The sequence below is a fragment of the Ostrinia furnacalis genome, unplaced genomic scaffold (assembly GCF_004193835.3).
Source record: "Ostrinia furnacalis isolate ACB-3 unplaced genomic scaffold, ASM419383v2 OfSCF2709, whole genome shotgun sequence".
Taxonomy (NCBI): Eukaryota; Metazoa; Arthropoda; class Insecta; order Lepidoptera; family Crambidae; genus Ostrinia; species Ostrinia furnacalis.
The window spans coordinates 4,821-76,909 of record NW_021132948.1 but is presented as its reverse complement, the minus strand read 5'-3'; the positions used below and the strand labels follow the sequence as shown (position 1 = coordinate 76,909).

The 72,089-nt window shown below is 36.3% G+C and overlaps 1 protein-coding gene across 2 annotated transcripts; it reads right to left on the bottom strand.

Annotated features, from left to right (window-relative positions):
* Positions 1 to 37,181: 37,181 nt before the first annotated feature.
* LOC114356286 (protein-glucosylgalactosylhydroxylysine glucosidase) lies at positions 37,182 to 57,325 on the bottom strand. Of its 2 annotated transcripts, none has more exons than XM_028309373.1 (14): positions 57,014 to 57,325; positions 54,672 to 55,003; positions 54,289 to 54,591; positions 54,088 to 54,188; positions 53,886 to 54,021; positions 53,659 to 53,806; positions 53,114 to 53,261; positions 52,834 to 52,924; positions 52,652 to 52,739; positions 51,760 to 51,957; positions 50,044 to 50,212; positions 49,030 to 49,201; positions 48,248 to 48,388; positions 37,182 to 37,697 (listed from the first exon to the last, which is right to left on the bottom strand). In XM_028309373.1, the coding sequence occupies exons 1-14, from the start codon at positions 57,187 to 57,189 to the stop codon at positions 37,588 to 37,590; spliced, it is 2,313 nt and encodes a 770-aa protein (XP_028165174.1). In that variant the 5' UTR covers positions 57,190 to 57,325; the 3' UTR covers positions 37,182 to 37,587. The 2 variants fall into 2 exon arrangements, with proteins under 2 accessions (XP_028165174.1, XP_028165175.1); XM_028309374.1 differs by lacking the exons at positions 48,248 to 48,388; positions 49,030 to 49,201 and adding exons at positions 43,257 to 43,397; positions 43,998 to 44,169.
* Positions 57,326 to 72,089: the final 14,764 nt, after the last annotated feature.

The window sequence follows — 72,089 nt, the reverse complement described above, 5'->3', positions numbered from 1 at the left end:
TTTTAGAAAGAGGAAAAAGAGATTCTCTCGGAGGTCCTGGGTCAGGATGGCCACATACCGTAGTGTAAAATCACTGGCTATTATTTTCCCGTAATGGTTAGGATATTATAAGTTCGAGTGCTTCTAAAGACACAATAAGCTGTTGGTTCGTTGAAGATGTCAGATGCCTACGTCGGCCCATTGAGTCTGACATTAGGTTTGTGTCCTTGTTTCATTAATACACCATCATTTTCATTAGTACTGATTACTTTCGAAAAAAAGGAAGACTAATTAAAATCGGCTTACAAAGCTTTCCAATAATGGCCTTTATCGGAAATAAGGCCCACGCAGCGTTAAAACACTAAGAACTGTGAACTTGAGATTCGTTCTGAAACTCGTTTCATAAATCTAAATCTTAACATTTTTGTGACAAAACAACACCTATAACACTTTATAAAATGCCTGTTATTTATAACTAATTTATAAAACATTTAACCGTGAAGTTAGCTGTGTCCTGCTTTGTAGAGATCTTGAACAAAGTTTAAACTGTATTGTTTTTCTAAAAGAACACCTTTGTTGAACGAAAGTAACAGTAACAGTAAAGTGTATAGAAAACGGCAGAGCGATTAACACCCTCTCGTGGAGTCTACCTCCTATAATAAAGAGGGATGCGGTTGAGGGAAACTTGTGGGAATATTGGAGGAAAAACTTTGTGGGCACTTGATAAATATACTACTCAAAGACACTTTATATTCTCAAACATGAACGTGTTTCGACAACACATTGATACATTTTTGTCGGATAATATTACTTACTAATCTAAATATACAAAAGGAGAAACTGACTGACTGACTGACAGATCAACGCACAGCCTAAACGGCTAAACGTAGGCACTTGAAATTTGGAAGGGACGTAGCTTAGGTACCGTAGAGGTGCACTAAGAAAGGAATTCCCGAAATTCCCACGGGAACGGGAATTAGCGGGAAAAACGGGATTAACGCGTACGAAGTCGCGGGCGGCCGCTAGTATTATTTATTTATTTATTTCAAACTTTTAGTGCCAAATAAATTTGTACTTAAGGCGAACTTAATGCACTAAAGCATTCTTGACCAGTTTACCTTTGGGTTGATGAGAAAAGAGTTTATAAAGCTGACGTATTTGTTTGTTTGCTTGAATCTCAGGAACTACTGGTCTGAATCGAAAAAATCATTTTTCGGATAGCCCATATATTGAGGAAGGTTTTAGGTTTTTTCGTTTGCCTCCTATCACATAAAAAAAAAAAGGATAAGATTACCCTACAGCCAATAGGGGCGGAGCAGTAAAGGAAAATGTTGCAAAAAGGGGAAATATTATTCAAACTATTTTCACTCTTACGAAGTCGGGGGCACAACTAGTTACCTATAATTACAGAATAATGCCACAGTATCTAACTTGATATGCTCGTCACACTTATAATGATTCATGCCTAAAAGGACACACTGTTTGGCTAATCAATGGCCAAGTCAAAGTTTGTCTGACTTTCGCCCGTATTCACAAACGATGCTTGCTTAAGTGAAGCAACAAATCGAACGCACACCGTTGAATAGAGCTCTGTGATTGGTTCGTGTGTCACCCTGTGCGTCCACGCGCACTGTGAGACTTCATAGTAATGTTTGTGAATACGGGCGCTTATGTCAGACCTCGACTAGCAAACTTGATTTACAATCATAAGTTATGGACAATTAACAAAAAAAAGCCTTCAATTGTTTGGAAAACTCCTCCTAATTCACATTACCGTATTTCCCCCTACTTTCTTCAACCAATAAAACTACACTTTACATAAACACGAGTGCGTTCTCTACAAACACTTCAATCTCTATAAAGGTGCATGCAATCACCCTTTTACCGCCTCACTTGCGTAAATATACTGCTGAGTGCAGCACTTACGATAGTATTTACTGGCGTGGCCGTTGTAGATTATAGCGTTTAAAGTCTAGCCTTGATTGCGAGGTTTAGTGCTCAGGGAAGACGTTGTTGAATTGGTTTTAAAGCCTAGGATATACGAGTATTATGGGACTAATATGTAGTGGAAAATGGATTGTATGTGAAAGATTTTGCACGTGCATAGCAACTAGAAACATGGTCCAAAATTCATGTCTTGCATGATGCTGGCAACGTTGCAGCATCATGTAAGCGTTGTGCGTCATTTTAGGGAACCTTTTGTGCCCTTGTTGAATCTTTGTTCTATTCAACATTTACATGATTAACCCTTCCTTCTAGTGTGACAATGGGGCACACTGAAATCCAGCGCCGTGGCCTTCGTCACCGTGGGCCACGGCATATGCTGAGTGGGGTCCCGTTGCAGTGGGCATCTTGTTGGTGAATAGGTGGCACTGCTCAGTTTACTCTTGTTTTTATTTTTTTCTTCTTCCATTATTATGTGCTACTGTCATGTCTATGTAATTGCCTGTATTTGTGTGATGTCCATCGTAATAAATGTATCTTTCTTTCTTTCTTTCTAGTGCAGTCGGGTAAAAAGGACCGTATAACGCCATGCCGAATAACGCCTAATCGATAAAACTGTTCTGAATCGAAGCCACAATTCATCGATTAACGTAAGCACGAAATAACTCTAGTTTAGGCCGTTATACCAGTTATACGTTCCCTCCAGGTGGCATTACCAAATTCTGCCCTGTAGAATAGAATCTAAGATTTAAGCAAAAAGTATTAATAGTGCGAAAAATTGTAAAGTAAAAAATCGCTTGCTCTCCCTTAGAATGATTTAAAATTCATCAAAAATTACCATTCCTTCAAGTTACTAATATCACTATTTTCTCTTCCTGGAGCCTCATTACCAACACCAACCCTTGACTGATCAAACTGGAGCTTTCAAAATTGATAACCGCCATTTATACGATGCACCCTCCTGTTTACATGGAGTGAAGTGCTCTCAATCCAGAAACAATATAGCTAAAGTATTCATGACAAATCGCGGTGTAACGAAGAGAAATAACCGCATAAACACCCAGTATCTTTAGCTTGGGGTGCGTGGTGTGGGCTGAGTTGCAGCGATTGTACACTAGGTATACAGGTTGAGCCCATTTTTTTTGCTAATAGCAAAATTAAATAGTAAAAATATACACAAAAAACACGATGTTGTTTCATGAAATTATGCAGTTTCCCATCGTACCCACGCACGCGTCCCTACCTCGAACCGTTTTAGAGAAATCATAGATTGATGTGCAAAGCAATAATTATAGTGCTTTGTGAATGTAAATGTGATTTTTTTTTCTGAAGATAACTAAAGAAGCATCTAGCAAGCCTTATGTTACGCTTCAAGATATTACTTTGTATATTGACATTGAATTAATTATTATTATATTGACATGCATGATAACCTATGTACAATTAATCTTATAAGCGCTTTGGAATATATTCTGTTAGCTTGTAAGATGTTTGAATAATAAATAAATAAATAAATATAAAGTTCAGAAAAGATTATTTTTCAATTGAGCTGATTTGGTCTTCGGAAAAGTTATTGTATGTCTTAAGTTATGATTTTTGTCCTATGACATTTAATGCGAATTCTCTACATTAAGTGACCTCGTTTAAGAATATTTGTTTAACAAATTACTTCATTAATTTTATCTTTACGATACTTGCGCCAAGCCCCAAAATGGCGACCCCAAGTGGGGTGCGTAACTACATAACGCCGTTTAGATTGATGGCTGATGCAATTTGCGACCGGCTTGGATTTATCGACGCTGATAAAGCTGCGGCGTGTTTTGATAATGCGCCGCCCGGTGGCCGTCGTTAGGGCAGCCGCAGGTGTGTTTTGTTTGGTCTGTTATTGTTTTTGTTTGGAAAAGAAACGAGATAAATGTAAGGGTGCGGGCGCCCTAATGAAGGGACGAATGTTTCTTGATCTGTGGATGCCTGGCACAGGCTAATTAGTTGCGGTTTTAACGTAAAGAATAAAAAAATTAAAAAGATGAGAATATAAGTTAAATGGCAACACAATAAAGGCTAAGTGGGCTCAAACTGGCAGGTATCAAAGTTTCATAAAAGTAAGTCTGAGAACGTTCTTCGCTTCCCTAAATCTTCTACTTACTAGTAATATTTCTATTTTTTAGAACTGTAATTAAATATTTAATATGAAACTCGGAATATCTATATTTTAGTTGTCTCTCTTGACTTACTCTTTGGGTATTACATTTTCATTCAAATAAGCAACTCATAAAAACTGCACATACCATAACCACCTCATAAAACAAAAAAGTGCAATAAAAAAGCAATCACATCAATTCGCCTGCATACATTTAATCGTCCCCTTCAATCCAGTAAGTAACATTTCAATTCAGTAGTAACGTAACCGTCGCCCCCATTACCTGCGGCTGCTACTATTTCCTAATCGTTACTAAGGGAAAAGAGACAAATCACCAACGTACCGTGCAGTCGGAGTTCCTTAGGGATATGGCGAAGTGTCCACTTGAGTTGAAAGGGATAGGAGATAGCGGGCGAGAGTTTACCAAGATTTTTAATTGTTTACTTTAGCTGGGTTGCTCAATCTTACCTACTTTAACTTTGACAAACGTCAAACGTCAAACTCCATACAAAAAGCACCAGCACGGTAACCGTTAAAGTCGTCGTCGTCGTCGTAGTTTCAGCCGAAAGACGTCCACTGCTGGACAAAGGCCTCCCCCAAGGATTTCCACAAAGACCGGTCCTGCGCCGCTTGCATCCAGGTACTTCCCGCGACCTTCACCAGATCGTCGGTCCACCTAGTGGGAGGCCTGCCCACGCTACGTCTTCCAGCTCGTGGTCGCCACTCAAGAACTTTCCTGCCCCAGCGGCCATCAGCTCTTCGAGCTATGTGCCCCGCCCACTGCCACTTGATTTTAGCGATTCTGCGGGCTATGTCAGTCACTCTGGTTCTCCTATGGATCTCCTCATATTCCGTTCAACCGTTAAAGTAAGGTGGTGCAACTCAGCCTTAATGGATTCAAAGCGTCTTCTTGACGGTATTGTATTTTAGAATTTTTCAGTGTCCTGCCTGAGACTGTATTGTGTCATATTTTTTACTGCTTTATTTTTGATCAGTTTTCAAACTATTACACAGTTTAGTTTTAAATCTGAAACTGGGAATAGGCTGAAAGAAGTTTTATTTTTTTGCTTGCAATGCATACTTGGTGATCGTCATCAAGCATCTATCATTGTAATGTAATAAGCCACAAAAAGAGCCGTTCCTTTAATAAGAGCTGTAACTTGTGTTCCGTAACATCAGCTTATGGTAGTCCACTGCTGGACCCCCAAAAGGTACCGTTTTGTCCTTATCTTCGGCTTGTTGCTTTCAGCTCCATTTAGCTTCCACTAAGCTTGCCCATTCGGGGTCTCCACTCAAGAACTATTTACTCATCAAATTCTAATGGCACATAAGTTATAGTTGAGATGTTGACTTAAAAGAGATCGGGAAAGATGATTTTTCTACAGTTAAAGAAAGAAAAAAAGAAAGGACAAGACAGATACATTTATTACAATAGACGTCACACAAATAAAAAATACAAGCAATTAAATACAGACAGAACAGTAGCACATGTTGGAAGAAAAACAAAAATAAGAGTAAACTGAGCAGTGCCACCACAAAAAGGATGCTCACTGCAACTTGACCCCACTCAGCATATGCCATGGCTCACGGTGACGAAGGCCACGGCGCTGGTTTTTTAGTCTGCCCCATGAGTGAGGGTCAAGGAACATTAATAAAATTAAAATAATAAGCTGCATAAAATGCGATGCTTCTGACTTGTACCACCCACCTCTGGGACCTCAGCAAATTGCGGCAAAATGGGTCGGCAAGCCCCGCTGTAGACTGACGGATGCACCCTGCAAGTCTGCGCCCTGATGCACCGCCCTTATTGATGACTACCAGATTTGGCAGTTAGTGCCCCATTACGAAGATTGGGGTCTTGGTGGTTAAAAATTTAGCGCGGGGGGTTTGGAAACATTGTGGTGGTATTTGAGCTGCATAAAAGTATCTACTTTCAATATTATCGGAATAAATCTTTCGTCATTAGGATGGCGTTTGGTGACTCCTGTTAGATGCCCTTTGGTCATATAAGACACTTGAATTTCTTTTTAACCATGACGTTCTATAGTCTTTTACCTTTACAGAAACATCACTGCTTCGCTAACTTAATACACTAAATAATTATTTTAAAGCAACTAAAAGTTAAAGTGGCCATATTAACATTTTGCCCTATTTCACATACATAGTTAACTAAACTAAACTGTATGTCGTATTGTGGCAGCCTCATTTAGTTTTAGAGTTCAGAAAAGCTGTGTCTAAGAAATACTGGTCTAAGCTGTGAACCATTCAATTGTCATTAAACGCTATAGAGCCGGTGGAATATCACGTCACATCGCCCCTGCACGCCCAAGACATTGATTGATGCACCTCAGTGCACCCCCAATAAGGTAATGCACCGCCTTTATTGATGTACAACAGATTTGCCATTCGGTGCCCCATGACATGCGGTCGGATCAGCCGGAATTAGGACCAGGGATGTTAAGGATATGAAGTTTCGGTTATGGATTCGGTTACGGATATTAGAATAATATTATACCGGTTTTGGTTACGGTTAGTACAGTTACGGATATGAAATGACTTCGGAGTATCCGAAAGTTTCGAATAATTTCGGTTACGGATATTAGAATTTTAAAAATGTAAAATTCATATAGCAAGATGCTGCGCAACCCACATAGCCATTTTATGTACTATGATGACACCTATGATAAAGGTAAAACAGGCGAAGATACTATATGGTGCCAGGGAATGCCAGCCAGACAAGTAAAAAAATATTAAGATTTAGACTGCGCCTTTATCCGAAACTATCCGAAACTTTTGAATCGGTTTAGGTTACGGTTACGGATATCCATAAGATCCCTGGTTAGGACGTATTTGTTTAACGCCAGGATTATTGGGGATTTAATCTTGTGGGGTGTAAAATTGGACGTTTTATTTGATAGTTTAGTTTAATAAATATTTAGGGATGAAATTGGTTCTGCCTAATAGTCTATTAGGGATATACCAGTCAGATGACAGACGGTGTAGTCCGTGCCATTAAAAACTGTATATTTATATAATAAAAAACACATGTCAATGTAGATTTAACTGGATCAGTATCCGTAACATTACTTCAGTTTGTCATCAAAGATTTTTCACTAAACCATTAGATGAATCTCGTTGTTATTAATAATATGCATCATAATTTAAATATGTACTGTTCCCTTTTCTATTATCGCGAACTAAACTAATAAAATTTGGTTTTTAAGGTGTACTAAAGATCTGGCAGATATTTTTAGGAAAGTTTCTGACTTATAAAACTTAACCATAGTTCGACAGAAAAACGCCCGTCTCATTTCTTGACCAAAATAGTCGATAACGAAGACAAATGACAGAGAACATTGAAAAATCATCGGGACAATCACCATAGACAAGCGCATCGCTGATGCATCGTTAGGGTGGCAGGTAACAGGGTGTCTTACCCTGAGGAGAGATGGGGTAAAAGCGGCAGATTACGTGTTCAAAGTACAGTCGACAGCACGTCAACGTAAACACTGTGGTATCTTACGTAGTTGCGATAAGGGCGGGCGACTTTGCAACGAAAATGTAGTCTGATGTGCTGTCGTCTGTACATTTTGACGAACACCGTCTGGTGTACTGCGTTATACTTTACAAAGCTCACAGTGGTAGATTAGAATTCTTTAGGCTGGGTTGCACCATCTTACTTTAACTTTGACGAACGTCATAAATCTGTCAAACTCCATACAAAATGCACCGGTTATTGTCATTGTTACGGTTAAAATGAGGTGGTGCAACTCAGCCTAAAAGTTTTGTGGATGAGATGACCGACAGTTATAAATGGACTAGGTTCGATCAATTATAACCTATGCTTAATTATGAAAAATTGTAAAGATTGATCAAATTGCATCTTGTTTTTGCGTTAAGATAAAACATCAATATTGTTGCTCATGACTTCATACTTTTTAAAATATTATAATGGTGTTTATATCAATTTGTAGAAAAATACAAAAACCAAACCAAAAGGATTTGTTTATTTCTGAAATCTTAAGGTTATTTTAAGAGCAATTTAAGTAATTTATGAAAGTACCTGTACACAATTTGTTTATAAATTAAACCGAAAATAAGTCTGCCCGACCCTCATCCACAAAGCCTAACCGTCTTGTTATTTCCCTTTTAAAAATACCTTTCATCTCTCACCGAGCAATTTCCCTTTAGGGTTCCGTACCCAAAGGGTAAAAACGGGACCCTGTTACTAAGACTCCACTGTCTGTCTGTCACCAGGTTGTATCTAATGAACCATGATAGCTACACAGTTGAAATTTTAACAAATTATGTATTTCTGTAGCCTCTAAGTAGGTACTCTAGGTAGGTACATAATAACAACAAAATAATACTAAAAACAGAATAACATTAATATTTAAATCCCATCCCATACAAAAAACATGATTTTATTGCCATCTTTTCCTAAAACCCTAATTCCAGAAACAAACTATTTGTATTTACTTACCTATGGAACCCTGGGCGCGCGAGTCCGACTCTCACTTGGCCGGTTTTTTCCACCCTTTTGCCGGGCCGTTGAAAAATCATCGAGACAATCCACACGGACAAGTGCAATGGGCTCAGGTGCACTTGTAAATCAAGCCCAGCGTTGGGCGTGGGCTCAGCTTGACGCATCGCTGTGAGGAAAACGATTGCGAGGCTTGAGCGATGATGCAGGGTAGAAAGGGTTTGGTGGTGGGAAGTGAACATGAGTAAAACAACAAAGTAGAATATAGTATCGCTAAATTACTAAAGGTCCCTTAGAAGCCTCCAAGTTTTAAAAATGGTAAGGTGCATACTGAAGTAGAGTCCATGTGACTTTTAATGGTGTTTTGATACCGGTTTTCTTCCTTGAAATTTTAGAAATGTCCGCCGCTTAATTGATGGTGGAGAAAAGGAAAACAGTATTACTGTCATTTTTTGTACAAGTGGCTGAAGGAATGTATTTTATGTATAGGTTATAGCTTTCGGTCCGCTTAAAAGCAAATTATTACCTTGTTACAGTAAAGAAACTTGTCATGAAACTGTAAGGTTTTTCTGTACTGAAAACACATTCAATAAAGAATTACCAACATACCTACTAGGAAAATCTTTGTACATATCCGAGATGCCATAAAATGTGTTTTACTTCATTATTTTTTACAGCTGGTTGCAATTTATTTGGCCTTGCCTAGAACGTTTTTAATTAACTTTGCAGAAAAATCTAGACCTACATTTTCTAGCTTAAACCGTACTAAACGTTCTATCCAAGTTATGGCTCTATAAAATTAAACAGCAATATTGTAAATTAACTCGCCTGGACTGTAACAAATGATTTTTCTGTCGCTTACGCCATGTTGCTTTAGGGTACGAGCACACTGTAGTAGGAAATGAAGGTAACAGGACACAGGTGACGTTCAGATGTGATAATGTCAAATGTCACAGGAACGTGACATGTCAGAGTATGCCAAGTAAGGGGATTAGCGAAGCGCAATGTGTCTGATATTTATTTTATCCGAGGAAGTGTGTTACACTTACCTGAAGTACTTAGTAGTGGCTAAAACCTACACGAGTTACTTATATGCTTGGTCATCTGTTAAGTTAGTTGTATGACCTGAAATGCTAAGTTGTCTCCCAAAGGATGCCATAAGAACAATGCATCCATCTCTACGGATGGCCTTGGGATGAGTCTTTTGGCAACTAGGTTCATCTCCCTCATACCTTACCAGAAATATCTAGGTCTCTAGTCAGGCTCTGGGCTATGCAGCTGATGAGTATTCTGGCAACTAGGTCCATCTCCCTCATACCGCTAGAATCCTAAAATGAGTGACTGAGACAGAGTTTAGACCTGATAATCACCAGCTCAGAGAGCACCTGAGAGTATTGGTGACTTAGAGTGAATCATCGACATAAAATCAGATGTTAGGTAAACTCTAGAAGGTTTTTCCAATAGTGGAAGTGCATAGATCCTTATCTTGGATATTGTGGTCTAAATATCCAGCGATTGAGTCTGATTCCTTAAGCGCCCACCTGTGTGCCCTCAGCTTTACTTCCAGCGGCTGTGGGTCCCGTCGCCATGATGTATAATGCTGGCAGTTTGTTTTATCGTCCATTAGTTAACTGCTGCACGCCAGAGATATATTTGCGGATTTACTGTGCACTACGTGTTTTAGTGACGTCTGGGCTGCTTGTCAAGTGATCCGGGTTGACCTTTTTTGTCTGTAATCCTTTTACATTGAACTATTTTCTTAGGGTGGGTTGCACCATCTTACTTTAACTGTGACAAACGTCAAAAATCTGTCAAACTCCATACAAAAATCACCGGTTATCGCCATAGTTACCGTCAAAATTAGGCGGTGCAACCTTACTTTGACCGTAACTATTACCTACCTGTGTTTTTTGTATGGAGTTTGACAGATTTTTGACGTTTGTCAAAGTTAAAGTAAGATAGTGCAACCCAGCTTAAGTGTTACATGTTTTTGCAATTGCCATCGCATAAGGTTGACAATTGCTGCAGGGCTAACATGCGCGCCACGGTAATTTCTTATCAAGACAATTTATCGATTTTAGATTTTATCGTGGTGGGCATCCTGGAAACATTAAATTTTCGAATAGATCCAGTTTATACTGTAACCGTTTGATAGAGCTCGTGAAGCACTTTCAGGATTAGTAACCAGTTTTTCGATATCTTCGTATAGTTGAGGAATAATCGAGTGAGATCTTATCGTTTTCCACTGAGCTTCTTGCGCTGTTTCTTCCAAGCACTGACTTTTTATATCCATGTTATTGACCTGAAGCATTGATAGGGTTAAAATTATTTTACTCGTAGCTAGTTTGAAATTGCCACTGATATATTTTTATCTTAAAAATCAAAGTAAACCTTAGATTTTTATTAAAACTCAGTGTATTGAGACGTTGCGTTATTACTCCGTGGATATTATCAAGTGCAGGCGGTACGTGGTTCTAGCCAGGGCTGCTGCTTTCTTCTGTCTACAGGAAAATAAAATTAAAAAATATTGTTCTTAATTTTTTGTACCATGTGTCTCAATCGAATCAAATCGTCGAAGTGGGATCTAACAAAAATTGTATAAATTTTTATTTAAACGGAAATTAGAATAAATCGTCGTCGTCGTCGAACAAAAACGGATCGACGATAAGGTTGATAAAAAGAACACGTTACGTCTCTGTACTGCGTTAGAATAATCACATTCCGTCGATGTTTGATTCTGTAGATCTTTATGAATTTTTAAAATTAATGTTTTAGAAAGGCGCTACTTAAGAGTAATGCCCAAAAACACATTTTGACGGATGTAGACATGCGACGTTGTTCGACGACGACGACGAAATACTCATCAAAATTACAACTTTAGGTTTCAGCGCGCGTGCAACTTTCATAAGTTAGCTTTTTATTATTATTTTATTTTGCGTAATGTTTACCTAATCAGAGGCAGCCCTGTAACGCGGCGTATGTTTCCCATACGAACCCGACAAATTGCATTTACGTCACTTGCCATCGCACTGATTTAGCCGCGAGAACGCTATTAAATATCTTACAGGATCTAAACTTGACTTTGCCTTGGAAAATTGGCCATAATAAACTGTTTATTCGGATTTTTTCCGATGAAAAACATGAAATATAAAGAAAAAGATCGACAAGGTTAACAATAAGTTTTTTTTTGTTAATTTCTCTGACTCTAAAGTTTTATTGAACATTTGAGCTTTGTAAAAGAAAACTATTAAAAGAGTGATTGTTGAGCGGCCATATTTACTGGTTTTGACGAGGACCAAGACAACAACCCTTCTTTAGTATCCTTAGGCTGAGTTGCACCACGTAACTTTGACCGTAACTATAACGATAACCGGTGCTTTTTGTATGGAGTTTGACAAGATTTTTGACGTTTGTCCAAGTTAAAGTAAAATGGTGCAACCCAGCATTCTTGCAAAAAATAAATATTTCAGTAAACTCAAAGTGGAATGTTCCTAGTGCTGCACTGATTCAATATTCACCTCTATGGCTTTAGATGGAGGTCCTTTGAACTTGCAATAAAGGTGCAATCACACGTTCGAAGCATTGAGTGTTATAAAGCCGGCGACGTTTTGAAAGAGGTGACGTGAGAGACATGAAGAGAGGTAGATGAGGTATTGCAGATGGGAGAGGTGATTAATATTACCTTATTTATATGAACTGCTTAGAGGAGTTGTGTACTTATCAATCATAGCGTTTATAAGTCGTTCGCTCTACAAAAGTAGATGTTGTTTAATCACAATTTCAAAATAATATGAACAATATTATGGTGTATCTGTTTTCAACGTTTCCAAGCGTTTAGCTAGAAGATAAAGAAGCTAAACGCTTGGAAACGTTCGTATTTTTACTAACCTGTCTTTGTATGTATTTCAGAAATATCTCATGAAGGTCACGTTTCTAAAATACCATACTTACCATTATCCAAAATTCGTCCATCGATTTTCCCATCCGGCTGCTTTTGGCATGGTAATGCGAAGATGCACCAAAGAATTGCATACCAGATTGCATGTAAAATGCTAATCCAGCTTTTGTCACCGTAGACTTTCTCCCACTTCCCACTTTAATATACATTAATGACAACGCCCGTATTCACAAACATTACTATGAGGTCTCACAGTGCGCGTGGACGCACAGGGTGATACCCTAAGGGCTATATTTCACAGGGACACCATGGCGGCGCAACCAGTCGCCGCTACCAACAAAATGTATTCAGCTTTGCGCAACCAAACGGACACCAGGTGAGTAACTCTATAGAGCTGAATACGTATTGTTGGTAGCGGGCGACTGGTTGCGCCGCCATGGTGTCCCGGTGAAATATAACCCTAACTGGCAAAAGAGAGCTATAAGGTACGCACCCTACCTTCTACAAAGCAAACTCAAAACTCGTTTTAAAATAAGTCATAGATTCAGCTCTATGATTGTTTTACATTTTTAAATTGATAACCAAAAGCCTCAATCCACCTTGAAATTGAATATAGTTTTGACAATTTAAGACACAGCATGAAAATGAGATTTAAAACGAAATTCAAATCAAAACAAACCATTATGAATAGACTCGTTATTAAAATTTAACCCTTTAATAACGGGATTAGTAAAGACAAGGCAACTTAACGAGCAAATTCTATTTTATTCTGATAAAAATCTACCTGTTCATTACGTTTTCAGACTATCACAGACATTAATCTATTCTTAAGTAGTAAGCGCCCTCTCAGAGGATTTGAAGTCGTTTTTGATAAAAAAACACTAAAGAAGATAAACCGTATTGAAATATTTCAAGAATACTAAGAATATAATTTATTGACCACAGTAAGCACAAATTATAAACAATAACAACACAAAACGAATATAGAAAATAGTGGGCCACTGCGTCAATAGGCTCCCGCTCAGTATTTATCATGACATGCTCGTAAGGGCATGTCAAGAAACTGGTCTTCCGCGAGAGCTTAGCAGAAAAAGTTTTTATTTCGCTACCATGTGGAGCCGTGTCGCAAGTTTCTTATTAAAGTAATAAGATTTATTGACTTAAAATTGTTTAAATTCATTGCTTACGTCAAGGTCTAAATTTCTAATTCCTCCGGGTCCTATAACAGCCCTTCGGCAACTTGAATTAAACTTGTGCGAATACCAGTGGCGCCAGTGTCGCGTGTCATTCAAGATTGAACTGTATGTCTTTGGAGTAGGGGTCATTAATTTGGTCTGGTAGCATAGCTTTTGAAACTGGGTGTAGAAGTCCATAACTCGAAAAGTTTGGAATGCTGCAATGGAAGAGAATGTGGTGGGGAAACTTCGTAGTAAATGCGAGCTAAGTAGATACATTAGTATCTTTGCTTTCGGTCTAAAATTACTTAAATTAATTCTAAACTCTCAAAAAATATTTCTTCCACAACCTACTATTTTACAAAACTCATGTTTATTTATAAAGTTAATATCTATCCATCTGGTGCAGGTAGTCAACGGAGCCACACGCACCCTTTTTGTGAAGTGTTCAAGGTAGAGGCTAATTCCTTACGCCTTTTTGTCATGTTGTCAACAGTGGTATCTTCTCTGGTATCGTTCGTTTCAGCCAAATGACGTCCACTGCTGGATAAAGGCCTCCCCCAAGGTTTTCCATAATGAGCGGTCCTGCGCTGTCTGCATCCAGGCTTTTCCCGCGACCTTTATCTTCTCTGGTATATTCGGGTCTTATTTGGCTACACCTAAGCACCTCGACCCATTGGGAGAGCGGGACTTGTAGTTTTCTGGAGACGGATATGCCGACCCCAAAAGACCCATAATATCCTTGTCATAGCTGACGCACAGTAAGTATAATTCATGGACTCCGCACGTTCTCCACATGCTCGACAGCAGTCTTCTGTTATCAGGCCCATTTTACGGATATTGTGGTGCATGGCATAGTGCCCTAGTTACCGGGTCTACTTCAACCACTTCCCCTGTGCCAGTGCGTTGTTTCGCTTGACGAATCGCTCCGGAGGGTTAACTCAATTTACTGTTAAGATTTCGCGTAAGTGTGTATTACGGGTTGATCGCTCAATTCGCTCCCCATTCAGTTTAAAGTCGCTTAATTACTTCCTTTGAAACAGTTCCATTTCTTTCCAGGAGATTTAAGGCTGTGACCATTTTATTGCCGTAGAGTAATTAAAATTGTTTATCGGTGCTCGCTGCCAATTAATTATTTCCTAATCTCACAGCTGAAGAACTAGCTACTTCCGCAATTTAAAATTTCGACTGCATTTCTTTAATTAACTAGCTAGGGTTGCCTTGTATTTGCAATCGTTTCCAATTTTAATGGGACTGATTCTGTATTTGGGTCTTGGAAAATAAGGCTTCTATCGGATCGAGTAAAATGGTAAGTTTCGCGTTGCTTTGAAAATCAACCACTAAACTGTATTATAGGTAAAAATCACACGGCAAAACGAAGACACGCAAAAACAAGAGTGTATTTTCAGAAATATCTATTTTGGACAAAATGCAAACCAGTTTGTAAAAACAAAGCGCGCCCAATAATGGGAGATGTGCTCCTAAAACAAAGATTATATGGGAAAAAAATATCGAAACGTGCGGATATTCCCATGGAGCCCCACAAACAGCGGGTTATTGAAAGCAAACACCATTAGACGGCGGCCTCCAGCGTTATTCTTTCAAGCTACATCTTCAGTGTGGCTACGAAAATAGCGAATCTTTTCTCGTGTGCTGAAACTTGAAAAACAGAATAGAATAATATTTTTGAGTCCAAATAACACTACAAAATTGTGTCAAGATCCATTCAGATTAATAAAACCAGGGCGCACCCAAGTCAAATAAATACTGTGCAATGAAAACGGGACTCGAGCCTGGGAAATCGTGTATGGTCCACTTGACACTCTTCTAGTACCCTGAACATGGCTGTCTACTCACGGACATTGCCCGCGGGCGGCGTGACCGGAGGGAGCGGCGAGCGTTCGGCGAACGAACGAGCAATGTTCGGTTCGCGAGCGAACATCGAAGAAGACGATCCTGACGCACTCTCTTCAACGACTTTGCACTAAACGGTCTCAATATCATTGTTAATTTATACCGAATAGACAATTAATTGTATACAGTCCACTCTTTCATTTAATTAACTTCCACTACACTCACTATCGAAGTAACAATGGCCTAGTAAATACTTAGTAAATTTTTCCGCACTTTTAATTCAAATTCTTTAGATTTAGAGCGAACTAAGTAGCTATTGTAATACCTTCACTTTTACAATATATACTATTACCAGAAAAAGCAGTTACTTTTACTTTTTGACTCAATCTAACCTTTTTCAGAAAATCCTGAGATAGCGTCTATTCAATAGATGGACAAACTAGTCTTTTAAGGGTTGGGGCTACAAGACTGGCGTTTTAATTTAATGCCGAAACTAAGTCTATAGACTGCAGCATCATGCATGCTTCTGACGCTACAATTTTCAATTAGTAGTAAGTAATATTTCATTCAGTAACAAACCATTTCCTTCAGCAAAAAATATTTGTAAAAGTTGGATTTTTTGGTGTCACAGCAATAATAATTTTACGCAAACCAATTTCATTCCCAGCTTGCCCTTTACCCTACTTTTTAAATACAGGGTCACGTGAATCTATGATGTCAACATTATGCAAATGGAGACATAATTAATGTTCCTTAGGAGGGTAATTTGTAAGTGAGTGAGGGCAACTAAATTTAAGTGATATTCGCGTTTTTGTAATGGCCGGCGTGGGCCGCAAACAGCGTGGACGCACGACATTGTTAAATAAGCTGTCGGAAAAGCTGAAATTGTGACGGTAGATGTAAAAAGTCAATTAGAGACGCGAGCGAAACGGTAAAGGAATGTGTAGCATTTCAAATTTCAATGTCTTGTATACGGGTACAATTGACAGCATTGCGAACTATCCCCCTTATTAATAAAAATTTACACCTAGGACGACCTCTGGATTAAAACTACATTTCTATACTAAATGACAATTTAAGCTAGAGTTCAGGGTCAAGCTAGGTGTAACTTTTATTAATGAGGGTTTATTAATATAGGTACATTTTTCAAATGTGCAAAATGCGTAATACTTGTTGAATAAGATGCCATAGTGTTGAGCTAAATGCGCTGATGTTCTTCATCCGTAAAAAAAATTTAAGCAAATAAATTATTTGTATTTCTATTATGAGAAGTGAGTTTGTACTTTTAAAAATTGTGGAACATTTAAGCTGAGTTGCACCATCTAACTTAACCCGTTGGATGGAGTTTAACAGATTTTTGTTATAGTTAATTAAAGTAAGATAGTGCCACTCAATCGATTTGATTTTCTCGAATGAAAATCAAGCTACGCTATACGAATGGTGCGGGTGACGACTCTATTCGAATCGAAAGTTAACTTACCCTCCAAAAATATCGACTCAAACTCTTGAAATAGCCTCATTAAATGAGTTACCTATTGCATTTGTATCATAACGTATAATAGGCTAGTTTCCTAAAAAAAATTTTAGTTCGTCAATTACATACCTACTTAAAAATATTTGATAAGTAAACACTTATTTTTATTTGTCAATCATTTACGTTTCCGCGTGACGTCACAAAGTGCTACACTTTTAAGTACGTATTGTCGTCACAGGCCTCTTCTTTTGAACTTTGACGCGCTTTATATCTTTCATTAGTTTGAAAATGTGAAAAATGCCCATGTGTCAAGTATTTTTTATAAGTCCACCGACGGACTAATTCAAACTCTTCAATATTCTGAAAATAAATTATGATACTAAAGAATAATAATAACATCATTATTTTAGCCACAGGACGTCCACTGCCACTGGCCTGTCAACGTTCTTTTAGTTATATTTAATTGGATTGGCTAATATTTTATGTATGAATGTCATGCACGAAAACTGCCTAGCAAATAAAATAGGATAATATAATTGAATGACAGGCAATTTATGACTTGTTTTTGTCAAGTGCTACTGGGACTTGTTTAGTAAAATGACAAGGCCCATGGGACTCATTATGGTGTACATGACTCGCACTGTACTACTGTCTGTTGGCTTATTAGAAATTTACCTATTGAATAGGCACGTTATACTCGCTATGTATTTTTTTATAATTTTAGGTCTCTTAAATTTTGTTATAATATAATAATTTTGTCTGCACTTCTGTTAGAGTCTGTGTGATAATGAGTTCTGATAGGACGTCCGCTTGCTCAGTAAAAATACTCAAATTACTTATCCCCTAAGGTAGGACAAACCTGGCCTTCACTGCTTAGGTTTTTAATTTTTATTGGTGGACCAGTTGTAGAAGGTCACACAGAAAATGCAGCGGTGGGTGAAAGAGGTGGAAATAGTCCCGTAACTATTTTTTTTTTCAATTTGTGCAAGTTGGGAATCAAACACACATCCTCAAGGATTTACGTGACGTTTGGGATCCGCAACATCTGTCAAAACATTGGTTACCGAAAGTAAAGTTTGCTTTCCAAAAACACAATATTACATTTTATCCTGTGTTTGTTTCGCATAGATCTTGTTTGTTCAAATAATAAGTAGATAAAATCTTTTGTCACAGAGACTTCCTTGTTCCTTGTTGACAGTTGGAGCTTTAAACATTTTTTTTTGCTTCAAAAACTGAGCCTTTGCTGTAAAATTAGATTTTAAGGCTGGGTTGCACCATCTTACTTTAACTTTGACAAAAAACAAAAATCTGTTAAACTCCATACAAAATGCACCGGTTATCGTCATAGTTACCGTTAAAGATAGGTGGTGCAACTCAGCCTATCTGAAATCAACAAAACTTTCATTTTTGTAAGTAAATGTCAACTCATATAATCGGTCAAAAGCAATTTTTTACTGATTTTTTGAGTTTTGACTATACATATACAGAAGTCTTGCAGTGTCGTCATCGCCGTAAATAAACACCTACTTAGATGAAAGTATTTCCCGTAAAATTTTCACGCGGTCACACCTTTAGGCGCAAATGCGTTTAAGGCGAATTTCGTCTGAAGAGTTTAACTCCCTTAACCACAGATATTAATCAACGGTTAGCTGCAAGAGCTTTATTGCACACAGCATACGGAATTATGAGCCGAAACAATTTCGAGTTGAGCTGTGTGCATGCGCCGAATGCCGATAGGGATGTGCGGTTTGAGAAGTTGGTCCGATTTTCGAAAAATTGATGACGCAAATGCGCTATGTTACCCAAATCTGCTGCCTGTGCGGTGCTATAACCAAATTACGTCGCTACTCTTGTGTATGAAACTTTCAGATAATGTATCAACACAAAAAGTTATATTAATTGGAAATCTATTGATAGGTACATTTTAGGCTCAAGTCCTCTACAGTGACGCATTCAACTTGTGATTACTTCGCTATTCTCCCCGTTAGTTCCAAAACAGTAGACTTATGTCGACCACTGTACAAAATGTAATGTTACATTTCAGATACATAATTAAGATGTTGACTGGTTCATTTCTCATAGATAGAGTCATTTAGAAATAATCATATTTTAGTCTATCTTCGTCGATTAAATTACAATGTTGACTCCGATATATTTCTTTGATATGCCAGACAAATAATCGTAGTTTAATCGATCCGAAAAATCGTAATATCGGATCAGGTAGGCGCATCCCTACCGCGCACCCCGTTGCCTCGTAAAAGCAAATTGTCAATTTAAATTTAATCTACTTTATGGGGCGATGTGACGCCCTACATACACTATGAACACTTGGTAACGCACTTTAGATGGTATGCTTCCCTAAATCGTTGAAGTTTTTATTTCAGTCGCAGAATTAGTTTATTCCACTATAAAATAAGATGAAAACTGCATTTTTCATTGTGTCCTATGTGTCCATTTTTGTAAATGCTTATAATTATGTTTTTGTTTGTTACAGGTAAGAAAATTATTTAAACCAGTCAGTTATTGAAGTAAGAAAGCACTTTTTAGTAACTTTACTTATTAGTACTATAGTTTAACCAAATGCTGAAGCTGAGTTACATCACCTTAACATTAACCGCAACTAAAAGCTTAGCCGGTGTTTTTGTACAGAGTTTGACAAACTTTTGACGCTTGTAAGTTAAAGTAAGATGGTGCAACTCATGCTTAGTTAAATATTTAAAGTAAATAGTAAATAAAAAAATTATTAGCAGTTATTTTTATGACGCTGATATTTTAGCAGTTATTTTCATGACGTTTCCCTCCTTCAACAAATCATGTTTCACTAAGGTTGGGTTGCACCATCTTACTTTAACATTGACAAACGTCAAAAATCTGTCAAACTCCATACAAAAACCACCGGTTATCGTTAAAGTTACGGTCAAAGTTAGGTGGTGCAACTCACCCTAAATCTTGTTAAAGTAACAAAGAGAGAAAGAAAATGCTGTTTGTCAGTCTAAATATGACTTGGCTGCGATCTCACAAGTCAGTACTTACGTAATATATTTGACAAATGTGGCGCCGTCGGCTGAGAGACACTTCGATCGTGGTTTTGTTTGCTGGCAATATCTAATATTGTTCAGGATAAACACGATAAATGTGAAATTTACTTATTACACAAACAGACAGATCTATACTTACTTTCGTAATAAAAAAACAGACATAATTGAGGTTATTAAGTTTTAAAAATTGTTGTTTTTGAGATGAGATATTTAGCATCTGTATTCAATTGTTTTCCAATGTACAGTCGCGGAATGAAAAGGTTCGTCAGTTTTCAAATTGATTCCTTCAACGAATCGCGAGCACATATTACCTTTTGAAACTATGTTACAGAATAATCTCGAGTTAGAGAAAATAATCTTTAACTGTTCATCAGTAAGGTTCAAAATTATTCAGATCAAAGTTGTTCGACGATTTAATTTGTCAAGAACATTATTATGATTGATAAACTAAAACCTTCTTGTTGGTTCAACCTGGCATTATCTATTAAATAAAAAAACTATATTTCGTAACATTGCACTGATGGGATAGAAAAATAAACAAGCAAAACCTTATTCGTTAGCAAACGTCATATTTATTTAAATGTTAGCAGCACTGTTTCTTGCACTGTTATGTTGGCAGGTTTGATTCTTACAGTACCTAGTGCAAGCGAAAACCGACACTAAGGTGACGAACCTTTTCATTCCGCGACTGTACTTGGGCACTTGTCGATAATTCAGCTGAACTTTTATAGTCCAGTCAATGAATGCCTTAACGATGGTGTAGAGAGAAATCCGTGGAACACAATTTCTGACCTCGGGACTTTATTTAGCCTAGTTAGGTGGTGACCATAGCAAAAGTCCCCGCCCTTAGCCCTTGAGGCAGCGGGGAGAGGGGGGTTTAAAGGTACCACTTTTCGGTTTTTCGCTTAATCCTCGGAAACTATGCGTCCTAGTGACATGACTACTATGAACCAAAAAAAGCTTATTCAATTTGCTACAGGCGAAACCGTCAAGTTTTTCTATATCTTGTATAGTTTTCGCGGAATCTGCTCTAGAAGGTCTATAATATTGGAAATTTTATTTTTGTCTTAGGGGGCGTCCATAAATTACGTGAGACAATTTTGGCCATTTTTCAACCCCCCCGCCCCCCTTGGTGAGATTTGGTGAGATTTTGCTTGACCCCCTCCCCCACCCCCCTAATCTCACGTGATATTTAATAAAATGCCTATTTTTCGAGTCTAATAGATTTATATGAAAAAATCAGTAACCCAGTGTCGCACCACGCGCAGTGCAGGGTTCCGTAGCTTCCCGTCGTTTAGTAAGCCAGTTTGAAACGATCATTGCAAATGTTGTGATAGGGATAGAGACATGCGATTTTTGGTTTTACAAAGATAATACGATAGAGAATAACACAAAGTAATAAAAACCATCTGTTATAGGGGCATTTTTTGGAGAAATTTATCAAATAACCAAAAAAACACGAATTTATGAGCAGACTTTTTTCAAAAAGTATCATTTTTTATTATTTGTTGACCTTTTTTGTGTATTTTATGTATTTTTTTAGTATTCGCCTGTTATTTAGCATTATTACTGTTTTTATTTTATCAGGATATACCGCTTAGTTTAAAAGTTATTACGTTTTCTTTACAATAAGTAATTGGAAGAAAAAAATTCTATAATTTTTTTTTTAAATCTCAAAAAAATTTTGACCTCTTTTTTGTCGATAAAAATAGGCTATTTTCATATGTACACTAACGTGACTCACACTGTATTGTGGTAACGACAGACAACTACGGAATTTTTAGTTTAATTTGATTAGACTGTTTAGAATAAATTGTCATTATCATCATAAAAAAAATTTCTATTTAAAAGCTCATTTAACAGGTTTTTTAAGAAAATAGCTTCCTTACTTGCTTCACATATAGCCATATATTCAGCTTCTGTGCTCGATAGGGCGACAGTCTGCTGCTTCCTACTTTCATGAGATACTAAACAACCTGAATAAATAAAACAGTATCCTGTGTATGACCTACGATCTGTACTATCTGATGCCCAATCAGCATCTGCATAACCAGTTATGTCTGTGTTATTTTTAATATACATTAAACCATAAGATTTTGTACAATTCAAATATTTCAAAACTCTCTTAGCATGTTTCCAATGTGTTTCAGTATTGCAATTATTAAACTGACTTAAGTAACTAATACAATATGAAATATCAGGTCTGGTTAGAACAGAAAGATACATTAAGCTGCCTATTAGCTGCTGATAAGGATATTTAGAATGTACATTTTCTCCTTTCTCAAGCTTTAAATTACTTTCCATGGGTGTTTCTACATTTTTACAATTTTCCATCCCAAATCTATGCAATAATTTATCAACAAATTTTTCCTGACTGATACAAATACTATTTTTCTTTACTTTTACATCCATACCTAGACACTGTTTCAATGGACCTAGGTCTTTTAATTTGAATTTCTTACTTAGCTCACATTTTAAATATTTAACTTCATCATCACAATTTGAAAAAATAAAAAAATCATCGACAAACAAAGCTATAAATGTTTTATATTTATCAGTTGATTTTACAAACAAACAATGCTCATAAATAGACTTTTTATAGCCTAATTTCTGTAAAAAATCATCAACTTCTTTGTACCACGCTCGAGCTGACTGTTTAAGTCCATAAATAGCTCTTTTTAGTTTCAAAACTTTATTTACATTGAGTTCACATTTAAAATTTTGAGGCAATTGCATGAAAACAGTTTCGTCTAAACGACCATTTAAAAAGGCAGTAGTAACGTCCAAATGAGTTATATGAAGATCTAAGTTAACACTAATAGCAAATAAAATTCATTTTTTTTTCTGCTGAACATAGGCTGTATAAAATATTCTCAAAATAGTAAAAAACCTTTGATAATTTACTATTTGATAAAGAATTTACGTATTTATTATTGATTAGGACTAATGTATACCATTATTTATAATTATAGAGTCGGTGTTGGAAGATTTGAAGATTTTATAGTTTCTTTGGGCTGTCACTTGACAGCCTGGCACACTTTTACGATGGTGGATCAAAGTATTTTGGTTTGACTATAGAGCGTGAGAACACGCACACAGTCATAATTATTTTAGTGTGAATAAAAATAGCATCGAAATTACCTAAACTTGACATGCCACGCTAGACGTAAACGCTCTTAATATATACTTGCGTGCATTCGCACATCAGACTATTCATTTCTATTATAAACTAGCTTTCCGCTCGCGGCTTCACCCGCTTGGAATTTTGTCTGTCACAGAAAAACAATATCGCGCGCGTATTTGCTCACCGTTTAGACCTACCCTGGACTATTAAAACCAAAAACAGCTCAATCGGCCCAGCCGTTCTCGAGTTGTAATCAGACTAACGAACATCAATTTTTATTTATATAGATAGATAGATAGATTGCTGTGATTGTGTAATACGATAATGTCTACCATGCTTTTTTTAGTCACCTTAGTTTCAAGTTTAAGGTGTCTACATTCGCATCAGACTATTTATTAATTTCTTTTGCAAAATAACTATTACCACAATATAAGATGCCACGGTTTTTAGCCTGATTAGCTGTCTCTACTTATTTTAAATCGATTGCTTATGACCATTGTTGAGCTATTCTTATCTGGCTCTTAATTCACTTTCTTTGGACCAGTTAGATTGCTTGATAAACATTGGAATGAAAAAGGCATGAGGAATTTAGACTACGCCAGTGCTGACTAAATCCCAAACAGTAAGACTTCAGTGGCAGTAAAACTCGCCGTAAACCTAATCTAATCACAATTGTTCTCTATAAAGAACTTAATAACCTTTCTCAAGATGGTTGCCGAATAGTAACGAAAATGTAGGTTTTAGCTGCTATAGATCATTCATAATATTTATGTGTGTGTATGTAAATAAATAAATAAATAAATGTCAAAGCTAAAATATCTGCTAAATGGTAAAGATGAAAAATAACATGAAGTCCCAATTTGGGGTTACATCTGTGCATGGTTATCTGAACTGAAGCCATGTTCTTTACTGGACTAATCAATGTGTAATTATTTAATTGAAGAGGCTACTGTCGTTGACTAATCTTCTCTAACAATTTGGCCTTATTCGGCAAATAAAATCGCCACATAACTGTACCTTATTTTTATTGTGTAAAAGTCGTGTCAGATTCATTGAATTTCTATGACCTGATCCAATCGCATTAATGTTGCTAGGTAATTTTAAAGTCAATTGATAAGAACAAACATTTTATCGGTCAGGTCAAACAGTTGCGGATTTTGCGAAACGAGAATACCGAATTCATATAATTCGGTATTCTAAAGAAAATGCGTCATTGTAAATACATAGTCTAATCTTTATAAATGAAAAGTTTGAAGGACATTTTTATTGTTTCTTAGCTCTTATTTTATTCTACTACAGCTTTTGCCCGCGGCTTCACCCGCGTGAAATTTAGTTTGTCACAGATCGTCATAAATTATAGCCTATATGTTATTCTGGGTTATAAACAATAACCCCCTTACTAATAAAACTTACACGCTTGGTGATCAGTGTTTTAAAGTGACGTTTAGTATGGAAATGTCATTTTAAAACAGTGATCAACAACTGTGTAACTTTTTATTAGTAAGGGGGTAATAGTGTAAAGTTTCATCTAAATCCGTTCAGTAGCTTTTGCGTGAAAGAGTAACAAACATCCAGACATCCATACAAATTTTCGCATTTATAATATTAGTAGGATAACGACTACGTTCACTCATAAACATGTGTATGAATGACCGTTATCAAAATTTTAAGAATGATATAAAAAATCTGAAACGGAGTCAATTGCGGGCCTTATTATCTATACTTATAATAAATCTGTAGAGAGGTCAATTCTGTACATGAAATATATTTTCAAAATAACTATCAGTGATCGATACTGATGCCAAAAATGCAATCAGTAAAATTTTTGTCTGTCTGTCTGTCTGTCTGTATGTTTCTTATAGAAACAAAAACTACTTGACGGATTTTAACGAAACTTGGTACAATTATTCATCATACTCCTGGGCAGGTTATAGTATACTTAGGAATTCCCACGGGAACGGGAATTAGCGGGAAAATCGTTTTGTATGAAAAATCTAAACCGCTTAAGTTAGACGCTTGAAATTTGGCATGCAGGTACCTTAGTAAACTTAAAGCTTAGTTACAACAGGATATTGCTAAATTCCCACGGGAACGGGAGTTAGCGGGAAAAAACATTTGTATGAAAAAATCTAAACCGCGTAAGATAGATGAAGGGGGTAAAACTTGATCCACGCGTACGAAGTCGCGGGCGGCCGCTAGTTTTTTTTTATCTAAAAAGACTTATAGCACATCAAGTTATTTACAAACATTTAGAGTAGGCGCACACCGTTGATTTTTAGTTGGCCGATAGTTGTGCCTGATTTTAATTTGTATGAAGAATCGGCCAAATCGAATCGGCGTAGTGTGCGCACTCCCATACATGCCCATACTGATCAACTGCCCGACTAAACTATCGGCCGACGAAAAATCAACGGTGTGCGCCTACTCTTAAAGTTGTGCTAGCGATTGTAATTTTTTAATTTTAAGCACTGAATTTCGTATACAAAATCCAGGCTTCCTGCCTGCACTGCATAACTGCTGTATAAACATAGAACCCCCAAATTGGGTTTCATTTTTCTGTCAAAACTCTATGGCGACTACCCAACATTTACGAGTCAAACGTAAACGTAAGTCCTTACGTACGACGGCAAACCAGCATTAACATTTTAGCATCTTAAGTCGTTGTATTATGAGTTTTTTTACAATAAAAATGTACAGCCTGATGTGCTGTCTATTAAACTTTATCAGAGAACCGACAAAGCATTCATAGAAGCAGTATAATGTTTTGCTCCAAACAGTTTTTGCCGGCGAATTGCTTGCGTCATTTCCACTGACGACGTTGTATGGAAGCTGATGGAAATATTAATTGTTCAGTGATGTATGTTTGTCAGCTGTTAGCGAATGTATGTGAAGCAGGCAGTGACTGGCAAATAAATAAAAACATGTTATTTTTGTAATTAAGTCCCGTGATGTCAAATCAATTGAATTTATTGCATGATACAAAATAATTCACAATTTTAATACATAAATTATAATTTTGTGTAGTTAAATTAAATCCTCGTATTTTATGGCGCGATTTAAAATTCTTAAATAAAATTGTTACTTTAGCTATGCTTATGCCTTTGTTAATTACCAAAAATTAAGTTATTAGTATTAATTCGACTTTGCAGTCCAAAGCTCGAGCTTTAAATAAAAAATATGTACTGTAATAATTTAAGTTAAAGAGAACCTACTCAGTCGTAACTATAGCTAGCCAGTACAATTAGTTTCTTCCAAGAAAAAACACATATAGCGTGGCCATTAAAAAAATATTATACTATTTACTTAAATATGTCACGTCACGAATGTATTTTAATTTTTGCTGTTAATCCATCCTTGATTAGAATCTTATCTTAGCTCACGTAAATATTTATAAAGATAATGCAATAAGCCCATACTTCACCATAGACTTAATTAGGTTAACATTGACTATTAGACCCATGAAAATAAAAGAGTAATAAATTCATACTTGAAAATCGTTTAATTATACAGGCCTTGAGACATCATTTTCCTGGGTAGTATGTATTTTTGATGGTGAATGACACAGCACAAGTTTCTTCTTTATTGATAAGATAATTATGAATATTGGCTACTATCTCATAGGTACTGTGACTAACGTACTACTAGCGGCCGCCTGCGACTTCGTACGCGCGATCCCGGATAGAGTTTCGTAAAATCAGTTCTTAGCGGATGTCTACAGCCTAGGTTACTTATTAACCAACCTGCCAAGTTTGTAGGTAGGTGTTAGTTTCTGAGATTTCGTGATTAATCAGTGAGTGGTATTTCGCTTCTATTGATGTCCATTTTTTATCCAAAACTTGTTATTTTTTTTATTTATTTGTCTCAAAACAGGTATTTTTTGTATCTCATTCTCATGCAATCTTACATAATTAGATTTTTAATATTACACAAGGCGAACTTAATTTATGATGTTGACATCATTTATTGGATATATCCAGCTGTAACCGGTTATGAAAACGACCATGAACATGGTTGACGTATTGATAAATCTGTCGCGTATACCTACAGTATACCTTGGGTGTCACGTCTTCATTTATCATATTATCTGAAATAATAATTTGTATAATCGATTCTAAGCAATAAAGACACTAATGTTCGATAGAGCTTCCTGTTTATCGAATGATATGAAACCGAGTTCATGTTTTATGTTAGAAGTGGTTGGTTAAGTTTTTATGTGAAAATGTTATAAGATTCCTGAAACTACTAAGGGCGACTTGATAATCTTAGTTTCTTTTTGTCGTGTGGTTCTAGTAACGAGTTACTTTATTTCCGAGTGTTATAATATACCATTTATTTTATCGGGCTTTTTTCCAAAGACTTTGATTCCCAACATCCACGACATTAAAAATATTAAAGCATTTTCTTAGTATATTTTTAAATTTAATGAAACCAGTGCTGCAGTGGGAAAAGGAGAACCATAGAGTTGTGGACCTTTGGGAATAAGACTTTTATCGGCAGACAAGTGGAGCTGCGAACAAAAATCTATTATTAATTGAAACCTCAATAATCGTGAACATTTTTAACTGTATAAAGTCCGCCATGTTAGGCATTTAAAGTACTTTAATTCAAAATACGGTATGCTAGCAAATTCCTAAAACGGACTTGATATATCTCTAGCTAGACGGATAGAAGCAAAACTAACGGGATTTCTCTAGTGTATGTGACATCGACAAACAGAATAACTTATATCAGTTTATATCTATTAAACGTATCTATTATAATGAAGGCATAGAACAATGGACTTTCTACGAGATTAGAATGTGATATATCACTAGACTACAAAGCAGATTCGATTTCTATTCAGTCAATACACCTATGGCCAAATTAAACAATAACAAATATAATATTATGTTTGTATTGTATAACGTTTTGTTTTTAACAAATTCAATGTTTTCGTACTTGCTAAAGGAAGTAGTAACCTTACTTGATTATTAACTTACGTACTTTACTTCCACATAATTATGCGAATATCTGTTATTTCCATCTACCAACTTCCACTAAAGAGAGGATGCTTGGAACTGTAGGAATAGCAAATTTAACAAGGTACTTATTTAAACATGGAAGTTCTTACAATTATTAGCCTTATTTAACATCAAAATATTTTATGCGATATAAGTTCCTACATAAGTACAGTACAGTCTCATATTAGTGACACCCAAAGTGGCCAAAAAGTTGTTAACACATACCTATTATATTGTTTTAAACCTTGGCGCTTGCAACAGTGCCGAAATATCGGAAACTCAAAAACATGGTGGCAATCTCGTCAGTAGTAATAATTGATAATAACACATGCTTATTCCAATTGTGAGAAAGACGTTTTTACGAACTTATTGGCTACTTTGGGTGTCACGAACTATTTGACGCTGACTGTTTGTTGTAGCGCTTCTTCTCAGCACTTGCCAAATGTTGGTCTCGAAGCGCTGGTAGGGTAAAAAGATTATGAGACATGTAGAGGCTCCTTAAGAGCAAAATGACGATTTGTAAGAACTATTTATTAGTCTAAACAAATAAAGAAATTTTAACTTTGACTTTGTACCAATCGAAGACACTCATTTGCCGACACCTATAAAAACTGGCAATTTTCTAAAATATTAATATTTATATGACGCCAAGCTGTCTAGTGATGTGAGAAAACCTGTCTTTTATTTCAAAGTGGGGTAATGTAGCAGATACTAACGCCGGTATTCACAAACTACGCTTGCTTAAGTGAAGCATCTGTGATTGGTTCATGTGTCACCCTGTGCGTCCACGCGCACTGTGAGACCTCATAGTAATGGTTGTGAATACGGACGTGTGACCGTTTAGTCTCAGATTGTGCCTACTTTAAACCGCGTTTGTCATTTTGGTGTGTAGGTAGAGCGCTAACTAGACTTTTGCACAAGTAACTGTTGTGAGGTCATCCCAGTAATAACAAAAGCTGTTTACACCAACTGATGCTATTCCACGAAGATTTGAACACACGTGTTGTATGTTTTTGAATGATGAAATAAACACTATAGGGTCATTCCATCGTTTCGGGTGTTACGTTCGTACACACATATTCAACAATTTCATGTATTTTGAAATACACTTGCGAGCAAAAGTATGGAATCACTTACATGAAGTTGTTTCCACGCGATCTTGTGAACTAACGAATTTGTTAGTAATAAAAAAAGTGGCACCATTTTAAAGATTAAACTTTTAACTTTAAATTGATACCAAATTCATTTAAATCACACCAGTATTTAAAAAGATATCCCGGCTGATGTAAAGAAGTAAGGAAAAACACATGTATCAACTGTTTGATACGTCGCGAGTTGCGGCCTATTTACCCCCTATNAGTACAGTCCACTATGAAAATTAGCTGTGGTTAGTTTCAACTACCTATTCTAAAATTTTTTGTCACTTTCTGAGTGTTGAATTTTATGGAATTGGGAAAGAAGTACCGAGTTTGAAGCGTTCATGAGCAGACATTGCAGTTGAATATTCAAGTTCTGAATTTGATTATTGATGAATAATAAAATAAATCCTACTTGCTCGATTGGTGGTTTCATTTAATTTATTTAAACCAGGTTACCTATAATTATGTTTTCGTTAATTTATGAAAATATCAAATTAACCCGTAATCCTGAATCCTGCTGATACATAAAGTTAGCCTATTAATTTAACACAGGTACGACTGTACTCCGTGTTGCACTATCAAATGCAATTGACGCGCCTCTATGCCAGGGTTTTTATGTTCCTGGTCAGGCTATACTGTAATAATTTAAGTTAAAGAGAACCTACTCAGTCGTAATTATAGCTAGCCAGTACAATTAGTTTCTTCTAAGAAAAAACACATAGCGTGGCCATTAAAGAAATAATATACCATTTACTTAAATATGTCACGTCACGAATGTCTTTAATTTATTGCTGTTAATCCATCCTTGATTAGAATCTTATCTTAACATTCTTAACTCAAGTAAATATTTATAAAGAAAATGCAAACTTATGCCCAAACTTCACCATAGACTTAGATTAACATTGACTATTAGACCCCTCAAAATAAAAGAGTTTAGATTCATACTTGAAAATCGTTTAATTATACAGGCCTTGAGACATCATTTTCCTGGGTAGTATGTATTTTTGATGGTGAATGACACAGCACAAGTTTCTTCTTTATTGATAAGATAATTATGAATATTGGCTACTATCTCATAGGTACTGTGACTAACTTACTACTAGCGGCCGCCCGCGACTTCGTACGCGTGATCCCCCTTTTACCCCCTTAGGGATGGAGTTTCGTAAATTCCTTTCTTAGCGGATGTCTACAGCCTTTAAATAACCCACCTGTACCACCTTTTACTACCTTTTTTTTTATTTCGTGATTAATCAGTGAGTGGTATTTCGCTTCTATTGATGTGCATTTTGAAAAAACTCAAATTTTATCCAAAACTTATTTTTTTTATTTTATTTTTTATTTATTTGTCTCAAAACAGGTATTTTTGTATCTCATGCAATCTTACATCATTAGATTTTTAATATTACACAAGGCGAACTTAATTTATGATGTTGACATCATTTATTGGATATATCCAGCTGTAACCGGTTATGAAAACGACCATGAACATGGTTGACGTATTGATAAATCTGTCGCGTATAGTATACCTTGGGTGTCACGTCTTCATTTATCATATTATCTGAAATAATAATTTGTATAATCGATTCTAAGCAATAAAGTCACTAATATTCGATAGAGCTTCCTGTTTATCGAATGATATGAAACTGTGTTCATGTTTTATGTTAGAAGTGGTTAAATGTATGTTTTTATGTGAAAACGTTTTAATATACCTGAAACTACGGTTATGTTGCACCACTTTTTTTGTATGGCGTTTGACAGACTTGACGTTTGTTCTGTTAAAGTAAGATGGTGCAATCCAGTGTTAGGCTACTTAAGTTTTTGTAACAACATAAGTTGGTTTATTCCCGATCGAGTGTCACGGACCATATTTTTTTAACTATTTGGTGCTTTAAACAAACCCCCATTTTTCATCGAAACCTTAATGTATTTAGGTTATTTTGATACCAAATAGGCCATGTTAGCAAATTCCTGAAGCAGTCTTAATATTCTCTAGCGGATAGAAGCAAAACTAACGGGATTTCTCTGATGTCTGTGACATAGACAAACAGAATAACTTATATCTTTATATCTATTAAACGTATCTATTATAATGAAGGCATAGAACAATGGACTTTCTACGAGATTAGAATGTGATATATCACTAGACTACAAAGCAGATTCGATTTCTATTCAGTCAATACACCTATGGCCAAATTAAACAATAACAAATATAATATTATGTTTGTATTGTATAACGTTTTGTTTTTAACAAATTCAATGTTTTCGTACTTGCTAAAGGAAGTAGTAACCTTACTTGATTATTAACTTACGTACTTTACTTCCACGTAATTATGCGAATATCTGTTATTTCCATCTACCAACTTCTACTAAAGAGGATGCTCGGAACTGTAGGTAGAATTTTTTTTAAACACGTTACTGATTAGAACATATAAGTTCCTTTCGATTTATTAGCCTTATTTACCATTAAAGTATTTTATGCAATATAAGTGCAGTACAGCGTCATAATACGTATAGTTCGTGACACCCAAAGTGGTTCAAAAGTTGATAACACATCCTTATTCCAATTTGAGAAAGACTTTTTTACGAGTTATCTACTTTGGGTGTCACTATTTGACGCTGACTGTACCAATCGAAGACACTGATTTGCCGATAACATTTCTCTACAGGGTTTCTATAGTCTGCGCCGATAAAAACTGGCAATTTTCTAAAATATTAATATTTATATGACGCCAAGCTGTCTAGTGATGTGAACAAACCTGTCTTTTTTTTTTCAAAGTGGGGTAATGTCGCGGATACTGAGACGGTTTAGTCTCAGTTTGTGCCTATTTTTACCCGCGTTTGTCGTTTTGGTGTGTAGAGCGCTTTAACTAGACTTTAGCACAAGTAACTGTTGTGAGGTCATCCCAGTAATAACAAAAGCTGTTTACACCAACTGATGCTATTCTACGAAGATTTGAACACACGTGTTGTATATTTTTGAATGATGAAATAAACANTGGAATGACCCTATATTGAATATAGTCAAGGCAACAGATATCGATAGACGGGGAATAACCCGTTGTCTTTCTTTCCTCGAGCGACTACATTTTATTACAAGCTTTTATTTAACTTGCAATGTAGGTCAAATCTTGCAAGCTGAATTAGTCCTGCTTACTAACAACCGATAGGCCTGAAATTTTGTCAAAGCCGGATAGTGGCCTCTTTAACGAAACTCTTAGTGATATCCAGGGTCAGATCTGATGATGAATCCGCAGAAAAGCTTGATTTTAAAAAGGTTTTAAGTTTATTTTTTCTAACATCCCCTATTCGTACATTTCAGGTAAATACGAGACTTTGGTAGAGGACTCCCAGCTCGCACTGCACACCATCAACGCGTCTCACATACAGTTCCCGCGACTCATACGCACATCAGGAACTTCAGAAAAACTACACAGGTACTTCTCTCAACTAGAACTGCCGCTCATTAGGAAGCTGTACAAGCAATATTGGCACGACTACGCGATATTTAACTACGATCTAGACAATATAGTCGGCTTTGATTTAGGATAATAGTCGTTGGATGAATTGAGAAAAACAATATTCTAAATGGATTAGAGGTTGTGTTGAGCATTTTATAAACCCCAGTGCCTTAGATTATTTGGGTAACCAAGACTTGGAATATGCGGGAATTGTTAAATGTAAGAATACCATCATAGAAAGTACATAGTACCAAAAGTATACAAAGTCAAGTTACAATAAAATCAGTCGCAATTTCGCAAATAAGAAGCTCGATTTAAATATATTTTTAATTGAACGCCAGTACTAGTATGTATTTAGGCCAAATATAGTCTGTTGTCTTGAGTGTCCAATTTATTGCGTAGAAATTGGCCGTTGTGATTCACGTATGAAGACATACGCAATATTGTGTATAAAGTGTTGTTAAGTTATTGTACAACTTCAACTTCTTTTTTTATAATAATCATATTATTTTTATTAGTCAAATATAAATAAGATATTTTCTGATCTTTATACAATCGAAAAATCGTATACACGGTTGAAAAATCAAACAGGTAAAGCTAGCATAGTTATGATCGTGCGCAGTGGACACGCATGTGGTGTGATGGTCTGATGACGTCATAAGCGTCAAGTTTATTGCCACCACACAGCTTATTTTTTGCGGCATCGGCGAAGAACACGGTAATTTGAGTCGCTATAAATGTACAGTCAGAAATAAGTGCTGGTTGAAATATCGCGAAAAGTCGTAAAAACGGGACGTGGACAATCTGGCAAAAAATAAAACGTTCTCATTTTAATATCACTTTTTAAAGTGTAATGTGTTCAAAAATATAATTTATGTATCTTTAATTTAACGTAAAAAGTCCTTATTACTTCTAGAGAATTATTATCATGACGTAGGTAATAAAGATTTTAAAGCTTTTTAATCCGACCGTACCCCACACCGTTTGATAATTACTATGCTAATTGGTTGATTAATTTTAAATTTATATCCTGTCGGTGAAAATTTTCATACTTTGGAATTTGTTTCACATTTTGTATCTTTTTATCGGTATATTTATATTGTTTATTATTTATTTAAGTATTTGAATTTCCTAGAAACTTTTTACATGGTTTGAAAAGTTTCTGGGGAATAATATTCCATGTGTTTTAATTATTTTAAACGATATTAGAGGAGTTTAATCTCAACTCTAGTCGCATTGTCAGGCGAAAAGTACCTATGGTACAAACGACAGCACATAAGGTTACAATTTACAATGTACCTTATGTATTTTGAATACGAGTTATTTTACAACAAAAATGTGCTAGTCTCGTGTTCTGTCGGCTGTACCTATACAATTGTGAAATACTAAAAATACTTCGCACGTTCCTCAAAGTATGTTTTGAAAATATTTTGATAATGTAAGCAAATTAGTACAAAACCGTTTACATTGTTATTGTACCAGGATGTTTAGGGACAATGCATAAATATAATGAAGTACATAATATTATTCTGTTGGTATTTTATGACTTATTACTGGAGGTAACATTATAGCCGTTTTCCCTTATTGTAACTTTATATTACAGAACATTGTAAAGCTCGTCTCTTTGAAATAAAATGTACAAATATTAAGTTTACACTGCGTAAACCTACGCATAAATAGTTACTTAAAATAAATTATGTACTTATTTTCACTTATCTGTTGGTGCTAGTATCACTTAATTAACATTTAAATTAGTTATTAACGCTCTGATAAAGCCCAAATCTCATTATGATAGGCACTGTTAACAAGCTATAAACAACAAGAAATAATGATATAGGTACATGAAATTTTAAATTGCCTATGTTTTTAACAACGACCGCACGTAAAGTTACCCACTGGCATCTATGTATTTGTAATAAAAGATATATTGCAACAAAAATACAATTTTAATGAGCTGTAGACTTCGTATCATGATACACTTTCTGAATACAGATCTTTTTAAAATATAATACTATGAAATCACAAAAAACAGCTGCATTATATTAAAGTTCATACAGATTGACCAAAATGTATGAAACAGCAGATTTTTTTTGGGATTTAGGAGTTTGTCCCATAGTGAAAGTTGTTTATATTCATCCTGTAAAAATATCAAGACGGTAAAAAAAAGAATCCAGTATTTTCAATGACTCAAACTGTATACCTATACAGTTAATGTATAAATTGTTATTAAACAGTGACTTTGCCTTTAAGTACGTATTGTTTTCACCTCTACTATTTTTGTATAACAGTTATCAAACTGCAGGTTATCGTCCGGCGTAAGTTAAAATAATAAAGTGGCATGATTGATAAAAAATATGATTACAATGTAAAATTCAAACGTAGGTACTTTATTGACACCAAGTTTAACCTACATTTCATAGAATTACACGTGCAGTCAATACTTGAATTATCAGGTGTTGATCATCAAAATTGTATGATAAGGGTATGAATCATTACAGTTTTGCTATTCAAGCATCAAAGGTCGTCGGCTTACAATAATTTTGGCTGTGTCATTACCCGACTGCACCAGAAAGAGGGTTATGTATTTTATGTCTGTGGACTGATACGAGAAACACGGGCCTTACATTTTTTTAAAATCATAATATAATATTGATGGCAAGTTGTTTCTTTCTTTTAAAACATTAGAGTACAAAGATTGTCTTTGGAGAATTAATAGTTTTAGCCTTTAGGACGTTTTCGTCATTATAAGAAGTAAGCAACGAGGAAAAATTTCTGGTGATTTAATATTTTTTGGGTTGATTTTAGTCGAGAAACTGTAATCTATGTGTTTACATGAGCTACAAGATTCCAGAGACGAAGGAATTCCTCAAAAATGTCGTTTTCTAACTTGATCCGAATAGTAATCGAACTCGTGAGCTAAAAGACCCACTCTACTCAAGGCAATCTACTACTCCATTGGGTCGCATGCATGACGCAAAACAACTCACAATAGTGATGTTTCCTGGGTCAAAAAGCAAGAGTTTTAATTAGTCCGTCAGTTAACTTATCAAAAAATACTCTACACGTATTTTTCACTTTTTCAAACTAATGAAAATTTAAAGAGATAAAGCGCGCCAAAGTTCATAAGAAGAGGCCCGTGACGTCAATGCTTGCATAAAAGTGCCGCACGTTGTGACGTCGTGCGGAACTTCAACGCACCATAACTATGTAATTATTTGTTAGATTGACAAATAAAAAAATATGTGTTCAATATTTTTTGATATTAAACATGACGAACTAAAAAATTTTTTTTAGGAAACTAGCCCTACAGAATACGCACGTGTATTAACGTCAAAGCTAATACAGCGTAGTTATGCACAATTTCGCAATGGTCCATTTGTTTTTTGTTCGATCAGATTTGTCGCGGTTACGTAATGTCAATAATTTGCGAGCTAAGTGCCATTTGCACCGGTTGTGTCAAGTGCAACTAACTTTTTTGAGGTTAATTAATGTACAGTCGAAAACATAAGAGATTTTTTGGACTCTAATTTTGTTGCAATATAACTTATTAAAATTGCATAAGATGCCAGTGTTTAGGTAAAGTAACGAGAAACAATGAAAATGAAACTCTTGTATATTTTTTATTTTATACATCAAATTAGCATATTTATTTATGGTTTTTAATAATATCCGTAATTTTACTTAATTCTGAATCTACAATCACCAGAAATGTTTTATATAATACGAATGTCTTTGATATTATTATTGTTGTTTGTATAGAAAAAACATCCTTAAGTCTCTAAAATGTAATATAAGTCTGTTTCAACTATCCTGTATAAAAGTGTATAATGATACCTAAATTATTACACTAGCTATCACAATATTTATTATTATTTATGAAAAGTCTTCGTGATACTGATTCTGGATAATAAGTACAATTTTGGGTACCTTCTTACTTAATTCCTTATCCCATTTACTCATTTTTTGTGGAGGAGTAAATCATAAATCTTTTATATGTTAAGTACAATAGATTGTTGTGGCATTTCCTAAATGATATTAAAAATGACGTGATGTTCATATTTTTGTAAGTACTTTGTAAATAAATAAACTAAGTATATTTAATGTCAAAATATGTTTTATTTTTATTAAAAGCCCTGCCAAGAAAAAACATTAATGAAATAATAGGTATGTAGTAAAATGACAACGCGTTTATAATATTAGACTAGACTTTATTATTTCTTTTTCATGGACACATTTATATGACACAATTTATTTAGGAATACATACTTACAAGAAGTTTTTTGATAGTTGACAAGACAAAAATATTATACCTGTCTACATTCAACACACTTCTTTTTTTAAAATTTTAAATAAATTAACAGTTAATTTTTTTTAATAAATTACAGCAATGATCTCCCAAGGGCTTTCGTAGTACACCATTAATATAATTTTGTGTAGAAAATCAAAATTCTTAGTTTGATTTTTTTACTTTAACATCGACGAATCGTAAAAGCTAAAGAACAGTACAGTCAGCGTCAAATAGTTCATGACAACCAAAGTAACCAAAAGGTTCGCAACACGTTTTGTGACATCTGAAATAAGATGTGTTATCAACTCTTTGGTAATCGACCCTCGCGTATAAAAATTGGTCTAATGATCCCAGAGGTGAGCCCAAAGTGAGGTCTATTTTCGAGTCACATTTTTTATTGTACATGTTAATCGTTTATTAAGAAATTAAATGTGTTTTTCTTTAAGGATATTTATTTGGCTTTCAAATAACACCAATATTGTTGGGGCACCATGATTGTGTCAGTAGAAACGAGTTTTCCTGTAAAACGTAGGTGGGCCGATTTTTGTGATGACCAGTGTATTTGACGCTGACTGTACCTTATAACTGCTATACTAAGAATCAAAAGGTCGCAAGTAGTTCTGTCCTATAGTATCGTCGGGCAGCTTGCAGTCCTTCCATTGAGAAGCGCGGATCGTGAACGGACCCTTGCCGGATAGAGTCACTGGAAAAACAAATAAATATTACATACCAATGTGAAATCAATTGTTTGCATAGTGTAAAAGTTTTAATTGATATAGATAATTGATTAAGGGGGTGCNGGTCAAGCTGTAGATCCTGGCTACACAGGAGTTGCAGTGGTGGGAACGAGAGGTGGGAATAGTCCCGTATCCACTGCGGTAAGAGTACTCAATATTATTCATGATAATTCATGCTAAATCATGTATTTCCTCCGCCATTTTCCGCAGTTTGGCACCTCACGTCACATCATTTTACCGAAGTCAGCCCTATAGCTTCGGCGCAGTGCCGATCACTGACGTTTGTCAACAAAATGGTGCTTGACTATTGAGGCAGGCTAAATTACACCATATTGTTAATGACATTGAGCATACATTTTTTTAAATACCTTCGCGAAGTAAAACTTCTGTACGTAGTACTTATTATTCTGTGGTACTACGCAAGCAATGTAAACTGTTTACATTATGACGTCTGCAGCAATGTGTTCTGTTTTTGGGCATATTACTGCGACACCGGCCCCGCCCCCTTTTCACATCTCCCTTTAGTTTCTGTGATCTGTGGGTTGTGTTGACAACTTTTTGGCCACTTTGGGTGGCACGAACTATTTGACGCTGACTGGACATAAAGAAGCCAACGGCAACTGGCGCCAATCTGCACTGAAATTATTTATTTTGCACGTATATCATCATAAATAAGATTCTTCAACTCTCTTCTTGAAATAAATCTTTTTTTAAATCTAAGTTAAGTTGCCAGCTTTGAAAATTGCACACATTTTGATGTCAACTGAAATATTAAGTTGTTTTTATGAAAATCAATGTTTTAATGCAATTTTTAGGAGACATTTTTAGTAAGTTTTTCGCACAATTTTTTTTATTAGTTTAAGGTGACTTGTATATTTTTAGCGTAAATTATATAAAAATAAATTTACTTATTTAGTGTGTAGATAGTGAAACTTTTTTTTTATTTATGTTGTTATTTAAATGATACTTTTAACAAAACTTAGTGAGCATTTAAAGTAAATAATATGTATCTTTGTAAATAACGCGCGTCAGATATATTATTATGTATTATTAATATTGCTACGTTTTGTTTCGGTTTGTAATGTTTATATTGTGAGGAGTAAATTATTGGATTACATAAATTATTATAAGCGAACGGTACAAATAATGGTCCTTATGGGATTGTCTATGTAAAGTTGGAATTAGTGTTCGTTTGAGAGTGGCCAAAAATGTAAACTGTCTTCTGAAATATCTATGAAATATTAGCGGCCGCCCGCGACTTTGTACGCGTGGATCTTTTACCTCCTTGGGGTTGAATTTTGCAAAATCCCGTCTTATTGACACCTACGTTCTAAATGGAACCCCCATGCAAAATTTGAGACTCCTAGCACTTGTAGTTTCTGAGATTTCGTGATGAGTGAGTCAGTCAGTCAGTGTTAAGTGTTAAATTAAAGAGTTAAGTGATAGAAGTGCCCGTTTACAATTTTGACTACCTCAAACGGATCTTAAAATTAAGTGTTTAAATTCGCAACGGCTCAATATTTGTAAGTCAACAAAACGTTGGAAAAATGTTTTGAATATCATCTTCCGTGATATTGTTTCACACGAGGTCATTGTTTCTTAATAATAATATCAAAATAAGTTCCTCTTTTATCTAATTTTTATCTCAAAAACGCGTTTTGTGGTTTTTATTGAAAACAATAGGGTATTTGCCAACACCAATCAATTGAGGTACTTTTTAAAACTGTCAAAATGAGACTTCCCATACATTTTGTATGGCGATTACAACACAATTCTATTTCTGAAAACCCAAATAGTTTTCAAATAACCATAAAATAAGATTATCTTTGAAATAATAAATAGTAGGTACGTCAATTGATTTCGCGGAAAAGTGTCATCATAATTTGTTTGCCATATTTTATGGCAGAGACGGTTTTGTCAGCTCATAAAAAGTACGTCAATGACGACAACTACCTTCATTTTGGGTTTTATAGTCGCGTTATGCAAATAAATTATCAAGCTTTTATGTACGAAAACTACGTGAAGAAGTAGCATATTGGTTTCTGGGAAAAGTACGTTTTTACTTGTATTGAAAAAAAACCTTTACTCATACTTTTAGATAAATTTTTAAATATTTTTTATCCCTGACTGTACTGTATAAATTCTAAAAAGAACTACCTACATAGCTAATGTTAGCAGCATTACTAAACTCCCAAGAATCTTTATATATTTAAACAAATATAATATATAAAATATTTTACACAATATAAAATGTATATAAAATTATACTTAAGTAAAGTAAGATTTAATGTTAATGAAATGAAGAACACCAAATTTTTAGGATAAAATATAAATGTTTAGATATACATAATATAAATGAATGTGAATGTATAATTTTTCGTGTATGACATTATATTGTATAGTTGTTGTAATTCCGGATGTGTGTTGCGGTAGCTCGTCGATTTTGACTTTTTGTGTTTTGTCCAAAAATACTTATACTATATTTTATCCCTTTTTTCATTTACCGGGAGACATAAAAAAATCACAATTATGTTTAAAAAATTAAAGTCTTATCGCTAAGTTATAAACCACGTCTTGACTTATGGTTCTATGTCCCCTAGATGGGGCAGAGGGCGTCCACAACAGTCCTCCATCTCGTTCGGTCTTGAGCTTCTCGCTTGATCTCGCTCCAGGTCTTGCCGATCTTCTTCGCCTCGTCCGCTACAGTGCGCCGCCAAGTTTGCCTGGGTCGACCACGTTTGCGTTTTCCTTGGGGATTCCAATCCAGAGCCTGCTTAGGGATGTGATCGGGGTCCCTTCGGAGAGTGTGGGCAATCCAGTTCCACTTTTAAACCACGTACTTAAGGATTTTATGTGCGGTTTAAAAAAAGTGAAAAGTATCGTCTAGGACTCTAGGATAATAAAAACAAGAAAGTCCAAATAAAATTTGACTATCAGTAAAGGTAACTAGGTAAAGAAATTCGGTATTTTGCACTTAGTCTTGTAGTTTCTAATTTTGAATTGCGTGGTGTTTGACTTTTTTGCACTGGTCATATACAATATTGTTTCATAATCAATTGTGACTTGAAATATTGTTTTTCTCTTACTTTTCTAACCTCGAGGTCTTAAGTTCCATTCCCAAACGGAGCACAGAAATGACCTGATACATAGCAGCACAATTAAAACGCACATTTTTTTATTTTCCGTCATGAATGAAGTTAAGCAGAAATATAATAATTTTAATAAATGCTATACCGGCTGTTGGGACTGTCACAGCAGTCTCAGTACGTGTGAAACAAAAATAAATGTAAAAAATGTTTTTTTTTAATTAGCAATTTATTGAAATGTCTTAATTAACGAGCTGCCTGCTACCGAGACACGAGTGTAATGTACCCACGGATATCTTCTAATATATTGTGCGTTTTTATCCATTTGTATATCTGTATGTGGTAAATTAATAAACTGATGATGGTAACACCGCCCGACTTTATCTTGACGAAACCCTTTCCCACATTATTTTGTATATTTTTTTAATATGAATGAAACCTTTTTAATATACAGGGTGGCCAAAACAGTGAGGTCTAAAAGAAAAATTTAGATTCCTTACATCAAGGTGTACCTAAATCACCCCCATGTATATAATACGATTGTGCTTAGTTTAGGAGATAGAGTTAATTTTGTGATATTTTAAAATTTTATGACCTTGTAGGCTTTAAACATTTTTATCTTTTTTTTGGGTTGACTTTTTTCAGATTTCTTTTTTCGACAGATTTGTTATTAATTGCAGATGTTTGAAAAAAATAATCAACTTCCTATCTTTGATTTAAGATACAAAAGTTTTGCTCGAAACATTAAAATTATGCTTTTATCAGAACACTATCAAATTTTCAACTTAAAAGTTTAAGTAAAAAAAAGAACTTCCATAGGTCCAAAACCATTTTAAAAACTGCGCCGATTCCTGAACATTCATAATAATACAAAAAAACATGTACTTAATGGGCCACTATTTCCTGTAATCGGTCCACTAAAGTGGNGAGTCGCTAAAAGATGACCGCAAGTCAGGGCGGCCAGATTTCGCCATTAACGAATAAAATAATGAAAATTTAATTAATCTTGCTTTAGAGATCAGCGAATTAAGCTGTGACAGATAGCTGAAGCCATAGGCATTAGCAATGAACGTATTGGCGATATTTTTCATACTAATTTGCACATGAAATAGGGGTGCGCGCTATGGGTGCCAAAAATGCTCACGCCGCTCGACAACCAGCGTCGAGTCACAACTTCGCAGGAGTTTTAGGACATCTTTGGCCATAATCCTAACAATTATTTTTCTCACATTATTACTATTGATAAGTAATAAATCCGGCAGTACGATGTAGAGTTAAATAAGAGTCAATGCAATGGATTTAAAAGGGAAAACGTCGCCGCGGAAATTCAAAGTGGAGCGATCGACACCCAAGCTCATAGCCACTATTTTTGGGATTGTGGAGGAATTTTATTCATTGACTACCTATTTAAAAAAAAACTACAATAAACGGAGATTATTATACTGTAATGTTGATAAGAGTGCGTCAAGTGGTTGTTGAAATATTGAGAGGCAAACTGGCGAATGGAAATCTGTTATTGCAAGACAATTCGCCCGCGCATATGGCGCATAATGCATGGCTTGCCTCGGGTAAAATTGGATTTCAAGAAATTAATCACCCACCACACAGTTTAGTCCGAATCCTTAGCTATTTTGTCTAATTCTCAAATTGGAAAAAAGACCTTCAGGAACGAAGATTTTTGAGTGACAAAGAAATTAAGGCGGCGTTAAAGGCTCATTTCGAAGGCAAAGATTGCGAATTTTTTTTCAGTGGGTTAAAAGCTCTTTTACACAAATGTAAGAAGTCCGTTGTAGTAGAGGGAGATTAAATAGGAAAAAATATTTTTTATACTTTTCTATCGGCATTTTTAATACCCTAGGCTCAAAACTTTTCAGCCGCCCCTCGTATATACCAATGTGAAATGCAATGTTTGCATAGTGATAAAAGTTTTAATTGATATAGATAATAATTGATTAATGAATCCTATCTTTTCGAAAAACTAATAATATCGAAAAGCTTACTTCGAGAACTATTCATGAAAACTTAACTTATCCCAAACCTATCTTTGATTCAAAGCCTAACTAATCGAAAACCTAACTCGAAAACCTAACTCCAAAACCTAACCTACCGAAAACCTAACTCCAAAACCTAACCTAACGAAAACCTACCTCCAAAACCTAACGAAAACCTAACTCCAAAACTTAACCTAACGAAAACCTAACTTCAAAACCTAACCTAACGAAAACATAACTCGAAAACCTAATCTAACAAAAACCTAACTCCAAAACCTAACCTTACGAAAACCTTATTTCAAAACCTAACTCGATATCAAAATCGAAAATCTATTTTAACGAAAACCTTAGGTAAGTCAATAAATCCATGTGCCCTGAGGAAAGTAAAGAAGGAACTGTTTCAACGTGAGTACCTACAATTTAAAAATCGAATAGTATAATTTCATACCTGTCATTCCAGGTAGCAGTGTCACGTTGTACCGGCCGTTGTAGAACACCAAAGGTGATCCTTCGTCCAGAGAATTCACTGTCAGTGAAGTGCTCTTCACTTCGATTTCTAGCGTCAGGTTTGAACCGAGGTATTTTATGCCTGTAAGTTAGCATTTCCCAATATTATCGTCAAGTTTTTCAGATGTTTTTTTGAAGGTACTTATCATTATCATCATTTCATCATAATCGTCGGCCGTTTGGTGTAGTGGTTCAAAACGGATACTATGCCGAGAGGTCCCGGGTTCGATTCCTGGCCGGGCAGAAATTGAAATGATGAATTTTAATTTCTGTGACGGGGCTGGGTTTTTTCTATGTATAATAATAATGTGTATGTATTTACAAAAAAAAAGAATTTAAGTATGTATATCCGTTGTCTAGTACCCATAGTACAAGCTTTGCTTATTTTGGGGCTAGCGGCGCAGTGTAAAATGTCCATGTCCATTGTCCAAGGATATTTATTTATTTCAGCCATACGATGCTGCTGCTACTGCTACTGCTGAACATAGGAATTTCCCAACAATTTACAGATTGGCCGGTTGTTACGCAGCCTCATTTTCCTTTCCCATTTAAATTTTACTTAGCAAAAGAAACCTGTGACTTCATTTATTTTGTAACTTTAATAAACTATTGATGTTAATTTTAGTTAATGCAAACTAGTTAAGGGCTATGATTTAGTGTTTTTGAGAATTAAAGAACCCACCTCGGACTCTAAACTTGGTGGCTTCAGGAGGCAATTGAGGCCTGGTAATCTCCAGTCTATCTAGATAGACTCGTACCCCCGCGTAACCAAAGACTAGAGTCTGTAAGAAACCCCCCATCCCAGTGAAGAAATTCACGGCCCCAACATTGGGCCTGCGAAGCTCGGTCCACACCTGTAAAAGTAGAGTTATGTGTGTATTTTGCTTGTGTTAAATTGTGTTTTGTTAAATAAATGAACAAATAAGTAAATGACTTAGGCTGGGCTGCACCATCTTACTTTAACTTTGACAAACGTCAAAAATCTGTCAAACTCCATACAAAATACACCGGTTATTGTTATAGTCACGGTTAAAATAGGGTGGTGCAACCCAGCCTTAGTAGGTTTGTGGCTGAACTCTACTTTGGTAGCCCAACTGGGATGATATTTTATTGATAACTAATTGGATCTTTGAGATGGTTTCATTGTGTTTATAAAACTTATCCTTCGAAACTGTGAACACTAGTTTCATACGTCAGATGCTTTAAGATACAGTAGCTTGTCTCTTTCTTCTCTCTTCAGACATTCTCGCATTGATAGAATCGTGACGTTTGAAGGTTAAGGGAGGTTGAAAGGAAAGGATTACAAATCTAATTTCCCTTTGCTCTCCTAATCTTTTGGGTGTCGTTTAATCAGTCTTCTTACCTTAAATGGTTCTCTCACATATCCCAAGTAGCTCTTGTTAAATAGTTGAGCTGCCCTCAGGTTGTCTTCCAGATCCAAGTGTCCAATGGTGTGCATGCTCCACGTCATAGCAGGTCCACTACCACGCGTTACCGACTCGTAGTATGAAAGATCGTTGACTCTGGTAGTCCTGAAAATGAATTAAGTCCATTTGAACATCTAATTTACCCGGTACCTATAGTACCCAGTACTTAGTGTATCGTAAAACTTAAATATTAGAACTATGACAGGCTCTGGTTAGGGCGCTCTCTAACCAGGCTCTTATTTGGGGTTAATCGGGCCAGTCCTGAATACGTTTTGGTGTTGGGCTGATGATAAAAAGGCTTTCGTAGCCATAGTGATGTCTTGGGAGTAGATTGAAAATTTTCAGCAGTCATTAGGTCTTTGCTGCCCTATGTTCAGTGGGTAGTTATTACAGACTTTTTCACACAAGAGACAAGGCGGCGCAGGACCGGTGGTTGTCGAAATCCTTGGGAGACTTATGTCCAGCAGTGGACATCACTTGGTTCAAACGAACAACGGCAATATTCTTACCTGTTCATCGGATACTGTAAGGGGAATCCCAGTAGCACCACGTCAGCTTGCTTGATGCTCTCCCCTCTTCGGTATCCTTGGAACTGCGGGTGGTAGTCCAACTCCTCGTTGTAGGGTAGCGAGAGGCTCCACGCGATGTCGGCCCAGTGGTCTGGGTCTTTAGCCATGTAGTAGGACTTGCAAAGGCATGCGACGTATCTGGAAATTGAAGAAGAGTTGCAAGGATTGTATCCGTCAGATCATTATCAGATCCTACTTCTGCAGAGGTCTCCTCTGACCCTCTTTACTAGAGGCAAATGGAGCGTTTATCCTGAACACCCCATACCGCTTAATCCAGATGGGTTGAGGAGTCATCATCACTCAGATAAAGGTATGAAATCAAAATAAAAGTTATTGATTGTCTTTTGTTAGGTACTTACTGCGCCAAGTATAGTGAATATCCAGCGACTACGTTTGTGAATGCAGAATTAGTAATATTGCTGTGATCTTCATCTGGGCCCATCACATCTGAAAATATACAAAAATCAATGGACCACTAGTCTCCTATGAATATCCTAGTCTCCTATTATTATGCCTTACTGTAATAATTATACGTATTATTTTTTACGTGGTAAATTAGTTTGTAATCTTACTCACTGGCAATGTCATAGAGTCCTGTGTTGTAGTTGATAACTGCTCGTGATGCCCAAAAATCAGCAATATTGGTAACTATTGAACAGCCACCGTGCTGAAATCGACAGAGTAATCTATAACAACTCAACCAATTACCTACTATAAAAAAATATGTTTTAGGCTGTACGTAGGCCAAGATGAAGTATAGAGCAAATCAGTTCAGTAGTAATTATAAAACAAAAGGTATCCAAAAATTTTAGAAAGAAAGAAAGAAAAAATAATTTATAATTGTTTTTGTTACCTTCAGCCAATCCTCGTCTCTTGTAGTGGCTAAATACTGTCGTACTGCGAAGGAGATGCACCCTGTGATGTGCTGCTGAAACTCAGCCACTTCAGGGCAGCAAGGTTGAGTCACCTCCACGCCTGTGTAGGCGCTTTCCCATGGGTATCTGGAAATGGTACAAAATTCAGGAATTAACAACCACATTTCGACCCAATAACATGATAATATTTACAAAACCCACACTATCCTTTGAAGGTAGTTTTGTTTGTAATTTAATCAATCATTAGCAATGTTGTGTCATTTCAATACACGTAAGTATGCTCACAGGGTTGCGATTTATATTCACCCGTATTCACAAACATTACTATGAGGTCTCACAGTGCGCGTAGACGCACAGGGTGACACACGAACCAATCTCAGAGCTCTATTCAACGCTGTGCGTTCGATTTGCTGCTTCACTTAAGCAAGCATCGTTTGTGAATACGGGCGTTAATTACGTCTATGACGTCTATCACGTAAAGTATTTTTTACGCGATTAATTATATGAGTAAAGTGTTATTTAGAATTTTACCTGTAACCTTTGTTCCCTGTTAATTTAGCGAGCTGTGCAGCTACATACGCGTTGTCTAGCCGATACTGCAGCAGAATCTTCGCGTATTGAGGATACATCAGAAGAATTGATGGGAACATCCACATTTCAGTATCCCAGAAGTTGTGCCCTGGAAACGGCAATAGAATTGGTAATTTGTAGGAAATGTTTTGATCTATAGAATCTAGGGCATATTCTTCTTTATATTTATTTACCTTCATAGTCATCAAAGGTGCCACCTCTGGCGAGTCCTGTAGGACTCAATCCGAAGTACCGGTTCAAGGGTTGATGAGATTCCTCCGAAGGTAGCGAGCTCAGGAAATAGTACCATATCCCGTTGACTATTTTGGACTACAAAAATATGTTAATATAATTCGTGGTGTTTCTTAACAAAGTTTATTCTTGAGTGTACTCTCACCAGATTCAGATTTCCCTCGATGTCAAACCCAGACTGGAAGTACAACTGATGCCAAGGTTCCACATGCTTCTGGTACAACTCTTCGCCATCCTCCTGCAATACTGTATACGCATGTATTTTATGTCAAAGCTAATAGCTACTTCAAGTAATGTTTAATCAAAAAAGCATTTACAAGAAAAAGGATAAGAAAAATATACAACACCACCAACCTTGTAGTAGCTCTTCCCTAGCGATTGTTTTGTTATTGTCTACAGTCATCGCAAACGTGAATACCCTGGATCCATGCTGTGGGACCACCAGGTGGTCTGGCACAGATGTCCAATAAACACAAACATCCACAGGGAGTGGCTGGTATGAAGGATCCTCGGTCTCTTTCGTTTGCCCACAGGAACTCCATATAGTTCGGCCATCGTATATTTCGGGAATCGGGTCCTCAAATGTTATATCATTGCTTGTAGGTCCAGGCATTAGTTTTACGGCTATCCAGATCTCGTGATGCATAAAGTTTGGATCTGTAAAAGTGCAACAAAATCATCATAAACGCCTGAAGAAATGGTTTAGCAAAGTTGCGTAAACGTGAAACAATAGATACTAACCGACATGGGGCTTAGAGACTACTTGAATTTGATTCACTATAGCTCTGGTATAAAACCTATGAGCGTATATCCTTTGGGTAACAATTGATCTGTCTCTGTCTACGCGAACCTTGAAAACGCCGTCTCTTGTGTCTAAACTATAAACTGGCTTAAAAGGAAAATGGGTCAATGTAGAGTTTAAACGAATGTTGGCGTAGCCAGGTATTCTGGNACCTGTACTATTACTTATTCTGTGACCTAACCTAACGAAAACATAACTCGAAAACCTAACCTAACGAAAACCTAACTCCAAAACCTAACCTTACGAAAACCTTATTTAAAAACCTAACTAAAAATCTATTTTAACGAAAACCTTAGGTAGGTAAGTCAATAAATCCATAATCCATGTGCCCTGAGGTAAGTAAGGAAGAACTGCTTCCACGTGAGTACAATTTGCTATACAATCTGTTTTTATTTTAAACATATTTTTTACAGTAGGTATTTACTATAATTTCATACCTGTCATTCCAGGCAGCAGTGTCACGTTGTACCGGCCGTTGTAGAACACCAAAGGTGATCCTTCGTCCAGAGAATTCACTGTCAGTGAAGTGCTCTTCACTTCGATTTCTAGCGTCAGGTTTGAGCCGAGGTATTTTATGCCTGTAAGTTAGAGTTTCCCAATTCGTTAAGTTTTCAGATTTTTTTTGCTTAAATATTTGTTATCATTATCATCATTTCATCATATTATCGTCGGCCGTTTGGTGTAGTGGTTCAGAACGGTTACTATGCCGAGAGGTCCCGGGTTCGATTTCCGGCCGGGCAGAAATTGAAATGATGAATTTTAATTTCTGTGACGGGGCTGGGTTTTTTCTATGTATAATAATAATATGTATGTATTTACAAAAAAGAATTTAAGTATGTATATCCGTTGTCTAGTACCCTTAATACAAGCTTTGCTTTCTTTAGGGCTAGCGGCGCAGTGTAAAATGTCCATGTCCATTGTCCAAGGATATTTATTTATTTCAGCCATAGGTACGATGCTGCTGCTACTGCTACTGCTAAACATAGGCATTTCCCAACAATTTACAGATTGGCCGGTTGTTACGCAGCCTCATTTTCCTTTCCCATTAGCAAAAGGAGCCTGTGACTTCATTTATTTTGTAACTCGACTCATAACCTATTGATGGCTATTGATGTTAATTTTAGTTAACGCAAACTAAGGTTTTAGAGCTACAATTTAGTGTTTTTTTAGAAGTTTGGTAAATCTTAGTTTATGAAGTTTGTCTATCCAAAGAACCCACCTCGGACTCTAAACTTGGTGGCCTCAGGAGGTAATTGAGGCCTGGTGATCTCGAGTCTATCCAGATGGACTCGTACCCCCGCGTAACCAAAGACTAGAGTCTGTAAGAAACCCCCCATCCCCGTGAAGAAATTCACGGCCCCAACATTGGGTCTGCGTAGCTCGGTCCACACCTGTAAGTGTAAGTAGAGCTGTGTTAAATTGTATTTTGTTAACCTCTTACCTACGGGAGGCGCCTATAGTTGCCAAGTAGTCACTTCTCAATACGGGTGGCATCTATTGTAATTTTGGCAAAGCCAATACCAAATCACGGTTTATGAAAAAAATACTATAAAATTGCAAATTAAGTGTAAAATGCGCTTGTAATTATGAAACTACATTAGTTGCAGAATAAAATATTCCAAATTTCAATACCGTAAGTCTCATAAATTTTAAACTATCTTGTGATGTTAAGTGGAGCAAGCAATTTTTTATAGGTTAAAATACCCCGTATTGAGAGGCGAATTTGGTTTTCAAGGGCCCGTAGGTAAAGGGTTAAACAAGTAGGTAAGCAAGTAAGTAAATTGACTTTACGCCCGTATTCACTATGAGGTCTAACAGTCCGCGTTCACGCACAGGGTCACACACGAACCAATCACAGAGCTCTATTCAACGCTGTGCGTTCGATTTGCTGCTTCACTTAAGCAAGCATCGTTTGTGAATACGGTGTTAGCAGGTTTGTAACTGAATTCTAATTTGGTAGCCCAACTGGGATGATATTTTATTGATAACTAATTGGATTTTCGAGATGGCTTCGTTGTGTTTAAAAAACTTATCCTTCGAAACTGTGAACACTAGTTTCATACGTCCGATGCTTCAAGATACAGTACTTGTCTCTTTCTTCTCTCTTCAGCCATTCTCGCATTGATAGAATCGTGACGTTTGAAGGTTAAGGGAGGTTGAAAGGAAAGGATTACAAATCCAATTCACACTTGCTCTCCTTGTCTTTTGGGTGTCATTTAATCAGTCTTCTTACCTTAAATGGTTCTCTAACATATCCCAAGTAGCTCTTATTGAATAGTTGAGCTGCCCTCAGATTGTCTTCTAAGTCCAAGTGTCCAATGGTGTGCATGCTCCACGTCATGGCAGGCCCACTACCACGCGTTACCGACTCGTAGTATGAGAGATCGTTGACTCTGGTAGTCCTGAAATTTTGATTAATGTCCATTTGAAAATTAGCTCTACCAGAAACTTTTGTTTAAAGCATTCATTAGGTGACATTTGTTGATAAACACTGTTTATAAACTGTTCATAAACAATGTTTCAAAATGTTTCATCATCTCTGTAAACAGTTTATAAACAGTTCATAAACATAGGTGATGAAACATTGCTTACGATACATGTTGCCGTGCTCCCCGCTATGAGTGGAGAGCAAGTGTGGACGGCCAAGTTTCAGAAACCTGTGTTTATGGTAAACTTGTTTCACACTATTAGTCATAAACAGTTTAACAACAAATGTTGCCTAATGAATACATGGCTTAAACACCCGTCGCACGCTGGTTCAAGAAATGATAAAAATGGAATTAGCGATTTATTCACTTTTTTCGATGGTATCATGTGTAGAATGTCATAAAAAACGTTTTGTTTAAGTTATATTTTTCTGAGAAATGCGTAGTTTTTGCTATATTTCATGTTTTGTGTTTTATTTGTATGAAACGTTTCCTTCACGAGGCTCTTATTCAAAATGTTAAAGTTTGTTAGATATGACTACTTATAGGTTTTAAAGAGTCATACTAATAGAAGCTAATACAGTAACAACTTTGTCCCAGTGCGTCCCCGTTTAGGATATAAGTGATATTTTCTAAGGTACGAAAAAGTAAACAAAATATATTGAGTCAAAATCTCCTCTTCCTAATGAAGTTAAAAATTTACTAGCTTCAAATAATGATGAAACTTTTGAATTTATAGATGTTGATGATGATGTTGAATAATAAATGATTAAGATTGGAATGATTGTTAGCTTCTTTTTATTTTAGAAAATCAACAAATTATCATAAAGTTGCCTCATATCCATATATTTTGTTTACTTTTTCGTACCTTAGAAAATATCACTTATATCCTAAACGGGGACGCACTGGGACAAAGTTGTTACTGTATTAGCTTCTATTAGTATGACTCTTTAAAACCTATAAGTAGTCATATCTAACAAACTTTAACATTTTGAATAAGAGCCTCGTGAAGGAAACGTTTCATACAAATAAAACACAAAACATGAAATATAGCAAAAACTACGCATTTCTCAGAAAAATATAACTTAAACAAAACGTTTTTTATGACATTCTACACATGATACCATCGAAAAAAGTGAATAAATCGCTAATTCCATTTTTATCATTTCTTGAACCAGTGTGCGTCGTTTGTTTGTGATGATCTTCTATTGCCATTCAAAACTAGCCTCTTATTTGGGGTTAATCGGGCCAGTCCTGATTAAAATTTTGGTGTTGGGCTCCTGATAAAAAGGCTTTTGTAGCCATAGTGACGTCTAGTCTTGGGAGTAGATTGAAATATTTCAGCAGTCATTAGGTCTTTGCTGCTCTATGTTCAGTGGGTAGTTATTACAGACTTCTGCACACGAGAATAAACAGGTATGCCCTAATCAACAGCAAGGCAGCACAGGACCGGTCGTTGTGTTAATCCTTTGGGGAGGCTTTTGTCATCATTTGGTTGAAACGAACAATAGCAAGATTCCTACCTGTTCATCGGATACTGTAAGGGGAATCCCAGTAGCACCACGTCAGCTTGCTTGATGCTCTCCCCTCTTCGGTATCCTTTGAACTGCGGGTGGTAGTCCAACTCATCGTTGTAAGGCAGTGAGAGGCTCCAAGCGATGTCCGCCCAGTGGTCCGGGTCTTTCGCCATGTAGTAGGACTTGCAAAGGCATGCTACGTATCTGGAAATTGAAGAAAGTTGAAAGAAAGATACATTTATTACAATGGACATCACACAAATACAGGCAATTACATAGACATGACAGTGGCACATAATAATAAAAGAAGAAAAAATAAAAACAAGAGTAAACTGAGCAGTGCCACCCATTCACCAACAAGATGCCCACTGCAACGGGACCCCACTCAGCATATGCCGTGGCCCATGGTGACGAAGGCCACGGCGCTGGTTTTCAGTGTGCCCCATGCCGAGTGAGGGTCACGGACCATTGGTAAAATAAAAAATAAAATAGCTGCATAAAATTGTCTAGATAAACATACATAAATGGTAATATTAGTGCACAGATAAATACAAAAGGCGGGAAATCGGTAAGGATGATATGACTACGTTTATTAAGAATACTATTGAAAAGAATACTAATAAAAAGATAAAACTGTTTGTATAGGTGTGTGTGTAGTAATTGTGTTAATGTGTAATATTCGTAAAGAGTGACATTTGCAAGGATTGTATCCGTCAGATCATTATCAGATCGTACTTCTGCAGAGGTTTCCTCTGACCCTCTTTACTAGAGGCAAATGGAGCGTTTATCCTGAACACCCCATACCGCTTAATCCAGATGGGTTGAGGAGTCATCATCACTCAGATAAAGGTATGAACTCAAAATAAAACTTATTGATTGTCTTTTGTTAGGTACTTACTGCGCCAAGTATAGTGAATATCCAGCGACTACGTTTGTGAATGCAGAATTAGTAATATTGCTGTGATCTTCATCTGGACCCATCACATCTGAAGATGTTCAAAAATCGAGTATGAGTAGGTATTAGATGGTGGCCTATTTTTTGAGTTTCGTAACGAAAGTTCGTCATGTAATTTGGCTTACTCGCAATGTCGTAGAGTCCTGTGTTATAGTTGATAACTGCTCGTGATGCCCAAAAGTCAGCAATGTTGGTAACTATTGAACAGCCACCGTGCTGAAATCGAAATTAAACCAGTGTAATTTTGACAACCCAACAATATTACTGGTGTTACTGGTTGTAAGTACTGACTCTATATTTTCATGCTTAGTGCGTAGGCAAAGATGCTGTACAGCAGTATCAAACATTAAGGTATCCAAAAGCATTTGACATAAGGTACATAATTAATTTGCCTTTTATTGTTACCTTCAGCCAATCCTCGTCTCTTGTAGTGGCTAAATACTGTCGTACTGCGAAGGAGATGCACCCTGTGATGTGCTGCTGAAACTCAGCCACTTCAGGGCAGCATGGTTGAGTCACCTCCACGCCTGTGTAGGCGCTTTCCCACGGGTATCTGGAAATTATACGAAATTCAGAAATTAACAACCACATTTCGACCCAATAACATGATAATATTTACAAAACCCACACTGTCCTTTGATGGTAGTTTTGTTTGTAATTTAATCAATCATTAGCAATGTTGTGTCATTTCAAAATGCTCACAGGGTTGCGATTTATATTTACACCCGTATTCACAAACATTACTATGAGGTCTCACAGTGCGCGTAGACGCACAGGGTGACACACGAACCAATCTCAGAGCTCTATTCAACGCTGTGCGTTCGATTTGCTGCTTCACTTAAGCAAGCATCGTTTGTGAATACGGGCGTTAATTACGTCTATGACGTCTATCACGTAAAGTATTTTTTACGCGATTAATTATATGAGTAAAGTGTTATTTAGAATTTTACCTGTAACCTTTGTTCCCCGTTAATTTAGCGAGCTGTGCAGCTACATACGCGTTGTCTAACCGATACTGCAGCAGAACTTTTGCGTATTGAGGATACATCAGGAGAATCGAGGGGAACATCCACATTTCAGTATCCCAGAAGTTGTGCCCTGGAAACGGCAATAGAATTGGTAATTTGTAGGAAATGTTTGCATCTATAGAATTCAGTGTATTCTTCTTTATTTTTACCTTCATAGTCATCAAAGGTGCCACCTCTAGCGAGTCCTGTAGGACTCAATCCAAAGTACCGGTTCAAAGGTTGATGTGATTCCTCCGAAGGTAGCGAGCTCAGGAAATAGTACCAGATCCCGTTGACTATTTTGGACTACAAAAATATGTTAATATATTCATGGTGTTTCCTAATAAAGATTATTATTGAGTGTACTCTCACCAGATTCAGATTTCCCTCGATGTCAAACCCAGACTGGTAGTACAACTGATGCCAAGGTTCGACATGCTTCTGGTACAACTCTTCGCCATCCTCCTGCAATACTGTATATGCATGTATTTTAGTGCAAACCTTTTCAATAGCTAGTTAAGTCAATCAACAAAGCACACAAAAAAGGTTACAAAACTTAAATATTGTACCAACCTTGTAGTAACTCTTCCCTGGCCAATGTCTTGTTGTTGTCCACTGTCATCGCAAACGTGAATACCCTGGATCCATGCTGTGGGACCACCAGGTGGTCTGGCACAGATGTCCAATAAACACAAACATCCACTGGTAGCGGCTGGTATGTAGGGTCCTCAGTCTCCTTCGTTTGCCCACAGGAACTCCAAATCGTCCGGCCATCGTATATTTCGGGAATCGGGTCCTCAAATGTTATATCATTGCTTGTAGGTCCGGGCATTAGTTTCACGGCTATCCAGATCTCGTGGTGCATAAAGTTTGGATCTGCAAAAGTGCAACTAAATCATAACGCCTGGAGAAATAGTTTAGCAAAGTTACGTTAAAGTGAATCAATAGATACTAACCGACATGGGGCTTAGAGACTACTTGGATCTGATTCACTATAGCTCTGGTATAAAACCTATGAGCGTATATCCTTTGGGTAACAATTGATCTGTCTCTGTCTACGCGAACCTTGAAAACGCCGTCTCTTGTGTCTAAACTATAAACTGGCTTAAAAGGAAAATGGGTCAATGTAGAGTTTAAACGAATGTTGGCGTAGCCAGGTATTCTGGCTCGGCGACTTACGCCCTTACGGCCATTGTATAAGCCATTCATGTAGACTGTATCACTAAAGATATTGGTAGCTACATGCCCATTCCCTATGGAGGGCATAAAGCGGTCTTCACCTGGTAATCTGAAAGTTAAGATAAATGAAATATTTATTTATAAAAATAATCGTGTCATTTTAAAATATTTTCAAGTTCTGACATGCAGCGAATTCAATTTTTAACAATAATTAGAAAACTATCAGCAATTATGTTTATTGCAGTCGATATACATTTATTATGAAACAAGACTCGTCTAACGCAGTTATCGTTACCTCGTTAATTAATTCTAATCTCAAATCTAATTATAGCAGTTTCCTTCGGAGCTTGATTTCATCGTTGTGAGTCTTTGCTACTAATTCATAAGTAGGCGCTTCCTTAGTTTCTATTACGACGAGCAATACCGCTTTTAACAGATGTAATTACGGACATTCAGGAACCTGCGTGGCATTTTATTACTGTAGCCAATTAACGGAACCGTTAATAAACTAATTGAGATATAAAATGCAAATCCGTGGTAATTTAATACAGTTTAAGGGTAATGGTTGACGCTTTTTATTAATTTATCGCAATCATACAGATCGTGATGGCTGTTATAGTGATAATTACATGAATTACATTGAAATGTGTTGCCATTTAAGTTCTATTTACTAGTTACGTGATAATAGATAAGTCGGTGAAGCTCTCTACAATTCTACATACACTTTACTCGTAGTTCAGTGCATAAAAATACCTAATTGTTTTGTTTTGCACCATTGTGATATCCAAAATTGAAATTCGGCATTTTGTTATAGTTGATTAGAAAGAAAAAAAAAACATTTATTACAATTTCTGGAGTAATTACCTACCTACTTACCTACTTCTGAAGAGTCTACATATAAAGCGTTCCATTACCTTAATGAGTTCAACAGTCCGATTACTTTTAAATAATTAATACCTACTTAATTGTGTTTTAAGTAGTTCGTGCTCTAATTTCACAGGTCCGTATTATGCAGTCTGGCTTAAATTAAAGATAAGCTGGTTATAAAACGCATTCGAACATGACACTCCACCTTAATAGGCGAGGTCGTAAGTTCAATTCTCCGAGAAGGTCAGTGCAATTATGCAAGTAGGTACTAGCTGTGCCCGCGACTTCGTACGCGTGAAAACCCGTTTTCGCAACATTTTTCATTATTGCTCTGCTTCTATTGATCGTAGCGTGATGTTATGTTGTATAGTCTATAGCCTTCCTCAATAAATGGGCTATCTAACACTGAAATAATTTTTCAAATCGGACCAGTAGTTTCGGAGATTAGCGAGTTCAAGTAAACAAACAAACAAACTCTTCAGCTTTTTATAATATTAAGTATAGATAATGAATATACTCGGTCCCATTTTATGTAATGTTTAAAGTACTAATCGGCAAAAATTGTAACAATTGCGAACACCTTCCTTGAAAAAAGTAGTTTCTATTTTTCTTTTCGGTTTTCAAGGAATGGAAGCCCAAACATAGATTAATTAAATAGTTACTGGTTCAACTTTTAATAAATAATTTATTATTTGCATATTCTAACAACATTACTCTTGTGGTGCCTCATAATTACTTACTTGAGTAGGTATTTATGACTCTACCTTTAGTTGCTACTACTTGAAATCGATTTAGCAGAGACGGGCCATTTTTCCAATATGCATTAGCCATTAATTATATCTTAAGTTTCATCATCATCATCATTTCAGCCATAGGACGTCCACTGCTGAACATAGGCCTCCCCTAATGCTTTCCACGTTGATCGATTGGTAGCGGCCTGGATTGGATCTTAAGTTTAAGCTTCATTTAAAATTCTTTGAGCTAACGTAGTTCGATTAACTGTCAATTAATTATTATGTCGCGTTTAATAATGCCAAAGTAACAATGAACATTTCATTCATTAGTCGCAGGCTGATAATGATTAAACAATATTTTTCTTTAGCGTTGCAATGTTGTTGTTGTAGCTAGCGATATGAGTGAGAATAATAATGTGAACGAACTTTTAGAACGAATAACAGTTGAAAAATATTTATAGGAATAAAATTTAATATTTTTTGTAGTTCTTTACGCATGAAATGAAATAAAAACTTACGTGTAAGTGGAAAAAATGTGTGGATCATTGCTAATATCGTCAGTTTCTTCAGGCTGGTTCTCCACCAGGTAATGACTGGATCCCTTGGTACTGAGGACTATAACCACAATGGCCGCCACGCCTAGCACACCAAGCATGGCTGCTACTTGTTTATTTCGCGCCAAAAACTGCCACATTCACGCTTGTTTTTTTTTCAATCGATTTCACCGAGGAGGTCCGACGCACTGATTCGAACCAAAGAGGTCGCGACCGATAAAGTAATTCGAATATGTTTAGTCTGGACAGCGCGTGCGGCGATCGCAGCGTCACCTACGAGATTACGTCCCTCAGTGATGATGTGACACACTTTATTGTACTATTAACAATGATAATGTAGGGTCATCTCTGTCAGGAAATCCTTTATTCTCATTTAATATATTTTTCCATTATGCAAAATTCAATTCATTGTCATATTGTGAGGTTAAAAAAAATAAAACAATACTGAGTGTAAATAGGCTCTACTATGAAGTTTTTAATGACCAATTGATGTCGAAGGGGCATCCCTAAACATAGGTTTGGTCATCAGCTAATTCAATTGTCGCTTCCTCATTTTCTTAACTCGATATAGGGGAATAGACGTTGTTTGACGTGCTCGACAAGACAATACCAGGATCTTGAGATCAAGTGAATTAATTATTACAACCTGCGACGGTTCGACGAACTCAGGTGGGCTTTGGTCCGTGTGGGCTGGGGTATGTGCGCCAATGTTGGACGAATAAGGTTGGCAACTGCACTGGCAATTAATATTTGGCAACTTTATGTACGATGAACAATATTAAACGGCTGAAAAATGCATTTGGTTCAGATGAACCAAATGCATTTTTTAAATATTGACTCTACCATGCTGGCCAGATGGCCAGCATGGTAGAGTCATTCTTAATTGATTCTAGTTTTGGCAAACATGAGGCATGTATAGTATTTATGAATATGTTTTACTTTTGTAAGGTCTAGACTAAGTTTTTAGGAATATTATGGTTAGAGTTATGTAGTACCTGCCACTGGAACCAGAATTGACCGGAAAATTTGACAGTCCAGAAAATATTTATGCAGGCGGTCAACCGCACTCAAGTGTTTTAATGGAGAGTGGGAAGTGGACCATGGACTGAAGTTGAAATAAAATACCCAATGAAATTCTTTTTCTTTTTTAATAAAATAAAAAAAAACTCAATTAGAAAAAAGACAGAAAACTTACTAGAATAATTTAGAAATGGCGAAAATTTTTGTTTAGAAAACACGTCATAAATTATCAAGTTTTTAATGTAATATACTCCGTGTAAATCTAATTTAATTGCAAGAAATTCTTCTACAAAACTTGGTGCTCTGACATTGATGGCTGGTTATAATAATTCATGTTTTGAATGAAGTAGGTAGTGCGCTCGCGCATCAGACCGTGTACCTCCAGTCACGCTCTGGTACCTACTTCGACGCTTCCAATCCATTTGGAAACCGAATTCGGTTGCTAAACATGTCTATTGGTTGCCACTTGTCATTGTTTTCACTTTGTTTAACATTGGCCACGGTTCACTTGGTTTAGGGTTTCGTACATAGTTTCATAGCTACCTCAGAAAGATAAATTGAAACTTTTTGGGAGTAAATTGTAGATTTTTTGAGCGTTTTTTGGTCTCTATGCTTGCTAGTCTTGAACTTACTTAGGAACGCGAAAGCTGTAGGTAAAAAATGAATAAAAAATCAATTCATCAATTAGAAACTTGATAGATTACCTACAAGAAGCAAATAAGTAACACAAAAGATAAAACGAAAATAATTACAGAGATAATTCTATTTTGACTTTTACACACAAAAAAATACCAATTGGAATTGGTATTTTTTTTTCGTTATAATTGAACTTTTAAAAGTCTTCGCTTCTCAAACTTAATACATAACAACCCCAATTAAGAAGGCATGTAGGTACTAAGAATTCAGTCATGTACGTTTTTATTTTATAAATTTTCTGGTACTTATTATACTTCGACACACACAATTTATTCGTAAAACAATTGACAGTCCAGCGACTAATATTTACTATTGTAAAACTTTTAATCATAATTGGAAATCCTCGTAAGTTCCATCAATTAAATTTTTCCAAAGGCACATTAATTATGGGCAATTAAAAGAGCAGTGAGATATGATTTCTGTAAGACGGTGTCGTTACCCGCCCGGGTGGCCAGGCGTGACGCCCTCCGCCGCGCTCGGCTGGCGCGCGGTCACCCACCTTCAAGCACCAGCTTTGAGCAGTAGTGTTGGCAGTGTCCCGGTTTTCGTGGAAACCGAGACATTGTAACATTTTTGGGACAGGATTTCCCGGCGGGTACCTTGCTTCCCTAGAAAACATGACAAACGAGACAGTTTTATAAGATTTTGAACTTCCGCGTTCCATTTCGACTTAAATAGAAAGACAAGGGTCTTAACGCGATATTTATTAATGAGTTACATTATGTACTCACGGCTTAACGTTTCGGCTGCTATGCTGCAGTCGTGGTGGTCTATTTGTGACAGTTTTAATTCTGGAGTCGTTTCGTTTCAGCGTTCTGTGATAAGTTATCAAGACAATCCTGCTTTTTCACAACTTTTAATTGTATGATGCAAAACGCGAACTTAATGCTCTAGCATTTTTCAGTCAAACTTTGGTTAGACCAAGCAGAAATAAAGAGAACTAGAATTTATTATAATAGAGTATGTTAATAGTATGTAATTTTTAATTAGATAATCGTTACCTATCATTTATGTATAATATCACGTCACGACTTTCCTGTCCCAATCCCGCTTTTATTGCATGTCCCGATTTTTAGAAAAACGGCCATGGAAACGTTAGCAGCAATCGATAATAACCACTAAGAACATGCCAGAAATGGTCATTTAATTATTGAAGGCACACGGTTCACTTGGCGCGTGGCTACCGTTGGTTATTGTAAAGCATCTAATGATGGTTATAGACTCATAGGTAATAAGTAAGAATTTATTAGATTGCAATTAACCTCACGCTAGTGAGCAGCCATTGGCTCTGGGCGGGCATGGTTGGAAGAACCTGGATGATTTTGCCCATTAGTGGAAGGAAGAGTACTTATAGTATAAGTAAATATCATTATCCTTAGGAAAAACCTATAATGATAGTTATTTATAGTGTTTTTCAAGCAAAAGATAAAAACGCTACTAAATCCTATCATTGGCATTTCTTTAATGGATCAGAGAGCCATAAATGCTATTTCATTAATACCTTTTTAAAGCTTGAAGATCTTGAAAACATTGATTATGTGGTAGAAGTAGAAGCATCATTAGATCCATTCCGTTTCCTTCCCGAGGTCAAAGCCTTGAAAGTCTTTCTTTATTTCCACAGAGTAACCACGATGCTTGTGTGTGCGACTCGAGGAACATTAAAGTAATTATTTCATACAAGAACTGAAATATAATTTTCTTTTCCATTCCCTCATAATGCTGTAGAGGGAGACAGCACAACTAGTTGATATTGCTCTTCGTCACGCTCTGCTGCCGATGCAGTCAACAAACTTGGATTTGCTCGGAGCTTTGATAAAAATCTCGGAAATTTTAATTCCTACCTCGGTTGAAGATTAGCGTTTGATTGTTAAAATAGCCACAGTATTACAATTAAAGTTGGAAAATAACCATTTCGTAACCGAATTCTATGCATTCAAATGTATGAAACTATTCGCCATCGTAAAAACATTTAAACTTATTCAAGAATTTTCCTAAAGGTTCCTCCACGGATTTCACAACTAATTTTAACGAAACATACGTTCACTTAAAACATTTCACTATTTCTAGTAAGTATAAGCAACCAGAATGATTGGATGTGTAATAAATCCTTGGAATTAAAATGATTTAACCATACAACGGTTCCACATTATCTGTATTTTGAAGCCATCATTTTAAACAAGAGTGTATTCAAATTCTATTTATTTATCATTGTGAACGCAACTGATACCGGTTGTATCAGGTCATTGCTTCCCAAAGGTTGGGGCAAATCACCCCAGCTACTTTGAAGTTTCAAAATCGGGATAAACCCAGTAAAGCAGGAAGGCGCTGGATGCAGGCCGCTACCAATAGAGTGATGTGGAAATCATTGGGAGAGGCCTATGTTCAGCAGTGGTCGTTCTGTGGCTGAAATGATGAAGATGATGAAAATCAGGATGAGGCCTTAGTACCTAAAGATAAAGACTAACAATTTCTCTTTGAAACATCAACCATAGTAATACAACTGTAGATAAAAATGAATTTTCCGGTCTAGACATAATAATGTGTGGAAAGCTAAAGACGACTTCAATGTCGCTTGGCGCCACAAAGTTGTATGATTGATTTTCATTGTTGGCTATATAAATGTGCACAAATTAAAGTAAATTGATAAAGTCGCCGCATTAATGAAGCAATTAATACTGTGTTTTTGTAGTTTTAGTGTAATTAACCATGATATGTTTTGTTCCGTGATGTTTGAGATTCTTACTGTAACCTCGATCCATAGAGATACTTTGTCAGTTGCTTTTCTCTTCTTTTCACGTATAATGAAGAAAAATATTTACTTCCTTGTCATCATCATCATCATCATTTCAGCCACAGGACGCCCACTGCTGAACATAGGTCTCTCCCAATGATTTCCATAATGCCCAGTTGGTACTTAATTCCTTGTGCCCCCATTTAAATATTGAGAACCGGTGTAGCCCACTTCAGTATAACAGCATCGGCAACAAATAAGCCCCTTTAAACAAATTAAAGGCACATAAAGACGATTTAAGCAGTAAAACGATAGCATAATTGGTCTGAAATACAGCCTATTATGGAGTTGTCGTTGTAGCTCAGGCTAGCGGCTAGTTAGGGCAGCGTGAACAATATTGGCCTGATGACGATTTAGGGACGGATCGTTGCGTAAAGGCCCGTATCGTAACATAATTCGCAAGATAAGACGTATCGGTGGGAAGTTACTGTAAGGATGTGCGTTGAATATCTATTAGACGACAGCAACAAGTAGGTTCACTGGGAAAATAAGTTTACTGCAAGCAACTAGCATGGGAATTCTTTTTACATTGGTTATTGTTACGATAGTACTGTCAGTTTTTAAACAGATAGCGATAAAATGCCCGTCCTACGTGTCTACTTACAACTTCCGGCTAAATCATTTACTTTTACTTGCCCTTTTCATTTTTTAAGAAAGAAAACTATTAAGAGTAAAAAACTCGCAAAAGAATTTGACTTCCCATAAAAACTGAATAGCTGCTTTTTGCCAATAAGGCTTTAGAAATGCGACTTTCCAAAACGCACCGCTTTTTAAATGGCGACAAACTTGAAAGTACTGAACAAAAACTGGCTGCCAAACTGAATCTAGACGAAAAACTTAAAAAACTTAAAATCAGAACGCGTTCCGATTTCAAATCTGTTTTATTTTTAACGGCTTCTTACGCCACGGTCCGGTGCGCACGCGTCGCGCTTGGCGAAGCATGCCGCTCTCTCATAGCAGGCAGGTGCCGTACCAACTATAATAATGCTCCCTGTTAATTGGACGAGATATTTATTTGACAGGAACGACGCAAGAGTGCCCTTGGTTAAGAAGACCTCAATTTTAAGGGCAGCTGCTCCTCAATTGTTTTATGACACTGTCCTGAGATGACCTGATAAAAATACCAGAATATTACAAACTCTTTTTCATTCCTGTGGGTTTTCATGCGTTAAAAGGACGTCGAATTATCATAATTTATGTATGACTACCTCTACTACTTTTAATTATTATAATGGTGTCTTCCATCCAGGGTCATAAGAGTTTAATGATCTTTTTACTAAGACTCTACACTAGACTTAACGTGGCAGAAATCGCTACACATAGCACAAGCCACTTCCACCTCTAACTTCAAAGTTCTTCTCATTGTATTTTAGTAGTAGTACCACTGCGACCGGTATCAATCTATTGTGGTCGCCACTATTTTACAGCTCGCCTCCGAGTCCTGCCTCTTTAAGTTGTGCAGCATCTTTTGGGGGGCGATATGTTTTAGTGTTGGGCTTAGGATGTGTTTGTCCTGGTGTAAGCTACAGAAAACTCTGCAAAAGTTGATATTTTTCGCTAATTGTACTCTTTACTTTGTCATTTGATCCAAGACATTTCGTCACTATCTCAGGATAGAACTAGATCATATGCACGGATGACGCATACATACATTGGGATAAATGTCTCTCGAGTCTTGAGTGGGCGCGATGACCACCTTGCGACAGTTTAACAACTTAACAACTACTTCCTACGAATTAATTGAAATAAATTATGAATTTTATGTCGAAATCTTTGAAATAGATACTCGTATGTGAACTTTTTTAGAAGAAGACCAAAATTAGACTTATTTTTAAAGAATGTTTCTGGGACGTGTATTGCAAGAAAAAAGGACAGCCGTGTTTCTACTCATGGTGTTGTTAGTTACCTACACAGTAGATAAATCAAACAGTACGGAAGCTTCATACAAACGCTCGAAATCAGACTCACGCACACAGACGCACGCTTTACACGAGCTCTAAGCGAACCTCGCAGTCCATCCGTCGCGAGTGTCGCGCGCGTTGAGTAAGTTGAGTTTTTAATAATAATTTTATTGCATGCACTGTCCGCTGTATTTTTAAAAACATGTTACGAGTGTATTGCGTAGTATACGGCTGCTTGAACTCGGCATCTTCAAAACCAGAACTTTCATTTTTTAAACTTCGTAATAATTCTGAATTGTAAAAATGATTAAATATTACTTTTTAAATAAAGTGCTTACATCTGATTTTGTAATAGTTCTTTTTAAATTACGTAATTACGCTTTTTAACAATGTATGTGTTCTATTTGATAAAGTAATTTGCTCCACACGTTTTTGTAATAAGTGATGAACTGTATTTAAAATGAGGCAATAGGTAACTATGTGAAAGTAAGTATCCGGTATTTTATTTATGAGAATAGATCTTCTACCGAGATTATGTATTCGATCATTATAGAACCTAATTAACGTTTTATTTTTTTGTTAACTACTTAGTCAATTAATTTATTCCATTAGGTATTTGATAATTAAAAAACCTAAATAAACGTTTTAATAAATAAGTAAGTAAGAACCTTATTAATTTTATAAAGATTAAGAGTGCCAACCCTAACACTCAGTTGAAGTGTAGGTATTTAACTCGCCGAAAGGGCTAAGTTTCCGTACTGCTTTAGCTCATATATATACTGTGTTACCTACATTGAAATTTAGCTTCTATTTTCTGAAGCTGAAACAAATTAAAAAAAAAACATCAATTATTATTCGTGGCACACTGAATATTTTTAACTGAACCATTCTGCCTTAATTTCAATTATCAATTTCTAACGGCAAATCAGAAAGTTATTTAGGTATTATTTTCAGTTCCGATTAGCTCGCCTAAGTACTATACCTGTAATTAATGAGGAAGATCAAAGCATTTCCCTATTAGTGTTTAGTATTTCCCATAAGAAAATCAATAATTACCGCAACTAACCACAATCGCATGTAAAGTCCCGACAGGGGGCGTTCAGATCGGTCCTCATTTAGGCCGATCCGTAACACCGAAGATTTGACAATATTTTGGGAACATAGCTTTTTCCTTAATTAAAATTATCTAATGCTTTGATTTAAAAGGAAAAACGTACAGTAAAATTCTCAAAAAAACTACTTCTAACTTTTATGAAATAGCGTTATTTCTTCTTTTTTGCGTTATTAGCAATATGTACACGTTGCTTATTTTTATCCGACTTTACTACGAGTGCCAGGTTTATAGTCCTTGAAATTAACAATTTAAATTAAAAAACTGTTTAGACTGCCGACAGCACGGAAGTGTCCATTTTTTTTTCTTTTACATATGCTTTGCCTTTGCAAAAGAGCATGAGTAAATAAAATGTTTAAAAAGTTTGAGTTTGGTTTTATTTAATGAATGTAGTAAATAAAGTAAGGTCTATAAAAAGAACCCCCTTTTCAGACTTTCAAACTCATGCTGTGTTAAAACAACTATAGCTAACCCTGAATCTTCTTAATTTTTCTGAAGATTGGCTAAGATTCCTACATTGACATGTCCAGTCCTTCAACCGTACCACCTGTTACAATGTATTTGTTACGCAACGGTGTAACAGCCAGCCAGCCATAATATATCGCGGCACGTGCGCTGCCCCCGCCCCCTCGTTAGGCTCGCTTCTATACAGCTGCCCTTTTGGAAGACAACCATGACTACGATGATATAAAAAGTCCCAATACCAGCTTAGGGCCTTTGGAGATGTATTACAAACTACTTTTGACTACCTCTTACTTAGGTTCAATTTCAGGAATTTGTTGTTACATTGTATTTGTTACGCGACGGTGTAACAGAGTGCCACAATATATCGCGGCACGTGCGCCCGCGCCCGCTCGTTAGGCAGCGTAATGAGCGCCCGTATTTACGAGGTCGCTTCTATAGGGCTGTCCTTTTGGGAGACATGGAGACCACGATGATACAAAAAGTCCTAGACCAGATTAGGACCTTTGGAGATTTATCACGAACTACTTTTGTTCACCGTCTTTGCTCCTGAAGGAGAACTTCAATCCCAAGAATTTGTGTGACATGTTCAGATGAGTCAAAGCGTCCTCCATTAAAAAGCACTAATAAGAAGAAGAAATGCCAATACTGACCGATTACTTGCAACACAAAGCCGATTTCTGATATCTGTGGTCTCACCAGATAGAGCGACCATGCACGTTATTTTGCCATTGTTATTATCTTCTGCATTTCTTAAAGTTTTTTTTTTATATTTTAGAAAACGTTTTGCAACAAAATATAAACAGGGCCAAAGTAAGTAAACAAGTTTAAAAGTTGTGACCTGTCGTCGTAAATTCGTAATGGGCTAATCAATCACTGATCTTAAAGTTCAGTCAGATGCTGGTTGGTTAAAAGGGTAGGTAATCGTCCTTTTATCGCTCCCTCTCTCTCTCTCTGAGGCTTACAATCCAGTAGTGGACCTTCATTGAGCTTCATGTCGGTGGAAACGATGATGAAACCAGGCAACCCTACACCCAGTCCCAATACCAGCGTTCAAGTTCGAGGGTAATTTACACCGTGCGACTGCGATGGTGAAATTAATGATTGCTTATTTACATGTGCCGTTTTTGCACGGACCCGGTAAACGACGATTTTCTCTGCGATCAAAAAGTTTGCGCAGTGAAAACTGCCAGATTTTTGCGCGAAGATGATAAATTATGCTGTTTTTGAAGTGTTATTATTGCGGGTTTTATGAAATTAAATAGGTGCTTGCGTTAATGCTAAGGTAACCTAGATTTCTCTTTGTAATTTTGAGAACTATGGCATGTTAATTTTTGACCCTTTTTTACGGTATACACCTGCTGTTTACGCCTCCATTGTAAAATAAAGTAGGTACCTAAATTGAATTGTACCACCATTTAGTGCTGCAATTTATGGTGACATTATTTTTTCTTCGGGTAATATTAAGTCTGCTCATCATCCCACTAAAACATTTAATATTGTCACCCTGTATAACTGTATTTTTGGCAAATAAACGTTTTGAATTTTGAATTTTTTTTTTAGGTACAAAGATAGAGTGCTTAATATCTTCTTTTACAATAGTAATTATTTCTTTCATTGCTCATTAACTGAAAATCCGTATTTTCCCGCTTTCAAGTGAAACCATCGACATAAACATGTACGCTACCTTATCTAGAAATTATGGTTCCGTCCAATTACACCACATAACGCCCACGCCACTCGCTTCTAAAGCTTATGGTGGCCATACGTTCCGCCATGACACAGTCAGGAGCAGAAAAGCCAGCTCATTGCTGGAAGTTTCCATTCTATTCCATTAATTGAGCTATAATAATCCTAGGGATTATATTGTCTTCCATTGATAGAGCCATGTCTGACTAGGGACATCTATAAAGTGTCAATAAACACACGATGAAATATTATTGTTACGAAACATAACATTTCGTGCAGTTAGTTGTAACTGTTAAATAAATCTGTGATATTATATCTGTTAATGAATGATACCTACACTTGTTTAAACTGCGATTATTGGCAAAACACTATAAATTAATCATTTTAGAATTGAGTTTTTAGACTCTACCTTTTTGTGTGATTGACTGTCACTGAATAATGGAATGACTGAGTAACTTAATGGAATGACTGAGTAACTTAATGAAATTACTAGTGTTTGCATCGAACAATACTCGTCTCTACTCGCTACGCTGTGTGTGTGTGTGTGTGTGTGTGTGTGTGTGTGTGTGTGTGTGTGTGTGTGAGTGTAAAAGTGATGTTTCATGATGTTGAATGACGACCTGTAGGTAAAAGGAATTAAATATCATCAACTTAGATGACTTATTTTATCTCTTGAATTAAGGTCCTGTGTCCCCTAGGTGGGGCAGAGGGCGTCCACAACAGTCCTCCATCGCGTTTATTCTTGACCTTCGTGTTTGATCTTGTTGCCGTAATTTTTGCCTCGTCTAATACAGTGCGCTGCCAAGTTGTTAAGTTAAATTGTGATTAACTATGATACTAATGAATAGCCACAACCACGCAGAATGATTCGATCGATCGAGACTGTTTTGCTGACGTCGAGACACACACAATCACAGTATACACAAACGCACTTTAATACATTACAATTTATTATTATTATTATGTACACACACACACAGTTTTGTTTTTTAAATATTATCCTTTTATTTATAAATATCTTATCACATCTTTTCTACTTCGTTTATATCGTATATTTTCTACTACGTCTGTATTTACACTTAAAATTTATACGCGCACTATTATTTATTATTATTTATGTATGTNAATACCAGCGTTCAAGTTCGAGGGTAATTTACACCGCGCGACTGCGATGGTGAAATTAATGATTGCTTATTTACATGTGCCGTTTTTGCACGGACCCGGTAAACGATTTTCTCTGCGATCAAAAAGTTTGCGCAGTGAGAACTGCCAGATTTTTGCGTAAAGTTGATAAATTATGCTGTTTTTGAGGTGTTATTATTGCGGGTTTTATGAAATTAAATAGGTGCTTGCGTTAATGCTAAGGTAACCTAGATTTCTCTTTGTAATTTTGAGAACTATGTCATTTTAATTTTTTACCCTTTTGTTAAGGCGTATACCTCCATTTCCATTGTAAAATAATCTGTTTACTACATAATATAATTTGTACCACAATTTAATGTTGCTATAATAATAATAGATTCCTACTATAACAGATGGGCACAAAGATAGAGTGCTTATTTAATATCTTCTTTTAGAATAGTAATTATTTCTTTCATTGCTCATTAACTGAAAATCCGTATTTTCCCGCTTTCAAGTGAAACCATCGACATAAACATGTACGCTACCTTATCTAGAAATTATGGTTCCGTCCAATTACACCACATAACGCCCACGCCACTCGCTACTAAAGCTTATGGTGGCCATACGTTCCGCCATGACACAGTCAGGAGCAGAAAAGCCAACTCATTGCTGGAAGTTTCCATTCTATTCCATTAATTGAGCTTTAATAATCCTAGGGATTATATTGTCTTCCATTGATAGAGCCATGTCCGACTAGGGATATGAAACATTATTGTTAGGAAATATAACATTTCGGGCAGTTAGTTGTAACTGTTTAATAAATCTGTGATATTATAACTGTTAATGAATGATACCTACACTTGTTTAAACTGCGTTTATTGACATCATCATCATCATTTCAGCCATAGGACGTCCACTGCTGAACATAGGCCTCCCCTAATGCTTTCCACGTTGATCGATTGGTAGAGTTTATTGAAAAAACACCGTGAATTATTTTTTTTACAATGGAGTTTTTAGATTTTACCTTTTTGTATGATTGACTGTCACTGAATAATGGAATGACTGAAAGTGAGTAACTTAATGAAATGACTAGTGTTTGCATCTAACAATACTCGTCTCCACTCGCTACGCTGTGTGTGAGTGTGAAGTGATATTTCATGGTGTTGAATAACGACCAGTACGACCAGGTAGGTAAAAGGAAGTAAATATTAAGTTGAAGACTTATTTTATCTCTTGACTTAAGGTCCTAAGTCCCCTAGATGGGGCAGAGGGCGTCAACAACAGTCCACCATCGCGTTTATTCTTGAGCTACGCGTTTGAACTCGTTGCCGTTATTCTTCGCCTCGTCTACTACAGTGCCCCGCCAAGTTGTTAAGTTAAATTGTGATTAACTATGAAAACTTTGGGCTAATTTTAAAATATTTTGTACGAAGTGAGCTGGCTGCTCTAGATTGCCTCGACACTATCTTGCAGCCATACGATGCGTTCCAGTGCACCAAGCTGGTTAGTCCGTGTTTAAGTTTGTACTTATTAACTATAATCAGACCACCGACTGCAGGAATAGCTCATTTGGGGTGGTCCACGGTATGGTTTAATTGAGTTAATGAGAGCTCGGAGCGGTTACGATTAAAAGATCAAATTATTAGATTCTAGAACGCCTGGGCTGGTGGTTTGCCCACCGAACTCTAAAGACAGCGATTTGGAGTCTCCTTTAGGATTAATTAGAACCAAGTTATAACTACTTCATGTATACGAGTATGTTATATCTACCCATGCAATCATACATAACCCTCCTTCTGGCGCTGTCGGGTAAAAACAAAGTGACATAAAAATCGGATGTTAAGTGTACCGTCATCTTTAAATAAGATTAATACTAATTTTATTCGATTTGAAATTTGATTTAAATCTCAAAAATTCCCCGGCAACTACTGCAAATGCCTCCCTACGTATCATTCAATCAAATTCTGCACCAAAACTCAGCACCGACATTAAAATCATGCCAATTAAAATATTCAATATATCAATGGAGCCGATTGACTAACGGTTAGGTAGATTGGAGATATTTTTGATGTTTGCCGTAAAGGAATGTCTGATAAGTGTTTTTGATTTAGTTTAACTTACTTTAACTTAGAACTTACTTTGTCTATAGGTGAACAGTCGACCTCATAAAGTTGCAGGAAGGTGCTGGATGCAGGTCGCTACCAAGCGGCTAATCTGAAAATTATTGGGGGATGGCTCTAAGTAAATTCAGCAGTGGATGTCCTGTGTGGTTGAAATGATGATGATATTATTTAGTACTAGGCTAGCGGCCATCCGCGACCGCGACTTATAGGTGGAGTTTAAGAAAGGAACCTGTATGCAAAATTTGGAACCCTTGGAACTTGTAGTTTCTGAGATTTAGTGATGAGTGAGTGAGTCAGTCATTCAGTGACCTTTCGCTTTTATAAATATAGATTTACATTTTTATATTAAGGTTTTCTATGATGTGTTAAATGAAAAGGAAGCCTTAACAGTATAATATAAGATGAATCGACAAAAGATTTACTTACTGAAACTCTACCTACCTCAATCTTAACTAAACTTGGTGCTTTGCCACTTTAGTAGGTAGGTACACAACAAAAATGTGTAATTATTAATCATTATTAATAAAATAAAGCTTTTTATGATTAGTATCGGTATATCGGTTGTATAATTGCATTTACTTAGCTAAAGTTATTACACTGCGGAATTCCATTACAATAAAATGAGGAAGTATTGTTTTATAATAATTATTATTTGCCGAATAGAAAGCAATGACCATTATGCTTATGATATTAGTTACAGAAGATTAAATTCACATATTGACCGTTAACATTGATGTTACTTTAAAAGATTTGTTAGATTGTTCCTAATACCGTAGAGTTGTATTTTAGAAAGTTCGAGTGTATTTATTCAATTACTTAAATATCATGTTTTGCCGGTTTCATGGTTTCAGATAGGCTTATTGTGTGTTCGTATAAAATTGAGGATTAATGGCCTTATTTTTAATAGTGTAATGTTGGTGGGACGTGGTAAGATGTGACAGCTCCCTAAAATGTATCATAGTTGTGAAGCACACAGGGCACATTTGCAATTTGAAATATTGAAATTAAAATCATAGATCAAACCCAGTGCCTGGGTCGAGTTTTGGAGAACTCAAGATAGAAATCTTACTTTAAACAACATGGCGGTCTGAGACTCGCCGACGATAAATCTGTCGCGTCGCAACTCACGCGCAGGCGCCCAGCAGTCTTGCGTTTGCGCACAAGTCAATATGTAAATCGCTGCCTTCACTTTAGTCAACGGAAATGTGTGCCATAAAGTGAGTGTAATAGATTTGTGATTTGCTTGAGATGTTTGTGCTAGTTCTCTACAAGATAACGTAACGCTAAAGCCATCGATAGAATTGTGTAAAACTCTTTTGGACGGAATTCGAGTACCTATGTCCAATCTATCTATAGTAAAACTATCATAAGCTGGGCTCGATTGAACTTCAGCTATACATTTCTATTGCAAAATAACACGTATTACAACCACACAAATTGCAACAGAGTTTAACATAGCTTGATGTGCAACTTGTACAAGTTCTTATCCCCCACACTTTCCCATCACTGTAACTCCTGTATAGCCAGGATCTACAGCTTGGCCTCCAATGAAACCCAACCAATTGAAGGTTGAGTAAGTAGTCCCGGGGATGTCTTACTGTCTTGGAACCCGTAAAGAAATTATACAGAAGAATATAGGAGGAAGCCGCTTATAATATCGGCTATCATAGTTTAAAAGCACATGAGATGATTTTTTTTGCAAAATCGCTCTTATTTTTTAAATAAATAAAATAAATAATTATAAAAAAAATCGTTTATTGCTTTACAAAAATTATATTTTTCCAAGACACTAGCGTTTCGATTGATGTGCCATCATTTGTACAATAGTATATACTTAGGAAAGTAGCGAGCGTGTGGTGAGGCTGGCAACACAAATCATCCGGGAACGCCCAGACGGCTTGTTCAAATGCCACGAGGAAGAAACTGGTTGCGGCTGAAGATTCGAACCATCACTGTTTGAAAACGCTTCAAATTAATTTATTGCGGAGTAAGTCCATAAAGGTGCTTAAAACTTACTTAATAGTAGTTATATACGAGTAGAAATGATGACTGTTAAAATGGCATATTTTATTTCAATAATTAATACTGAGTTGAAATAAAATATAACAAGAACGGAATCTTTTTG

Excerpts from the sequence above, each read along its gene's own strand:
- LOC114356286 (XM_028309373.1), bottom strand. The coding sequence starts at position 57,189 with ATGTGGCAGTTTTTGGCGCGAAATAAACAAGTAGCAGCCATGCTTGGT. Across the intron at positions 54,592-54,671 it reads AGTCTCTAAGCCCCATGTCG|ATCCAAACTTTATGCACCAC; the intron begins GTTAGTATCTAT and ends GCACTTTTGCAG. Across the intron at positions 51,958-52,651 it reads TATTCACTATACTTGGCGCA|ATACGTAGCATGCCTTTGCA; the intron begins GTAAGTACCTAA and ends TTCAATTTCCAG.